This window comes from Hyla sarda, chromosome 9 (genome assembly GCF_029499605.1).
Source record: "Hyla sarda isolate aHylSar1 chromosome 9, aHylSar1.hap1, whole genome shotgun sequence".
Lineage (NCBI taxonomy): Eukaryota > Metazoa > Chordata > Amphibia > Anura > Hylidae > Hyla > Hyla sarda.
In genome coordinates this window covers 124,108,035-124,180,123 of record NC_079197.1, presented here as the reverse complement: position 1 = coordinate 124,180,123, position 72,089 = coordinate 124,108,035, and the positions used below count along the sequence as shown (strand labels likewise).

Below are 72,089 nucleotides of genomic sequence, written 5' to 3'. Positions count from 1 at the left end.
CACAATCTTTCCGTAACCCTTCTGACACTCAATTACTCATTTCCTTCTGTAAACCTTACCGTCCTGTTTCATCCCCTTCTTTGGCCAGATGGATGAAGCAGATTATGCAATTGGCAGGTATTGACATTTCTATCTTTAAAGCCCACTCCTCCAGAGGAGCCATGTCCACTAAGCTGAAACAATCAGGGGTATCCCTTTCGGATATTCTTAAAGCCGCCAATTGGAGTTCCGAATCAACTTTTAAAACCTTTTATTTCAGACCAGACTCGCATGTTTCTATGGCAATTGTTTAAACTTGTATATATCCTGTCATATTTTTATTCAAGTTTCCTTTCTATAGCTTTAAACTTGCAAAATGGAGCCTCCAGTCTTGTAATAAAATTGGGGATTTTCCTAGTCCCTTATGACGGAAAATATAGATTTTATTAAAGACAGGAGGCGAACATTTTCCCTCCCTTTATCCCTTCCCTTTATTATTATTATATTATCTTTGTTCTTTCAGTGTAACTTTTGGTTTGACAATTATCTTCGAGTCAACAGAACACTTGGCTACCTACATCTTCTAGGACTTGTTTCCAGTTCATAAAGTTGCTCCAGTCCATCGCTCAAAGGAACTTTTCCTCCACGTGATTTCCAACCTCAAGAACGAAAAAATTTTTTGTGTGGACTTTACTCCATCTATATATATTTTTCTTGTTTACCAACAAGTGGACTTTAGTGTTTTTTCCTGTTATGTTTTAGGTTTATGCTATACTATATCGTTATACTGTGACATCAAAGAAGAGGAAGTATTGTATGTTACCTTGTCTCTTATCACCTATGCTAGCACCTGATTGGTTACCTGACATACCTTATTTGCATATGTAACGTTTTTTTCTATGTACCTTGTGATTATACCTTGCTGCTAACACCTGAGTAGTAAAAGAAGAGTATGCAAAATGTTCGCCTCCTGTCTTTAATAAAATCTATATTTTCCGTCATAAGGGACTAGGAAAATCCCCAATTATAAGCCGACCCCAATATAAGCCGAGGCCCCTAATTTCACCCCAAAAACCTAGGAAAAGTTATTGACTCGACTATAAGCCTAGGGTGGAAAATACATTATCCCCCCTGTCATCATCCAGACCCCCGTCATTAACACCCCCGTCATCATCACCCTGTCATCATCCCCCCCTCTTCATCATCTCCCCCTTAATCATCTCCGCCTGTCATCATCCCCCCTTCATCATCATCGCCTGTCATAATCCCCCCATTCATCATCACCGCCTGTCATCATCACCGCCTGTCATCATCACCGCCTGTCATCATCCCACCCCCCCTTCATCATCATTGCCTGTCATCATCCCCCTGTCATCATCCCACGCCCCCTTCATCATCACCGCCTGCCATCATCCCCCTGTCATCATTCCACATCCCCCCCTTCATCATCACCGCCTGTCAATCCAGTGGTCTTCAACCTGCAGACCTCCAGATGTTGCAAAACTACAACTCCCAGCATGTGACGTCACGCCATGCCCCCTTGTGATGTCACACCACGCCCCATCCATTTATGGCTATGGGAGGGGGCATCACGCCCCCTCCCATAGACCTGAAAGGAGAGGGTGTGGAGTGATGTCTCCTGCTGCGTTCTAAACATACTTTTTAGAATGCCAGGTGCTGCATCGAGATCGCAGGGGATCCCAGCGGTGGGACCCCGCGATCAAACATCTTATCTCCTATCCTTTGAATAGGGGATAAAATGTCTAGGGGCAGAGTACCCCTTTAAGAAGTCTGAGAAGGATTGCCTACTTGAGTAACATGTGCACACGGTATTTGGCCGCAATGTTTGTGGGTCTTTGCTTCACTTACAGGTCCCACACTAGAACATACAGTGACCCCCCTGACCTACGATGGTCCGGACATACGATCATTTCAACATACGGTGGCCTCTCAGAGGCCATCGCATGTTGAAGGCAGAATCAACATACGATGCTTTTGTATGTCGGGGCCATCGCATAAACGGCTATCTGGCAGCACAGACTGCTTCAGCTGCCACCGGATAGCCATTTATGGTGCCCCGTGTGGTCCGCTGACGATCACTTACCTGTCCTCAGGGCTCCGGCGCGTCCTCTTCGGGATCCCCTGCATCGTCGGCCCTCTCCATCGTCGTCATCATGTCGCTGCGCACGCCGTCCCGTCATCCAATAGGAGCAGCGTGCGTAACAACTTGATGGCGGCGACGTAGATCGCGGTTGCCGGGGAAGCAGAGGCCTTGCCGGAGCATCGGGGACACCCCGGGGACGCGGCGACAGCGATGGAGGGCGACATCCAGGGCAGCGGTGACGAGCGGTGACAGTCCAGAGCGGCGGGGACAGGTGAGTACAACTTCCTCTTCCAGTGGTCTTCAACCTGCGGACCTCCAGATGTTGCAAAACTACAACTCCCAGCATGCCCGGACAGCCATTGGCTGTCCGGGCATGCTGGGAGTTGTAGTTTTGCAACATCTGGAGGTCCGCAGGTTGTAGACCACTGTCCTATACTTTACATTGCACGGATCCCTCAACATGCGATGGTTTCAACAAACGATGGTCCTTTTGGAACGGATTACCATCGTATGTTGAGGGATCACTGCACTGGGTTGATGGAGGAAGTAAACCACCATTTCATTATGTGGACGGCTCCACATCTCTCTTAGGAATTCTGCTTTTCTAAGTGACGATCATTAGCATGTAATCTAGTTAGTAGCTGTTGACCACCGGTAGTTAACGCAGTTTAGTACACGATTTCATTAAGGATTGTCTGGGGAATTATTTCCATGCATTAGCTCTTTGTGGCCTGTGTCTGTGCTGCCATTACTACTAGTAATATGCTTTGCTCACTTTTTCTTCCTCGTTCCCATATGAGAGTTGTAGATTTCCCGAAAATAATTACTCTTCGCTGTCCTTAGGGATTTGACTCTTTACTTGGAAACGCAGCGGGGTAGTAATGAGATGGTGAATTCTGCTTATAGACTGAATTGTTCCTGTGTAAGTTAGATCATAGTGTTGATCAGGCTATCTTAATAAGACATCAGGGACCCCTAGGTTGGGTGGGCAAAACGGAAAAAATTCTTGTATCCTTCAGAGGTTTTCAACATGAAAGAACTGTGCGTGTATACATTGAACATTACTGCGCCCAATCCTGAACGCAAATAAATTGGTGTCCCCCTTGGAAACACTGATAAGTGAAACAAACTGTGCAGTTTAAATGTAAAATCCCATTATTATAATCTGGAAATATTGAAGCATTTACTTGTTCAAGCAAGTCCTTCTGGATCTGTAATGCACCCACATAGATCTATGTATGAATGAGGGCACCAGTGCAGATTGGTAATGTGTATGTAAAGAGGTACTTTCTCTAAACTATATTGCAAAGTAGGAGGTATAGCAATTGAAGCAAAAATTTGGCTATTGGAGAGGCCACTTTTAAAGGGCTATTCATTGATACGAAGGTGAAGGAGCCATTAGCCCCAGACCCCTGAAGAAGCCTTACGGAGTGAAACATGTCAGGGGTGGGGGGCTATGTGTGTTTGCATTTTAAACCCAGGATCACCAGATTTAGTGTTGCTGTACTCCAGACAGTGACCATATTTAGACAGTAATTATCACATACAGTGCCCGCCAGCATCTTTAACCCCTTAAGGACTTAGGGTTTTTCAGTTTTTGCACTTTCGTTTTGTCCTCCTTACCTTTTAAAAATCATAACCCTTTCAATTTTCCACCTAAAAATGGCTTAATCTTTGCAACACCAATTCTACTTTGCAGTGACATTAGTCATTTTACCCAAAAATTCACGGCGAAACAGAGAAATAAATAATTGTGCAACAAAATCGAAGAAAAAAAACGCCATTTTGTAACTTTTGGGGGCTTCCGTTTCTACGCAGTGCATATTTCGGTAAATATGACACCTTATCATTATTCTGTAGGTCCATACAGTTAAATGATACCCTACTTATATAGGTTTGATTTTGTCGGACTTCTGGAAAAAATCATAACTACATGCAGGAAAATTTATACGTTTAAAAATGTCATCTTCTGACCCCTATAACTTTTTTATTTTTCCACGTACAGGGCGGTATGAGAGCTAATGTTTTGATCGGACTTTTTGATCACTTTTATTCATTTTTAATGGTATAAAAAGTGACTTTTGAATTTTTTTGCGCGTACGCCATTGACCGTGCGGTTTAATTAATGATATATTTTTATAGTTCGGACATTTACGCACGCGGCGATACCACATATGTTTATTTTTTTTTTATTTACACTGTTTTATTATTTTTTATGGTAAAAGGGGGGTGAAATGGGGGTAAAAGGGGGGTTAAATGACCTTCATTAACACTTTTTTTAAACTTTTTTTTTGCAGTGTTATAGGTCCCATAGGGACCTATAACACTGCACACACTGATCTCTCATGTTGATCACTGGCGTGATATTAACACGCCTGTGATCAGTTTTATCGGCGCTTTACTGCTCATGCCTTGATCTCAGGCACGGAGCAGTCATTCGTGGATCGGACACCGAGGAGGCAGGTAAGGGCCCTCCCGGTGTCCTGTAAGCTGTTCGGGACGCCGCGATTTCACTGTGGCGGTCCCGACTGACTAGCCGGGATAGTTTCACTTTCACTTTAGAAGCGGCGGTCAGCTTTGACCGCCGCTTCTAAAGGGTTAATACCGCACATTGCCGCGATCGGTGATGTGTGGTATTAGCCGCGAGTCCCAGCCGTTGATGAGCACCGGGACCGACGCGATGTGATGCGGGGTCGCAGCACCGCCCCGCTTCATATCGCGGGAGCCGGTGCTGGACGTAAATATACGTCCTGCGTTGTTAAGGGGTTAAAGGGTACTCCGGCCCTAATACATCTGTCATTCAGCACCCACCTTTGTGAGCTCTCCGCAGCGCTGGAGGCTCCGAGTGTGAATCGTGACGACCACGGAGCTGGAGTATAGTGACATCACGACTCCGCCCTGTGTGACGTCACACCCCGCCCCCTCAATGCAAGTCTATGGGAGGGGGCGTGACAGCTGTGAGGGGGCGTGACACTTCACAAGGAGCTGATCGGCAGGGTTACTGAGTGTCAGTCCCCACAATTTAGATATTAATGACTTATTTTGAGAATAGGCCTTTGATAAAGTCCCTTTATTTCTATACCTACATATGTATCTATACCTGTAGAATTGTTCTTTAGGAATTGAGCCAAGTTAGCCATGTAGCAGCATGATACTGTGCAAGTATAACCAAACAGATGTCAGATACCTACTACAGAAGCTGTCACGAAGAACATATCACTTTAAAACTTGTATCCTCGTGAGATTATATTGGCCTTTTAGAAATCCACTATTCTTTGGTGTTTACAGAAAAGTAAATACAGGTAGAGACGGAGAATGTTGATCTTTTAGCTATGAGGACTACACATATCTCTGCTTAATGCTCCTGTTGTGAAATGGTAGAAGAAAATCTGTAAGTGGTATTTTATTCACTGACCTCCGTGATGAATAAAAGTGATGAAGATGAAACTGATCGGCTTAGGATCTGGTCACATTTGTGTTATGTTTTTTTTTTTTTTTTTTATAAGCAAAAGCCATAATGCATTACTAAATCCACCAGAAGGTGGATCCAAAAGGGCCTCCAGTGGACCTTATTGACTTATAATAGGCTTTGTCGGAGTGTTAAAGGGGTACTCCGGTGAAAAACATTTTTTTTAAATCAACTGGTGCCAGAAATTTAAACAGATTTCTAAATTACTTCTATTAAAAAATGTTAATCCTTCAAGTACTTATTAGCAACTGAATACTACAGAGAAAATTATTTTCTTTTTTAATTTATTTTCTGTCTAACCACACCGTTCTCTGCTGACACCTCTGTTCATGTCAGGAACTGTCCAGAGTAGGAGAAAATCCCCATAGCAAACCTCTCCTGCTCTGGACAGTTCCTGATATGGACAAAGGTGTCAGCAGAGAGCACTGTGGTCAGACAGAAAATAAATCCAAAAAGAAAAGAATTTCCTCTGTAGGATACAGCAGCTAATAAGTACTGGAAAGGATTAAGATTTTTTAATAGAAGCAACTTACAAAACTGGCACCAGTTTATTAAACTTTCTGGCACCAGTTCATTAAAAAAAAAATTTTTCCACCGGAGGACCCCTTTAATGTGGAGTCCATAATTTTGATTGCAAGAACAAGGTTGCATGTTGCCAAATAAGAAAGAACTGTCAACTAAAATCATGGCAACATGATGGCTTCCATTATCAATCCTTTGGATCCATCATACAACGGGTCCATCACAGTTTCCAATACAAACAAAAGTCCTGATGCTATTAAAGGGGTATTCCAGGAAAAAAAAAAAATTTCTATCAACTGGTTCCAGAAAGTTAAACAGATTTGTAAATTACTTCTATTAAAAAATCTTAATCCTTTCAATAATTATCAGATGCTGAAGTTGAGTTGTTGTTTTCTGTCTGGCAGCAGTGCTCTCTGCTGACATCTCTGCTTGTCTTGGGAACTGCACAGAGTAGAAGAGGTTTGGTATGGGGATTTGCTTCTAAACTGGGTGGTTCCCGGGACACGTGTCATCAGAGAGCACTTAGACAGAAAAGAACAACTCAACTTCAGAAGCTAATAAGTACTGAAAGAATTAAGACTTTTTAATAGAAGTAATTTACAAATCTGTTTAACTTTCTGGAGCTAGTTGATAGATATATATATAGAAAAAAGTTTTTTCCTGGATAACCCCTTTAAAGAAAGAGTATAAAATTATGATCCTAGGCAGATTTATAGGAATTTAATGGCTGCTAAAATGTGCCTGTTTGCAACTGTCTTTATTGTAATAATTTTTGATTTAGGTCATTGGATTATGCTGTTACAACATATGGGTGAAAAAGGACACACATTTATTAAGTTCAACCAGAGTATTGGACTGAAAAAATTTTATTTTGTAAAAACTACATCCTCTTGAAATCAATGGGATCGATGGGTTTATTCCCGACCAACTTGACCAAAGTGAAGAAAACTGAGGTGAACAGGCCCTGACTACTTCTTGTAAAACATATTCAAGATATGGTGTGATCAGGCATCGTCCTGTCTTGTAATATTTCAGCAATTTTAAATCTGTAAATATGGACAAAATGCTAAACATATGGATAAAAAGCCAACAGAGACAATCAGCCCAAACATCGCTGACAGTTGTGAGAAGTGCTATGGGTCACTCCGGTTCGCTCCCTCCCCTATTGGCACCATATACATCAGTGTTTCCCAACCAGGGTGCCTCCAGCTGTTGCAGAACTACATTTCCCAGCATGCCCTAGCACAACTCCTAACACTGCCACTGCCAATATTAGCATTGTTTCCCAACCAGGGTGCCTCCAGCTGTTGCAGAACTACATCTCCCAGCATGCCCTAGCACAATTCCCAATATTAACAGTGTTTCCCAACCAGGGTGCCTCCAGCTGTTGCAGAACTACATCTCCCAGCATGCCCTAGCACAACTCCTAACACTGCCACTGCCAATATTAGCATTGTTTCCCAACCAGGGTGCCTCCAGCTGTTGCAGAACTACATCTCCCAGCATGCCCTAGCACAACTCCTAACACTGCCACTGCCAATATTAGCATTGTTTCCCAACCAGGGTGCCTCCAGCTGTTGCAGAACTACATCTCCCAGCACGCCCCAGCACAATTCCCAATATTAACAGTGTTTCCCAACCAGGGTGCCCCCAGCTGTGTCAGAACTACATCTCCCAGCATGCCCTAGCACAACTCCTAACACTGCCACTGCCAATATTAGCATTGTTTCCCAACCAGGGTGCCTCCAGCTGTTGCAGAACTACATCTTCCAGCATGCCCTAGCACAATTCCCAATAATATCAGTGTTTCCCAATCAGGGTGCCCCCAGCTGTTGCAGAACTACATCTCCCAGCATGCCCTTGCACAACTCCTAACACTGCCACTGCCAATATTAGCATTGTTTCCCAACCAGGGTGCCTCCAGCTGTTGCAGAACTACATCTCCCAGCATGCCCTAGCACAACTCCCAACATTAGCAGTGTTTCCTAACCAGGGTGTCACATCTCTTGCAAAACTACAACTCCCAGCATGCCCGGACAGCCTAAGGCTGTCCGGGTATGCTGGGAGTTGTTGTTTTGCAACAGCTGGAGACACCCTGGTTGGGAAACACTGGTATACATAGTGCTATTGTCTATCGCTCCAGCGTTCTCCACTTCCTCCAGGCTGTTTAATAAACCTCTTGTCTCTCCTGATAATGACTTCTTTTACACCCGTTCTACATCTGCTGATTTCTGACTAGTGTTGAGCGGCATAGGCCATATTTGAATTCGCGAATATTCGCGAATATATGGACGAATATTCGTCATATTCGCGAATATTCGCATAGTCGTAATATGCTTGTTTTATTTTCGCATATGCGAATATTCGCGTGTGCGAAAATTAACATATGCGAAAATTCGCATGCACAAAATTTAGCGCAAGCGACAATTCGCATATGTGAAAATTAGCGTATGCAAATGTTCGCATATGCGAAATTTCGCACGCCGGTCTCACACAGTAGTATTAGAGCCTTCTTACACCACATAAGCTGGAAGCAGAGAGGGATGATCACTGTGATGTGTACTGTGAAAAAAATAAAATAAAAAAAATATAAAAAAAAACAATATTCGTAATTACGAATATATAGCGCTATATTCGCGAATATTCGCGAATTCGCGAATATGCGATATTCGCGAATGAAATTCGAATTGCGAATATTCGCGAGCAACACTATTTCTGACAACTCCTCTAACAGGCGTTTTATATTGTGCTCAGCAACATATATGAAACAATATGGCGCATTTATCATTGTAGGTGCAAGTGAAGCATTTTTCGACACCTTTTTTTGTGTGCTGGTAATGTGTAGGAGCACAGTACCAAAATGTATTCACAGTCACCTGTTCACACCTGGGTGGGTGTAATGTGTTTGTAGTGAGAGCTCACCACTCCCTTAAAGTCCAAACAGCAGAAAGAATTAAAGGGGTACTCCCGTGGAAAACTTATTTTTTTTTATAAATCAACTGGTGCCAGAAAGTTAAACAGATTTGTAAATCACTTCTATTAAAAAAATCTTAATCCTTCCAGTACTTTTTAGGGGCTGTATACTAAAGAGAAATCCAAAAAAGAAATGCATTTCCTCTGATGTCATTACCACAGTGCTCTCTGCTGACATCTCTGTCCATTTTAGGAACTGTCCAGAGCAATATATGTTTGCTATGGGGATTTTCTCCTGCTCTGGACAGTTCGTAAAATGGACAGAAGAGGTCAGCAGAGAGCACTGTGGTCATGACATCAGAGGAAATGCATTTCTTTTTTGGATACAGCCCCTAAAAAGTACTGGAAGGATTAAGATTTTTTAATAGAAGTGATTTACAAATCTGTTTAACTTTTTGGCACCAGTTGATTTAAAAAAAAAAAAAAAAAGTTTCCACCGGAGTACCCCTTTAACCCCTTAAGGACCCAGCCAATTTTCACTGTAGGACCTGGCCATTTTTTGCACATCTGACCACTGTCACTTTAAAGATTAATAACTCTGGGTTGCTTTTACCTTTCATTCTGATTCCGAGAAAGTTTTTTCGTGACATATTCTACTTTATGTTAGTGGTAAAATTTTGTCGATACTTGCATCATTTCTTGGTGAAATATTTTTTTTTTTAACTTTGAAGCTCTCTGCTTATAAGGAAAACGAATATTCCAAATAAATTATATATTGATTCACATATACAATATGTCTACTTTATGTTTGCATCATAAAGTTGACATGTTTTTACTTTTGGAAGACATCAGAGGGCTTCAAAGTGTAGCAGCAATTTTCCAATTTTTCACAAAATTTTCAAAATCAAAATTTTTCAGGGACCAGTTCAGTTTTGAAGTGGATTTGAAGGGCCTTCTTATTAGAAATACCCCACAAATAACCCCATTATAAAAACTGCACCCCTCAAAGTATTCAAAATGACATTCAAAATGTTTGTTAACCCTTTAGGTGTTTCACAGGAATAGCAGCAAATTGAAGGAGAAAATTCTAAATCTTCATTTTTTACACTCGCATGTTCTTGTAGACCCAGTTATTGAATTTTTACAAGGGGTAAAAGGAGAGAAATCTTCCTAAAATATGTAACCCAATTTCTCTTGAGTAAGAAAATACCTCATATGTGTATGTCAAGTGTTCGGCGAGCGCAGTAGAGGGCTCAAAAGAGAAGGAGCGACAGTGGGATTTTGGAGATTGAGTTTTTCTGAAATGGTTTTTGGGGGGCATGTCACATTTCGGAAGCCCCTATGGTGCCAGAACAGCAAAAAAAAAAAAACCCACATGGCATACTATTTTGGAAACTACACCCCTCAAGGCACGTAACAAGGGGTCCAGTGAGCCTTAACACCCCACAGGTGTTTGACGACTTTTCGTTAAATTTGGATGGGAAAATATTTTTTTTTTCACTAAAATGCTAGTTTTCCCTCAAATTTTTAATTTTTACAAGGGGTAATAGGACAAAATGCCCCCCAAAATGTGAAACCCCATTTCTTCTGAGTATGGAAATACCCCATGTGTGGACGTGAAGTGCTCTGCTGGCGAACTACAATGCTCAGAAGAGAAGGAGCGCCATTGAGCTTTTGGGAAAAAAATTGTTTGGAATGGAAGTCAGGGACCATGTGCGTTTACAAAGCCCCCCGTGGTGCAGTGAGGTGCAGTGAGTATTTACACCCCACTGGCATTTGACAGATCTTTGGAACAGTGGGCTGTGCAAATGAAAAATTAAATTCCTCCCGAGTACGGAGATACCCCATATGTGGCCCTAAACTGTTTCCATGAAATACGACAGGGCTCCGAAGTGAGAGAGCTCCATGCGCATTTGAGGACTAAATTAGGGACTTGCATAGGGGTGGACATAGGGGTATTCTATGCCAGTGATTCCCAAACAGGGTGCCTCCAGCTGTTGCTAAATTCCCAGCATGCCTGGACAGTCAGTGGCTGTCCGGAAAGGCTGGGAGTTGTTGTTTTGCAACAGCTGGAGGCTCTGTTTTGGAAACACTGCCATACAATACGTTTTTCATTTTTATTGGGGGGGGGGGGACAGTGTAAGGGGGTGTATATGTAGTGTTTTACTCTTTATTATGTGTTAGTGTAGTGTAGTGTTTTTAGGGGACGTTCGCACTGGTGTGTTACGGTGAGTCTCCCGCTAGGAGTTTGCGCTGCAAAAATACTAAATAAATCAAAGTAAATCACCCAATGTGCACCTTCTTGCGGACACGCTAGACACTCTTCAAGCTGCAGGAAATTTTCAGCCCATATCCGGGCTCCCTTTAGCTGGACCGCCTTCCTCTCACGAAGGGGAACAGAGTTACATAGTGTCGATGCAAGCTCCACTCTCTTCCCCTTCGTGAGAGGAAGGCTGTCCAGGTAATTTCCTGCAGCTTGAAGAGTGTCTAGCGTGTCCGCAAGAAGGTGCACCTTGGGTGATTTACTTTGATTTATTTAGTATTTTTCTATTTTTGGCAATTCATACTAAAGAAATTGGGAATTTATGCAAGATATTCACTAAAGCAAATAGGAAAAACTACAAAGTTGTGTGTGGCGTTTAATTCTTCCTGCAATGTGTAGGAGCACCAAATGTATTAAATGGTCGCAGAGCATTTGATATATTTTGTGCAGGTCACATTTTCTGAAATTTTACTCTTTACGTACACCAAAAAGCTAAGTTAAGTCTGGCTGGAGTAGTTTAGACACTTTTCGGTGGTTTTGCACCTTTTTCTGCACCTTTTACAATAGGCACAGTTCATAAAACCTGCCCGTATCATACGTATTGCCAAAATCAGTGGATTGCAACTCAAATTCAGCATCAAACACAGCACAAAAAATTATACATTTAAAATTGTCCTCTTCTGACCCCTATAACTTATTTTTTTTCTGCGTACTGGGTGGTATGAGGGCTCATTTTTTGTGCCACTATCTGAAGTTTTAATTGGTACCATTGGTACCATGAGCGCCTTTTATTCCTTTTTTTATGGTATAAAAAGTGACAAAAAATACGCTATTTTGGACTTAGGATTTTTTGTGCATACGCCATTGACTGTGTGGCTTAATTTACAATATATTTTTACAGTTCGGACATTTACGCATGCGGCGATACCACGTTTTATTATGTTTATATATTTTTATATGGAATTTGGGAAAAGGGGGGTGATTTAAACTTTTTATAAGGAAGGGGTTAATGTGTGTGTGTTTTTAACCTTTTTTTTTCTATTTTTCCACACTTTTAGTACCCTTAGGGGATTTTTAGGAGGAATCATTTGATTCCTCATACAGATCAATGGGGTTCCATAGAATCCCATTGATCTGTGTGCTCTGCACTCAATTGATAAAGCCTGGCCCTCCAGAGTCGGCATGAAAGGAGAGGTAAGCCTTCACAGTGGATCCCCCCCCTCCTGAGATGGCGCTGCGGGGGGGGGGGGGAGATCCAACCCACTGGACCACCAGGGACAGAATAAATGCACCTTTAGATGCTGCTGTCAACTTTGACAGCGTCCATCTAAAGGGTTAATTGCCGGCCGCGGCGATCGCTGCATGTCGGCTATTAACGCCGACCCTCAGCTACAGGAATCAGCTGGGGGCTGGCCGGTGTGACGCGGGCTCGAGTCGGGAGCCCGCATCATACCCCGTTAACGGTACATGGACGAGCATAGACATCCATGGTCGTTAATGGGATAAGCACCCCCCACCATGTTAAGCTGTGCCTTTGTCAAAATCACCAGCTTTTGGTAGTTTTTACACATCCTATTGGCTGTCAGTTATTCTGTGAGCCAAACACACGCTTTTTCAGGAGTGTTTTTGGAAATACTCCGAGTAATTTCTGCTTTTTTCGTGAACACGTCCATTTTTTTTGGTAAATTTTTCTGGGTGCAGAATTAGTCGCACGGATGGTGCAACAAAAATTTAGGTGCATAAACCGAGTCCGGTTGGACTTTAGTAAATCAGGGCCAATGTGTGTGCATTTGTGTGTGTTGGTGCAGCAGAGCTGAATGTGTGTTGGTATAGCAGAGATGCATGTTTATATGGGTGCAACAAAGTTGTAAAGGTATTTGTTGGGGGTAGAGGTGTGTGTATTGTTACGCCGAGCGCTCCGGGTCCCCGCTCCTCCCCGGAGCGCTCGCTACACTCTCGCTCCCGCAGCGCCCCGGTCAGATCCACTGACCGGGTGCGCTGCGATACCGCCTCCAGCCGGGATGCGATTCGCGATGCGGGTGGCGCACCCCGGCTCCCGTACCTGACTCGCTCTCCGTCGGTCCTGTCCCGGCGCGCGCGGCCCCGCTCCCTAGGGCGCGCGCGCGCCGGGTCTCTGCGATTTAAAGGGCCACTGCGCCGCTGATTGGCGCAGTGGTTCTAATCAGTGTGTTCACCTGTGCACTCCCTATGTATACCTCACTTCCCCTGCACTCCCTCGCCGGATCTTGTTGCCATTGTGCCAGTGAAAGCGTTCCCTTGTATGTTCCTAGCCTGTGTTCCAGACCTCCTGCCGTTGCCCCTGACTACGATCCTTGCTGCCTGCCCCGACCTTCTGCTACGTCCGACCTTGCTTCTGTCTACTCCCTTGTACCGCGCCTATCTTCAGCAGTCAGAGAGGTTGAGCCGTTGCTAGTGGATACGACCTGGTCACTACCGCCGCAGCAAGTCCATCCCGCTTTGCGGCGGGCTCTGGTGAACACCAGTAGTGACTTAGAACCGGTCCACTAGCACGGTCCACGCCAATCCCTCTCTGGCACAGAGGATCCACCTCCTGCCAGCCGGCATCGTGACAGTAGATCCGGCCATGGATCCCGCTGAAGTTCCTCTGCCAGTTGTCGCCGACCTCACCACGGTGGTCGCCCAGCAGTCACAACAGATAGCGCAACAAGGCCACCAGCTGTCTCAACTGACCGTGATGCTACAGCAGCTACTACCTCAGCTTCAGCAATCATCTCCTCCGCCAGCTCCTGCACCTCCTCCGCAGCGAGTGGCCGCCTCAGGCCTACGACTATCCTTGCCGGATAAATTTGATGGGGACTCTAAGTTTTGCCGTGGCTTTCTTTCACAATGTTCCCTGCACTTGGAGATGATGTCGGACCAGTTTCCTACTGAAAGGTCTAAGGTGGCTTTCGTAGTCAGCCTTCTGTCTGTAAAAGCTCTGTCATGGGCCACACCGCTCTGGGACCGCAATGACCCCGTCACTGCCTCTGTACACTCCTTCTTCTCGGAAATTCGAAGTGTCTTTGAGGAACCTGCCCGAGCCTCTTCTGCTGAGACTGCCCTGCTGAACCTGGTCCAGGGTAATTCTTCCGTTGGCGAGTACGCCGTGCAATTCCGTACTCTTGCTTCAGAACTTTCCTGGAATAATGAGGCCCTCTGCGCGACCTTTAAAAAAGGCCTATCCAGCAACATTAAAGATGTTCTGGCCGCACGAGAAATTCCTGCTAACCTACATGAACTCATTCATCTAGCCACTCGCATTGACATGCGTTTTTCCGAAAGGCGTCAGGAGCTCCACCAGGATATGGACTTTGTTCGCACGAGGCGTTTCTTCTCCCCGGCTCCTCTCTCCTCTGGTCCTCTGCAATCCGTTCCTGTGCCTCCCGCCGTGGAGGCTATGCAAGTTGACCGGTCTCGCCTGACACCTCAAGAGAGGACACGACGCCGCATGGAGAATCTCTGCCTGTACTGTGCCGGTACCGAACACTTCCTGAAGGATTGTCCTATCCGTCCTACCCGCCTGGAAAGACGTACGCTGACTCCGCACAAAGGTGAAACAGTCCTTGATGTCAACTCTGCTTCTCCACGTCTTGCTGTGCCTGTGCGGATATCTGCCTCTACCTTCTCCTTCTCCACTAAGGCCTTCTTGGATTCCGGATCTGCAGGAAACTTTATTTTGGCCTCTCTCATCAACAGGTTCAACATCCCAGTGACCAGTCTCGCCAGACCTCTTTACATCAATTGCGTTAACAATGAAAGATTGGACTGTGCCGTGCGTTACCGCACGGAACCCCTCCTAATGTGCATCGGACCTCATCACGAAAGAATTGAGTTTTTGGTCCTCTCCAATTGCACTTCCGAAATTCTCCTTGGACTACCCTGGCTTCAACACCATTCCCCAACCCTGGATTGGTCCACAGGGGAGATCAAGAGTTGGGGTACCTCTTGTTTCAAGGACTGCCTTAAACCGGTTACCAGTACTCCCTGCCGTGATCCTGTGGTTCCCCCTGTAACCGGTCTCCCTAAGGCCTATATGGACTTTGCTGATGTGTTTTGCAAAAAACAAGCTGAGACTCTTCCTCCTCACAGGCCTTATGACTGTCCTATTGACCTCCTCCCGGGCACTACTCCACCCCGGGGCAGAATTTATCCTCTGTCCGCCCCAGAGACTCTTGCTATGTCTGAGTACATCCAGGAAAATTTAAAAAAGGGCTTTATCCGCAAATCCTCCTCTCCTGCCGGAGCCGGATTTTTCTTTGTGTCCAAAAAAGATGGCTCCCTACGCCCTTGCATTGACTACCGCGGTCTTAACAAAATCACGGTAAAGAACCGCTACCCTCTACCTCTTATCTCTGAACTCTTTGATCGCCTCCAAGGTGCCCACATCTTTACCAAACTGGACTTAAGAGGTGCTTATAATCTCATCCGCATCAGAGAGGGGGATGAATGGAAAACGGCATTTAACACTAGAGATGGACACTTTGAGTATCTGGTCATGCCCTTTGGCCTGTGCAACGCCCCTGCCGTCTTCCAAGACTTTGTTAATGAAATTTTTCGTGATCTCTTATATTCCTGTGTTGTTGTGTATCTGGACGATATCCTGATTTTTTCTGCCAACCTAGAAGAACACCGCCAGCATGTCCGCATGGTTCTTCAGAGACTTCGTGACAATCAACTTTATGCCAAGATGGAGAAATGTCTGTTTGAATGTCAATCTCTTCCTTTCCTAGGATACTTGGTCTCTGGCCAGGGACTACAAATGGATCCAGACAAACTCTCTGCCGTCTTAGATTGGCCACGCCCCTCCGGACTCCGTGCTATCCAACGTTTTTTGGGGTTCGCCAATTATTACAGACAATTTATTCCACATTTTTCCACCATTGTGGCTCCTATCGTGGCTTTAACCAAAAAGAATGCCAATCCTAAGTCATGGCCTCCTCAAGCGGAAGACGCCTTTAAACAGCTCAAGTCTGCCTTTTCTTCTGCTCCCGTGCTCTCCAGACCTGACCCATCTAAACTCTTCCTATTGGAGGTAGATGCCTCCTCAGTAGGAGCGGGAGCGGTCCTTCTACAAAAAAATTCTTCCGGGCATGCTGTTACTTGTGGTTTTTTTTCTAGGACCTTCTCTCCGGCGGAGAGGAACTACTCCATCGGGGATCGAGAGCTACTAGCCATTAAATTAGCACTTGAGGAATGGAGGCATCTGCTGGAGGGATCAAGATTTCCAGTTATTATTTACACCGATCACAAAAATCTCTCCTATCTCCAGTCTGCCCAACGGCTGAATCCTCGCCAGGCCAGGTGGTCTCTGTTCTTTGCCCGATTTAATTTTGAAATTCACTTTCGGCCTGCCGATAAGAACATCAGGGCCGATGCTCTCTCTCGTTCCTCGGATGCCTCGGAAGTAGAGCTCTCTCCGCAACACATCATTCCTCCTGACTGCCTGATCTCCACTTCTCCAGCCTCCATCAGGCAAACTCCTCCAGGGAAGACCTTCGTCACTCCACGCCAACGCCTCGGAATCCTCAAATGGGGTCACTCCTCCCATCTCGCAGGCCATGCGGGCATCAAGAAATCCGTGCAACTCATCTCTCGTTTCTATTGGTGGCCGACTCTGGAGACGGATGTTGTTGATTTTGTGCGGGCCTGCACTGTCTGTGCCCGGGATAAGACTCCTCGCCAGAAGCCCGCTGGTCTTCTTCATCCTCTGCCTGTTCCCGAACAACCTTGGTCTCTGATTGGTATGGACTTTATTACAGACTTACCCTCATCCCGTGGCAACACTGTTGTTTGGGTGGTCGTTGATCGATTCTCCAAGATGGCACATTTCATCCCTCTTCCTGGTCTTCCTTCTGCGCCTCAGTTGGCAAAACAATTTTTTGTACACATTTTTCGTCTTCACGGGTTGCCCACGCAGATCGTCTCGGATAGAGGCGTCCAATTCGTGTCAAAATTCTGGAGGGCTCTCTGTAAACAACTCAAGATTAAATTAAACTTTTCTTCTGCTTATCATCCTCAATCCAATGGGCAAGTAGAAAGAATTAACCAGGTCCTGGGTGATTATTTACGGCATTTTGTTTCCTCCCGCCAGGATGACTGGGCAGATCTTCTACCATGGGCCGAATTCTCGTATAACTTCAGAGTTTCTGAATCTTCTTCCAAATCCCCATTTTTCGTGGTGTACGGCCGTCACCCTCTTCCCCCCCTCCCTACTCCCTTGCCCTCTGGTTTGCCCGCTGTGGATGAAATAACTCGTGATCTTTCCACCATATGGAAAGAGACCCAAAATTCTCTCTTACAGGCTTCATCACGCATGAAGAAGTTTGCTGATAAGAAAAGAAGAGCTCCCCCCATTTTTTCTCCCGGAGACAAGGTATGGCTCTCCGCTAAATATGTCCGCTTCCGTGTTCCCAGCTACAAATTGGGACCACGCTATCTTGGTCCTTTCAAAATTTTGTGCCAGATTAATCCTGTCTCTTATAAACTTCTTCTCCCTCCTTCTCTTCGTATTCCTAATGCCTTTCACGTTTCTCTTCTTAAACCACTCATCATCAACCGTTTCTCTCCTAAACTTATCTCTCCCACTCCTGTCTCCGGTTCTTCAGACATCTTTCCTGTAAAGGAGATACTGGCCTCCAAAAAGGTCAGAGGAAAAACCTTCTTTTTGGTTGACTGGGAGGGCTGTGGTCCTGAAGAGAGATCCTGGGAACCTGAGGACAATATCCTAGATAAAAGTCTGGTCCTCAGGTTCTCAGGCTCCAAGAAGAGGGGGAGACCCAAGGGGGGGGGGTACTGTTACGCCGAGTGCTCCGGGTCCCCGCTCCTCCCCGGAGCGCTCGCTACACTCTCGCTCCCGCAGCGCCCCGGTCAGATCCACTGACCGGGTGCGCTGCGATACCGCCTCCAGCCGGGATGCGATTCGCGATGCGGGTGGCGCCCGCTCGCGATGCGCACCCCGGCTCCCGTACCTGACTCGCTCTCCGTCGGTCCTGTCCCGGCGCGCGCGGCCCCGCTCCCTAGGGCGCGCGCGCGCCGGGTCTCTGCGATTTAAAGGGCCACTGCGCCGCTGATTGGCGCAGTGGTTCTAATCAGTGTGTTCACCTGTGCACTCCCTATGTATACCTCACTTCCCCTGCACTCCCTCGCCGGATCTTGTTGCCATTGTGCCAGTGAAAGCGTTCCCTTGTATGTTCCTAGCCTGTGTTCCAGACCTCCTGCCGTTGCCCCTGACTACGATCCTTGCTGCCTGCCCCGACCTTCTGCTACGTCCGACCTTGCTTCTGTCTACTCCCTTGTACCGCGCCTATCTTCAGCAGTCAGAGAGGTTGAGCCGTTGCTAGTGGATACGACCTGGTCACTACCGCCGCAGCAAGTCCATCCCGCTTTGCGGCGGGCTCTGGTGAACACCAGTAGTGACTTAGAACCGGTCCACTAGCACGGTCCACGCCAATCCCTCTCTGGCACAGAGGATCCACCTCCTGCCAGCCGGCATCGTGACATGTATATTGGTGCAGCCAACATGCCAGTGTTAGTATAGCAGAATTGTGTGTGTATGTGGTATGTGTGTGTAGCAGGGTCATGTGTGCTTGTGTAGCACAGCTGTGTGTGCATGTAAAGCTGTTTGAAATAGGGATATATCAACACTTCTGTGGAATCTGCAGCGGTGCACGAGGTAGGGTAAAGCCACAGGTAGAAGAAAGGTGACACCCAGCACTCACCAGAAATGCACAGTGAAGAATTATTATGCCATAGTGTAGTACAAGGACGCGTTTCGTAAATCAGAACGACAGCTCACCTCCTCCTCCCTGCACCTGTGCGCGGGCCTGATCAGCAGCGTCCCTGACCAGATGTATGCACAGAGTAAAGAAAACGGTCCAGCACAGGTTTGCAGGTAAAAAACAGCTTCTTCTTTTATTGGGTCAGTTCCGACAAGACAAATAAATAAGCCGACGCGTTTCGGACCTACACTCGGTCCTTAGTCATGCCATGACTAAGGACCGAGTGTAGGTCCGAAACGCGTCGGCTTATTTATTTGTCTTGTCGGAACTGACCCAATAAAAGAAGAAGCTGTTTTTTACCTGCAAACCTGTGCTGGACCGTTTTCTTTACTCAAGGACGCATTTCAGCGTGGGAGCAGGCATGGGATAGGCAGACAGACAGCTGAGGAAGGTTCCCACGCCGAAAGGCATCCTTGCACTACACTATGGCATAATTAATCTTCACTGTGCATTACTGGTGAGTGCTGGGTATCATCTTTCTTCTACCTGTATGTAAAGCTGAGCTGTGTATATGGATGCAGTAGAGCTGTGTTTGTGTTTAGCAGGGCCGTGTGTGCAGCAGTGCTGTGTGTGTATAATGTGCATGCTGCAGTGCTGTGTGTGTATAATGTGCATGCAGCAGTGCTGTGTGTGTATAATGTGCATGCTGCAGTGCTGTGTGTGTGTATAATGTGCATGCTGCAGAGCTGTGTGAGCAGATCATACAGTCATTAAAAAAAATCCAGCTCCAAAATAATATAAACATCACACAAGAACAATAGACCAGATTTTTTATGAGCCAAATGCAGCCAAATTTTTGTGTCTGTATTACAGCAGTAAGTCACAGCACTACCGCAAGTCTGATGATATGAACTGACAGCATCACATTCACAGGGATCTATGGGGATCTATCATAAGGATCTATGATGCTGTCAGTTCAGGTGACTAGATCCACAGTCAGGATGGGACCTTAGGCTGTAATACAGACTCAGAAATGCCCTCTTATTACACTCATTTGGAACCAGCCTAACTTGAATAGCTAAATATAATGCTGTAACTACATGAACCATTGCAGTTACATTCAGTGATCAAAACTTGACAATACATAAAGCTAACAGGATATTACCATTAACTTCCTCGGGCCACCAAAATTTGTGACTAAAAGTTAGTTGTCTAAATCAGGGATGTGTCTTCCACTTCCTGTTTTTTTTTGTCTTGGTCTTTGTCCCTGCTGCTAGAGATGGAATTCTTCTAACAACAGGCAGTGGGCAGTGATATGATGAAAGATGATTGCAGCATCTAAAGTGGTTAAAAAAGGGCAGAGGTAGCGGGGTCCCAATCTGCCGTCCCTACATGCCTCTGTCCAATCTTCTCTCTGCTTCTTCAGCTTGCTCCTGCAGGCTAGAGAAGCAGAATGCCGATAACACTGATGAATTTTATATAATAGCCTCCATTGCTAAGAGAGCTGTTTCTTACCTCCACTGCGCAAAGCTGGCTATTAGAAATGGAGGCTAAAGGGTAACTCTGGAACTGGTAAGTGATACCTCCTTTGAATCCAATTCACTTGCACTATAAACATGTGTATTGGGTTTAGTGCGATTGCACCGGCTGTCAGTTTCCCTGTCACAGCCATAATACAGATACATTTTAGCGTTTTCATACCTGCAATGCTAAATCAGTAACATTTGCCATCCGTAATACTGGGTGTCTTTCTATATGGCAGAAAGGTCATGCGGTGACTGCTATGTCCATACCCTTATAGCTATAACTCTAGTTCCAATGAACCAAACTTAGATCACCATAGAGCCCCTATATTTGTAGATAATACAGCTGTGTGAAACCAGCCACAGTCTTTATGTTATGTTGGTTACAGATATTGTTGCATATTTTATTCTAGCTTACTCTATGTATCTCACATGGATAACACAATGTTACTATTACTAAAATTGCTATAATGTTCTAAGCAGTGCCTATCTGGTAGGATAGGGCTTGCTAATAAATAATACACAGCCAGCATTTTCCCCTTATTTGTGTGATTCTTGGCATTATTGTGCTACTATCTGGAAACACAGAAGGTGTACTCACACCTTAAATGAATACCAGGAGGAATTGAAGTAGTAAGAAAAGAAGCAGCCAAGGTGAAATGTCTGTTATTAATGTGCTATGTATCACACCTTTGGTAGGACACCTGTAGTTAACCCTCTCCTAGTCTCTACATTGTAATAAATCTTACAGCACATATTCATATATGCAAATAGAGCCTTTTTAAAGTCCACAAACTAACAAACTTTTGTTTTCATTTTACAAATAACACAAATATTGATTATAAAATACAGATTATGTTTAAAGAATGCCTTTGGTCATGGCTTCACAATAATCACTTACCTCACGGCCATATGTGTTTGATTCATGTAGTCTGTCCAGGTAATATCAGATACTGTAAATTGCTAATTTCTGCAGAGGAAAATCTGTGAACAGATTATATTGCTTTCTATTGAAGTTGGAGGTGGGGGTGGAGAGGATGAGCAGCTGGCTACCTGTCTACATAGCTACCTAACTGGCTACTATCCTACATAGCTACCTACATGGCTACCAACCTTCATACTGCAGCTGGCTACCTACCTAACTACCCACATTTTTACCTACCTACCTACTTACCTTTTTACCTACCTACTTATGTACCTAGCTACCTACCTATACAACAACCTACTTATCTACCCAGCTAATTGGCTACCTATCTACTTAGCTTACTACATACCTGCTCACCTGCTAAGTTAGCTACCTACCTGGCTACCTACCAACTACCTACCCACATTTTTACCTACCTACCTTAATTTTTTTTACCAAACTACCTACTTATTTTCATATCTACCCACTAACGTACCAAGCTACCTACCTACATAGCTAATTACCTATCTACCTGGATACCTATCTGCAGAGCTATTTACTTATTTACCTAGCTAATTGGCTACCTGCCCATTAACCTACTTGGCTAGCTACATTCTTACTTACCTGCAAAGCTAGCTACTTACTTGGCTACCTTCCTACCAACATATTTTCATTCTTGGGGGGTGTCAGAACCTAGAGGGTTAAAAGGTTCTGACAGGTTCTTTGTTTGTTTTTGTTGCTGGGTTATTCTTAGCTGACTGGCTGGTCAGCTGACCTTTTCATGAGAGCACATGCAGGGTTGCCTATTTAAGCTGGCAGTTTACTCTCATTCAATGCCTGTGAAAGAGTCAACTCCAGTAGCTAGCAATTTATTCCTGTTTATTCTTGTTAACCCGGCATCTTTGACTTTTGGCTTGACTTCTCGACTTCTCCCTGGTATTAGCAATTTTGTAACATAACATAGTAACATAGTTCGTAAGGTTGAAAAAAGACCAGAGTCCATCCAGTTCAACCTATATCCCTAATGAGTCCCTACTGAGTTGATCCAGGGGAAGGCAAAAAACCCTCATATTAGAGGTAAAAATTCCTTCCCGACTCCAAATATGGCATCAGAATAAATCCCTGGATCAACATGCTGTCCCTAAATATCTAGTATACATAACCATCAATGTTATTATTCTCCAAAAATGCATCCAGACCCCTTTTGAACTCATTTACAGAGTTTACCGGAGTTCACTCTGACAATTCCTGGCTTTTGATGCGGAAAGGGGACATTGACTTGTTGAGTGAGTGTGTTAGTTTTGCTTTGTTAGTCTGTCTGTTCCCTACTTTTCCTTGACCTGAGTCTGTATTATTGTATTTTATTGTTTTGACAATTACGTCCCTCACTTCTCTAGGGAGGGACTGTTACCATGGTTACAGACCCGTCGCCTAGGGTGGGTACGTAAGTACGCAGGGATAGGGGAGTGGGCGAGAATAGTGTGCATTCCTTCCCTGCCCATAGGTGACAGGGGGTGGGTGGATCTACCTACCTAAGGATGTATTTACCTACCTGCCTATATATGTGCCTATATGGAGAACTCCATAATAAGGAAACTAACTGCTGTGGGACATAACTACCTGTCCACTGTGAGGGGATGTACCTAGTTAATGGGGAGACCTTCCATTCTACCAACTTTTTCTGTGCAAGAAAAGTTATCATAATTTGGGGGCCTATAGATTGTGTAGAGGAGTAGAAGGCACTGGAAAAATGCGGAGCCCTACAGATGCTGAAGAAACAAAGTTTTGCCTGGAGAAGTCGACATGATGGTCAGATCCAGAGATATAGATGGAGAAGAAAATAAAAGAGGATGACACAGATCAGAAAGACGTCAATTGTGAGTCATTAAATTTAAATTTATTGCAAGGGGGCCGTTGAAGCACGCGTCCAGGGGTGGGGGGCCTGGTGGTTGGACTAGATCGCTGATACAGCCCTTTGCCTGTGCTCAAAGGGCACTAGGTACCCCTCTGGCTATGGGCAACTTTCTCTTCTGCACTGGTTTTGATAAATCTTACCCTAAGTTTTAGTCCTATTTCAGCAATATTGATGCTTTTAGTTGCTACTTTGACTATTAGATAAGAATCCTAAACCAGGATCCCTCTCTACCTAATACGGTACTTCAATTGGATTTTATAAATTAGATAAACCTCTTAATTTGGAGTACCGTGAAAAACGGCTGCACATCAATAATGGCTGCATGGAGAGGGTAACACTGTGGCTGCCACTTTGTTATTGACTTAAACATGCTGACAAAGGGACAGTCTCATAATAAGTTACTGAGAGGTTGATCTATACATGACAACCAAAATGGCTGCTTTTTATGTGGTCACAAAAATGTCAATATAACTGTAAGGTAAATCAAAAACAAGCACCAAATTTTGGCTGCTGTGGTAACTTCTAATTTACTAGTTACACGGACATCCTTCTTAACCCCTTAAAGGGGTACTCCGGTGGATTTTTTTTTTAAATCAACTGGTGCCAGAAAGTTAAATAGATTTATAAATTACTTCTATTTAAAAATCGGAACCCTTCCAGTACTAATCTGCTGCTTTATACAACAGAGGAAGTGCTTTTCTTTTTGATTTTATTTTGTATGACCACATTGCTCTTGGTTGACACCTCTGTCCATGTCAGGAACTGTCCAGAGCAGGAGATGTTTGCTATGGGGATTTCCTCTTGCTCTGGACAGTTACTGACATGAACAGAGGTGTCAGCAGAGAGCACTGTGGTCAGACAGAAAAGAAATTAAAAAAGAAAAGAACTTCCAGTGGAGCATACACAGCTGTTAAGTACTGGAAGGATTAAGATTTTTAAATAGAAGCAATTTACAAATCTGTTTAACTTTCTGGCACCATTTGATTTAAAAAGAAAACAATTGTTTTCCACCGAAGTACAGGTATGCCCTGATGCCCTGGTACTTAAGGACCAAGGGCGCACCTGTACGCCCGTGGAAATTTTGGTTCCCGACCGGGGTGACTGCTGACATCTATCTAGCAAATGCCCAGGGGGGTCCTGAGACCCCCCCATGTTGGCGGTGAATTCACATCGGCGGTTTGTGGCGATTCCGGGTCATACGGGTCTCCAGTGACCCAGAAAATAAGGGGGATTGGGGTTGTCCAAAACACCCACGATCCCCCTGAAGGGATAGGAGTGAAGTGGCAGGGGTGCCACCCCTCCTATCCCTGCTATTGGTCGTTCAGAAGCGACAACCAATAGCAGATCAGGGGTGGGGGGGGGTTAACTTTTGGTTCCCCCATTCTGCACACCCACTGTAGTCCGGACAGAGCGGGGGAACTGACGGTGACCGACGCCGAAGGACCACTTACCGATCGGCGGCAGCGGGCGGTGATCGGCGGCAGCAGAGGACGGCGATGCGGCTCCCTGGATCCTACAGAAGCCGGTGAGTTGCCTAGCAAAATCTGGAGGGCTACAGTTTGGAGACCACTATACAGTGGTCTCTAAACTGTAGCCCTCCAAATGATGAAAAACTACAACTCCCAGCATGCCCAGACAGTTGTTTGCTGTGTGGGCATGCTGGGATTTGCAGTTTAGCAACAGCTGGAGGGCTACAGTTGGGAGATCACTATGCAATGGTCTCTGAACTGTGGCCCTCTAGATCTTGCAAAACTACAACTCCTAGCATGCCCATACAGAAGTTTGCTGTCTGGGCATGCTGGGATTTGTAGTTTTGCAACATCTGGAGGGCCACAGTTTGGAGATCACTGTGCAGTGGTCTCTAAACTGTCGCCCTCCAGATTTTGCAAACCTGCAAATCCCAGCATGCTCAAACAGCTGTCTCGGTATGCTGGGAGTTGTAGTTGCGTACCTCCAGCTGTTGCATAACTACATCTCCCAGCATGCCCTTTGGTGATCAGTACATGCTGGGAGTTTTAGTTTAGCAACAGCTGGAGGCAAACTGGTTGTAAAATACTGAGTGAGGTAACAGAACCTAACTGAAGGTTTTCCAACCAGTGTGCCAATAACTATTGCAAAAGTAAAACTCCCAGCATGCATGGTCTGTCAGTGCATGCTGGAAGTTGTAGTTTTGAAACAGCTGGAGGTTTGCCCCCCATGTGAATTTACAGGGTAAACATTTTTTTTCACTTAAATGCTGGTGTTACCCTAAAGAACATACCCCATATGTAGATGTAAAGTGCTCTGCGGCGAACTACAATGCTCAGAAGAGAAGAAGCGCCATTGGGCTTTTGAAGAGAAAAGCCACATGTGTTAACAAAGCCCCCACAGTGCCAGAACAATGAATGCCCCCCCCATACGACCCCATTTTGGAAACTACACCCCTCATGTAATGTAATAAGTGGTACAGTGAGCATTTACGCCCCACAGATGTCTGACAGATTTTTGGAACAGTGGTCTGTGAAAGTGAAAAATTTTATTTTCCATTTGCACAGCCCACTGTTCCAAAGATCTGTAAAATGCCAGTGGGGTGTAAATACTCACTGCACCCCTTATTATATTCTGTGAGGGGTGTAGTTTCCAAAATGGGGTCACATGTGGGGGGTCCACTGTTCTGGCACCACGGGGGGCTTTGTAAACGCACATGGCCATTGACTTCCATTCCAAACAAGTTCTCTCTCCCATAAGCCCAATGTCGCTCCTTCTCTTCTGAGCATTGTAGTGCGCCAGCAGAGCACTTGACGTCCACACATGGGGTATTTCCATACTCAGAAGAAATGGGGTTACAAATTTTGGGGGCATTTTCTCCTATTACCCTTTGTAAAAATGTAAAATCTGGGGAAAAAACAGCATTTTAGTGAATTTTTTTTTTAACTTACACATTCAACTTTAAAACAAAAAGTCGTCAAACACCTGTGAGGTGTTAAGGCTCACTGTCCCCCTTGTTACATTCCTTGAGGGGTTTAGCTTCCAAAATAGTGTGCCATGTGGGGTTTTTCTTGATGTTCTGGCATCATAGGGGCTTCTTAAATGCGACATGCCCCCCAAAAACCATTTCAGTAAAATGTGCTTTCCAAAAGCAAAATGTGACTCCTTCTCTTCGGAGCATTGTAGTTTGCCCGGAGAACCTTTTATGTCCTAACATGGGGTATTTTCATACTCAGAAGGGATGGGGTTACAAATTTTGGGGGCATTTACTCCCATTACACTTTGTGAAAATGGTAAATTTGGGGAAAAAAATGCACTTTAGTGAAAAATTTTCTTTTCATTTACACATCCGACTTTAACGAAAAGTCGTCAAACACCTGTGGGGTGTTAAGGCTCACTGGTCCCCTTGTTACGTGCCTTGAGGGGTGTAGTTTCCAAAATGGTATGACATGTGGGGTTTTTCTGCTGTACTGGCACCATAGGGGCTTCCTAAATTTGACATGCCCCCCAAAAACCATTTTAAAAAAATTCACTCTCCAAAATCCCATTGTTGCTCCTTCCCTTCTGAGCCCTCTACTGCGCCAGCCGAACACTTGACATCCACATATGAGGTATTTCCCTACTTGAGAGAAATTGGGTTACAAATGTTGGGGGGCTTTTTCTCCTATTACCCCTTGTAAAAATTCAAAAACGGGGTCTACAAGAACATGCAAGTGTAAAAAATTAAAATTTAGAATTTTCTCCTTCACTTTGCTGCTATTCCTGTGAAACACCTAAAGGGTTAACACATTTACTGAATATCATTTTGAATACTTTGAGTGGTACATTTTTTATGTCATTCATGGAGTATGTCTAATATGAAGGCCCTTCAAATCCACTTCAAAACTGAACTGGTCCATGAAAAATTCAGATTTTGAAAGTTTTGTGAAAAATTGGAAATTGCTGCTGATCTTTGAAGCCCTCTGATGTCTTCCAAAAGTAAACACATGTCAACTTTAGGATGCAAACATAAAGTAGACATATTGCATATGAGAATCAAAATATAATTTATTTGGAATGTCTATTTCCTTACAAGCAGAGAGCTTCAAAGTTAGAAAAATGCTAAATTTTCAATTTTTTCAAAATATTTTTGAATTTTTCACCAAGAGATGATGCAAGTATGGACAAAAATTTTCTACTAACATAAAGTAGAATATGTCACGAAAAAACATTCTCGGAATCAGAATGAAAAGTAAAAGCATCCCAGAGTTATTAATGCTTAAATATGACAGTGGTCAGATGTGCAAAAAACGCTCTGGTGCTTAAAGGGGTACTCCGCCCCTAGACATCTTATCCCCCTATCCAAAGGATAAGGGATAAGATGTCAGATCGCCGCGGTGCCGCTGCTGGGGAGCCCCGGGATCCCCATTGCGGCACTGCGCTATCATTACAGCACAGAGCGAGTTCGCTCTGCACGTAATGACGCGCAATACAGGGGCCGGAGCATCGTTACGTCACGGCTCTGCCCCTTGTGACGTCACGGTCCGCCCCTTTCAATACAAGTCTATGGGATGGGGCGCGGAGGTCATCACGCCCCCTGCCATAGACTTGCATTGAGGGGACGGGCCGTGATGTCACGAGGGGTGGAGCCATGACGTCACGCGGCTCTGTCCCCTGTATCGTCCGTCATTACGCACAGAGCGAACTCGCTCTGTGCTGTAATGATAGCTGGGTGCCGCAGCAGCGATCCCAGGGCTCCCCAGCAGCGGCACAGCGGCGATCTGACATCTTCCAAAGGATAGGGGATAAGATGTCTAGGGGTGGAGTACCCCTTTAAGGGGAAAAGGGGCTTTGTCCTTAACTCCTTAATGACGCAGGATGTATATCCACGTCCTGCGCTGGCTCCCGCGATATAACGAGGGGTCACGCGGTGACCCCACGTCATATCTGGTAGGTCCCGGTGGCCATCAATGGCCGGGATCCGCGGCTAATACAGGACATCACCGATCGCAGTGATGCCCTGTATTAACTCTTCAGACGCAGCGATCAAAGTTGACCGCTGTGTCTGAAGTGAAACTGAAAGTATCCCGGCAGCTTAGTCGGGCTGTTCGGGACCACCACGATGAAATCGCGACATCCCAAACCGCTTACAGAACACTGGGAGGATCAGTACCTGCCTCCTCGGTGTCTGATCGGCGAATGACTGCTTTGTGCCTGAGATCCATGCAGGAGCAGTCAAGTGCTGATAACACTGATCAATGGCATGTTAATACATGCCAGTGATCAGTGTAAAAGATCAGTGTGTGCAGTGTTATAGCCCCCCTAAAAAAGTGTTAATATATGTGATTTAACCCCTTCCCCAATAAAAATTTTAATCACCCCCCTTTTCCCATAAAAAAAACTGTGTAAATAAACATATGTGGTATCACCGCGTGTGTAAATGTCCAAACTATAAAAGTATTTAGTAAATTAAACCGCACGGTCAATGGCATACATGTAAAAATAAAATCCTAAGGCCAAAATAGCATATTTTTTGTCACTTTTGATACCATTAAAAAATAATTAAAAAGCGATTAAAAAGTCCGATCAAAACAAAAATGTTACCAATAAAACCTTCAGATCACGGTGCAAAAAAACGCCCCATACGCAGAAAAATAAAAAAGTTATAGGGGGTCAGAATATAGAATGTAGTTATGATTTTTTCCAGAAGTATGACAAAATCAAACCTATATAAGTAGGGTATCATTTTAACCATATGGACCTAAAGAATAAAGAGAAGGTGTCATTTTTACTGAAAAATGCACTGCGTAGAAACGGAAGCCCCCAAAAGTTACAAAATTGCGTTTTTTCTTCAATTTTTTCACACAATGATTTTTATTCCTGTTTTGCCGTGAATTTTTGGGTAAAATGACTAATGTCACTGCAAAGTAGAATTGGTAAATGGGAGGCTGAGAACAAATTGGGCCTGGGGTCTAGAAGCTTTAGGTTATACCTCTATGATAGTGTTTGCTGATAGTGTACAGGAGTGTTTGGCAGCTTATATAGAATAGTTTTGGCTATCTAGAGTATTAAGAATATTAATAGTCACTTTAGAGCTTCTTGAAATGTAAGTCCATGTTTCATAAAAACAAGATGTGGTGTGATCTTCACCTATAGCGGCTCTGTTAACCAGAGACCTCTATATGTTCAATGGTGATTGTTGCTATAGAAACCAGTCAATAAGGACTAAGGTCTGATCAACAGAAGTCAGGAGGAGGGAGGAAATAAAATGAAAGGCATTGACAGAGTTAAAAGACGAGCTAAGGTCAAGGGCAGTCAACAAGATTTCAGGTCAGAAAAACATTACATATGGTACCAGGGTAAATACAACAGCAATGTACTAGATATGCACTCTGCTAACACCGCCATATGTCATATACAGCTAATGAAACCCCTGTATGATGTCTGAAGCCTTGTCAGACGTCTCAATCATCTATAGCTACTTCATTTCAATTGAACATACACTTGGAACATGCAGGGTTTTCATGACCCCCCCCCCCCCCCCCCTGTATGCTGTATAATTGAATACACCTTATGACAGAAGTATCATGACTTAGCATGGAGCAGGGGACATCCTTGGATATTGTTCTGTATAGGAGGTGCTGAGGGTATCATGAGGAGACAGGCTGGTATAACCCCTTAGAGATCCTCATCATGGGGGTAGATATTATCACTGCCATCAGGGAGATATTATATTTGGCTTTCCTTTTTTTGCTCTTATTTTCATTTTTCACTTTTGTTCTTTCTTTCCTTCCTACCTACCTTCCTTCCTTTCATTTATTTTCTTTCCTCTTCTTCCTTCCTTTCACCCCTCCCTAATTTCTTCCTTCAATACCTTACTCAATCCCTCCTTCCTTCCTGCTTTCACTCCTCTTTTTTTCCTGTCAACCTCCTCCTTCTTTTCTCCCACCCTCCTTTGCTTCCTCCTTCTTTTCATCCTTCATCTCCTTCCTTATTTCCCTTCCTTCCTTTCCCCTAATTTATGCCCCCCTTCCTTCCATCCCTCCCTGGCTACTTCCTTCCCACATTTTCTCTTTCCTTCCTTCCCTCCCTCCCTCCTTTCTTCCTTCCACCCACCTCTATCCTTCCTTTCTTCTCCTTTCCTTCCCTCCTTCCTCATTTCCTTCTTCATTCCCTCCTCTCTTCCTTCCTTCCCTTCTTCTCTTTCCTTTCCTCTTTTTTTCTTCCTTCCTTCCTTCATTCACTTCATCCTTCCTTCCAACCTCATCCAACCCTTCCTTTCCTTCCTTCTTCCTTCCACCCTCATCCTTCCTTTTCTTCTCCTTCTCTCCTTCCTTCCATCCCTCTCTATTTCATTTTGTTTGCCCACATTCCTTCCTTCTTCTTTTCCTTCCTCCTTCCCTTCTTCCCTTCCTCCTCCCTTCCTTCTTTCCTCCTCCACCTCTCTCACACCCTTCTCTCTTACAGGTAAGTTAACAGTAACTTCAATCCGAATTTTTCCCTTGACTAGTGATGAATAGTACAGGGGGAAGAAAGTTTTATTTTTCTATTACTATCTATAAAAATTATTTTATTTGAAAAGTCTATTGTGGACAAAAAGTTCTGACAAAAATCAAAAGTTTTAAACCACATTTAACTTAGAGATTGGAAAATTATTCCAACTATGCCAAGATTTTAATGTTTTCCACACTCTGAGAAAATTCTAGACCAAATTTTTTTTTAAGGTCTAAGAACATTTTTTAAAGCAAGTTTGATGCATTCTAATTCTAATAGTCATAAATAATCTTTTATTCAAATCAGAATAAAACATCATTGTGCACCACAGACCAGTGCAGGCTAAGGGCACTTTTACATGGGTTATTTTGTAATTGTTTTGTAATAATAATGATAATGTTAGGTTAGGATGGCAAGGTGACTTAAGTTATATAGAGATTCTATTTTTCCTATAGAACCTGCATCAAGATGGAAAGGGTGAAAGCTCCCAAATTCTTCTACTGTGCAGTCCCTGACACCAAGTGGACAAACTGAGGAACTTCATTTCTAACACAACAACTGTACATACAATCATTTATTGGCAAGTGGAAAATAAGAGGGTCCTGGACAAATAGGACTGTGAGTGTTTTGTAAATGAGTAGACTAATCCTTAACATTTTTCTTTAGGCATAGGTGATAGATAGATAAATAGATCAATAGTGAAATAGATAGATAGAGATAAATAGATCGATAGTGAGATAGATAGGAGATAGATAGAGATAAATTGATTGATAGTGAGACAGATAGACAGACAAACAGATAGATAGATAGATAGCAACAAGAGAATACAGCAGCACACTGCTAGCACAAAGATATAGATGAAACATGAGTATATAGATAAAACATGAGTATATAGATAGAACATGAAAAGCTATACAGCTGTAATGCAATAAATGAAGATATGAAACTATGAAAATATGAGGTACTTAGCTTGCAAATTTGGCGCCAAATAGCGTGGACCGTCCCACCACGGTAAGGTGACCTCATTCTGGGACGGACCCTACACTGTGTATATGCCTCTGTGTGAACAGAACAGCAGGCATTGCAAGGTCTGGAACATCTTTGGTTAGATAGATAGATAGATAGATAGATAGGAGTAAGATAGAGATAAATAGATCCATAGATAGATATAGATAAATAGATCGATAGTGAGATGATAGCTAGATAGATAGATCAAACAGATTTTAGGCAATCTGAACATAAAGGAAAAACATCAAGTCTGTCTGGGGCAGAAAACTAACAATACTAAGAAGAGCTTTTCAGCCAACATTATACTAAAATGATCAAAAATCACTAACAATATAGAAGTGCAGTTGGAGAAATTGCATTGCATCTTATATCATGTAAACAGCATGAAGTATATCGTTTATTGATGGATACCTAGGGAACCTGGAGAACTCTTGCTTTTTTTTTTTTTTTTGCTGGCCTTATATATTTCTAGCTAAACCTTGCCTATTGTCTAACACATGATCCATATTATATATCTTTACTACCAAAATGATTTATTATGAAGCAATTCAGTTGGTTAATGTGTACCTGTCAGAGGAGAAAACAAAACTTTTGAAATCTATATATATAAAACTCAACGTGTGTGTGTGTGTGTGTGTGTGTATGTGTATTTGTGTGTGTGTATGTGTGTGTGTATTTGTGTGTATGTATGTATGTATGTGTGTATGTTCCAGCATCACGTCCAAATGGCTAAAGATATTAACATGAAACTTGGCACACATGTTACTTATATGTCAACAACAAACATAGGATAGGTGATTTAACCCTTACTCACCCTCATTTGCCAGGGGCGGGGTTTATGTTTAAAGTCCCATACAAGTCTATGGTAAATATATGTTACTGCATAATTTCAAAACAGCTGGAGATATTTCCATAATACTTGGTCACGTGTTACTGATATGTCCACTTAAAATATAGGATAGTTAATTTAACCCTTAACTACCCCCATTTGTGAGGGTCAGGGCTTTTGTTTAAAGTCCCATGCAAATCAATGGGAAATGTATGTTCCCACATAACTTCCGTACAGCTGGAGATATTTCAATACCTGGTACACATATTACGGGTTGGGATAGGAGGTCGCGATAGGAGGTCGCGATAGAAGGACGGGATAGGAGGATGGCATAGGAGGTCGGGATAGGAGGTCGAGATAGGAGATTGGGATAGATGAACTGGATAGGAGGATGGGATAGGAGATTGGGATAGAAGGTCAGGATAGGAGGTCGAGATAGGAGCAGGGGATATGAGGATGGGATAGGAGGTCAGGATAGGAGGTCGAGATAGGAGGTTGGGATAGATGGATTGGATAGGAGGACAGGATAGGAGGTAGGGATTGGAGGTCTGGATAGGAGGTCTGGATAGGAGGTCGAGATAGGAGGTCGGGATAGGAGATCGAGATAGGAGGTCGAGATAAGGATAGGAGGACAGGATAGGAGGTAGGGATAGGAGGTCGAGATAGGAGGACGGGATAGGAGGTCAGAATAGGAGGCCGGGATAGGAGGTCGGGATAGGAGGATGGGATAGGAGGATGGGATAGGAGGACGGGATAGGAGGTCGGGATGGGAGGTCGAGATAGGAGGACGGGATAGGAGGACGGGAAAGGAGGTCAAGATAGGAGGTCGAGATAGGAGGTCAAAATAGGAGGATGGGAAAGGAGGACGGGATAGGAGATCAGGTTAGGAGGTCAAGATAGGAGGACGGGATAGGAGGTCGGGATAGGAGGTCGAGATAGGAGGACAGGATAGGAGGTCGAGATATGAGGACAGGATAGGAGGACGGGATAGGAAGTCGAGATAGGGGGTTGGGATATGACAACAATATATGAGGATGGGATATGAAGTCAAAAGCTTCCTCCTTTGTTTATTTTTCTTCCCAACAAGGATTAGGAAGGAAAAACCGGGCAACGCCGGGTACTCAGCTTGTCTTGATATATAAAACTCAACGTGTGTGTGTGTGTGTGTATGTATGTGTGTATGTTCCACAAAAACTTCCAAACAGCTAAAGATATTAACATGAAACTTGGCACACATGTTACTTATATGTCAACAACAAACATAGGATAGGTGATTTAACCCTTACTCACCCTCATTTGCCAGGGGCGGGGTTTATGTTTAAAGTCCCATACAAGTCTATGGGAAATATATGTTACTGCATAATTTCAAAACAGCTGGAGATATTTCCATAATACTTGGTCACGTGTTACTGATATGTCCACTTAAAATATAGGATAGTTAATTTAACCCTTAACTACCCCTATTTGTGAGGGTCAGGGCTTTTGTTTCAAGTCCCATGCAAATCAATGGGAAATGTATGTTCCAACATAACTTCCGTACAGCTGGAGATATTTCAATATCTGGTACACATATTACGGGTTGGGATAGGAGGTCGCGATAGGAGGTCGCGATAGAAGGACGGGATAGGAGGATGGCATAGGAGGTCGGGATAGGAGGTCGAGATAGGAGATTGGGATAGATGAACTGGATAGGAGGATGGGATAGGAGATTGGGATAGAAGGTCAGGATAGGAGGTCGAGATAGGAGCAGGGGATATGAGGATGGGATAGGAGGTCAGGATAGGAGGTCGAGATAGGAGGTTGGGATAGATGGATTGGATAGGAGGACAGGATAGGAGGTAGGGATTGGAGGTCTGGATAGGAGGTCTGGATAGGAGGTCGAGATAGGAGGTCGGGATAGGAGGTCGAGATAGGAGGTCGAGATAAGGATAGGAGGACAGGATAGGAGGTAGGGATAGGAGGTCGAGATAGGAGGACGGGATAGGAGGTCAGAATAGGAGGCCGGGATAGGAGGTCGGGATAGGAGGATGGGATAGGAGGATGGGATAGGAGGACGGGATAGGAGGTCGGGATGGGAGGTCGAGATAGGAGGACGGGATAGGAGGACGGGAAAGGAGGTCAAGATAGGAGGTCGAGATAGGAGGTCAAAATAGGAGGATGGGAAAGGAGGACGGGATAGGAGATCAGGTTAGGAGGTCAAGATAGGAGGACGGGATAGGAGGTTGGGATAGATGGATTGGATAGGAGGACAGGATAGGAGGTAGGGATTGGAGGTCTGGATAGGAGGTCTGGATAGGAGGTCGAGATAGGAGGTCGGGATAGGAGGTCGAGATAGGAGGTCGAGATAAGGATAGGAGGACAGGATAGGAGGTAGGGATAGGAGGTCGAGATAGGAGGACGGGATAGGAGGTCAGAATAGGAGGCCGGGATAGGAGGTCGGGATAGGAGGATGGGATAGGAGGATGGGATAGGAGGACGGGATAGGAGGTCGGGATGGGAGGTCGAGATAGGAGGACGGGATAGGAGGACGGGAAAGGAGGTCAAGATAGGAGGTCGAGATAGGAGGTCAAAATAGGAGGATGGGAAAGGAGGACGGGATAGGAGATCAGGTTAGGAGGTCAAGATAGGAGGACAGGATAGGAGGTCGGGATAGGAGGACAGGATAGGAGGACGGGATAGGAAGTCGAGATAGGGGGTTGGGATATGACAACAATATATGAGGATGGGATATGAAGTCAAAAGCTTCCTCCTTTGTTTATTTTTCTTCCCAACAAGGATTAGGAAGGAACAACCGGGCAACGCCGGGTACTCAGCTTGTCTTGATATATAAAACTCAACGTGTGTGTGTGTGTGTGTATATGTATGTGTGTATGTTCCACAAAAACTTCCAAACAGCTAAAGATATTAACATGAAACTTGGCACACATGTTACTTATATGTCAACAACAAACATAGGATAGGTGATTTAACCCTTACCCACCCCCATTTGCCAGGGGCGGGGTTTATGTTTAAAGTCCCATACAAGTCAATGGAAAAATGTTACTGCATAACTTCCAAACGGCTGGAGATATTTTGATAATACTTGGTCACATGTTACTTATATGTCCACTTAAAATATAGGACAGTTAATTTAACCCTTAACTACCCCCATTTGTGAGTTTTTGTTTAAAGTCCCATGCAAATCAATGGGAAATGTATGCTCCCACATAACTTCCGTACAGCTGGAGATATTTCAATACCTGGTACACATATTACTCGTCGGGATATGAGGACGGGATGGGAGGTCGAGATAGGAGGTCGGGATAGGAGGTCGGGATATGAGGACAGGATATGAGGACGAGATATGAGGCCTGGATAGGAGGATGGGATAGGAGGATGCAATAGGAGGATGGGATAGGAGGACGGGAAAGGAGGTCGGGATAGGAGGATGGGATAGGAGGTCGGGATAGGAGGTCGAGATAGGAGGTCGAGATAGGAGGATGGGATAGGAGTTCAAAATAGGAGGTTGAGATAGGAGGTCGAGTTATGAGGACGGGAAAGGCGGACAGGAAAGGAGGTCAGGATAGGAGGTTGGGATAGGAGGTCGAGATAGGAGGTCGAGATAGGAGGTCGACATATGAGGATGGGATAGGAGGTTGGCATAGGAGGCCGGGATAGGAGGATGGGATAGGAGGTCGAGATAGGAGGCCGAGATAGGAGGTCATGATATGAGGACGGGAAAGGAGGACAGGAAAGGACATCAGGATAGGAGGTCGGGATAGGAGGTCGAGATAGGAGGTCGAGATAGGAGGTCGAGACAGGAGGTCGAGAAATAAGGATGGGAAAGGAGGTCGGGATAGGAGCTCGAGATTGGAGGACGGGATAGGAGGTTGGGATAGGAGGATGGGATAGGAGGACGGGATAGGAGGATGGGATAGGAGATCAGGATAGGAGGTCGAGATAGGAGGACGGAATAGGAGGACGGGATAGGGGGACGGGATAGGAGGTCGGGATAGGAGGTCGGGATAGGAGGATGGGATAGGAGGACAGTATAGGAGGTCGGAACAGGAGGTCTAGATAGGAGGTCGGGATAGGAGGTTGGGATATGACAAGAATATATGAGGACTGGATATGAAGTCAAAAGCTTCCTCCTTTGTTTATTTTCCTGCCCAACAGGGATTAGGAAGCAAAAACCGGGCAACGCCGGGTACTCAGCTAGTCTATCTATATAAAACTCAATGTGTGTGTGTATGTGTGTATGTATGTGTGTATGTATGTGTGTATGTTCCAGCCTCACGTCCAAACAGCTAAAGATATTAACATGAAACTTGGCACACATGTTACTTATATGTCAACAACAAACACAGGATAGGTGATTTAACTCTTACTCACCCCCATTTGCCAAGGTCAGGGTTTTTGTTTAAAGCCACATACAAGTCTATGGGAAATATATGTTACTGCATAACTTCCAAACGGCTGGAGATATTTCGATAATACTTGGTCACATGTTACTTATATGTCCACTTAAAATATAGGATAGTTAATTTAACCCTTAACTACCCCCATTTGTGAGGGTCAGGGTTTTTGTTTAAAGTCCCATGCAAATCAATGGGAAATGTATGTTCCCACATAACTTCCGTATGGCTGGAGATATTTCAATAATACCTGGTACACATATTACTTATATGTCAAATAAAAATATATGATAGTTAACCCTTACCTATACCCTGATATAAAAGATGGTTTTTTGTTTCAAGTCCCATGCAAGTATATGGGACTTCTAGTACCTTACTCCACAAGCTCCGCTCTGCATCTCCTGGTGAATGTGTCACTCTAGCTTGCAAACCACACTCCATCTCACAAAGACATGCCCGCATTTTAAGCCCCTCTGCTTTTATTATCTACCCATTTTGTACATCAGTCTGGCTTGCAAATCACGCCCAGTCCACAAAGCAATGTCCCCTTCTATTTTCAGCTTGCAATATCTTCATCACAAATCAGTCCCACCTGAGGGCAGAATATGAGGATGGGACATAAGGACAGCATATGAGGTTGGGATGTGAGGACGGGATATGAGGATGGGATATGAGGTCGGAATATGAGGACAGGATATGAAGTCGAGATAGGAGGACGGGAAATGAGGTCGAGATAGGGGGTTGGGATATGAGGAAGGGATATGAGGCTGAGATATCAGGATGGAATATGAGGACGGGATAGGAGGTCGGGGTAGGAGGTTGAAATAGGAGGACGGGACGGGATTTTGGAAGAAGGGGTATGTACACCCCAAAACGCATTATTGTTGCTATGAATCAATAAAGCTTGAACTTTAATCCACTTCCATCACTTGGCTGTGAGATCTCTCTGGACTTCCGAGCACCTGTGTGAAGGTCACTTTTTCCTTGCTATATCGAGATATGAGGATGGGATATCAGGACAGGATATGAGGTCGAGATAGGAGGAAGGGATATGAGGTTGAGATAGGAGGTCGGGATGTGAGGATGGCATATGAGGTCGGGATGTGAGGATGGCATAGGAGGTCGGGATATAAGGTCGGGACATGAGGACAGGATATGAGGTTGAGATAGGAGGACGGGAAATGAGGTCCAGATAGGAGGTCGGGAAATAAGGTCGAGACAGGAGTTCAGGATATGAGGACGGGATATGATGATGGGACAGGAGGTCGGGATAGGAGGTCGGGATATGAGGACGGGATATGAGGTCGAAATAGGAGGACGGGATAGGAAGTCAGGATATGAGGACGGGATATGAGGTTGAAATAGGAGGTCGGGATAGGAGGTCGAAATATGAGGTCAGTATATGAAGACGGGATAGGAGGACGGGATAGGAGGTCGGGATAGGAGGTTGGGATATGAGGACCGGATAGGATGTTGAGATAGGAGGACGGGATAGGAGGTTGACATATGAGGACGGGATAGGAGGTCGACATATGAGGACGGGATAGGAGGTCAGGATATGAGGTCGAGATATGATGACGGGATATGAGGACGGGATATGAGGTTGAGATATGAGGACGGGATATGGGGTTGGGATATGACAACAATATATGAGGACGGGATATGAAGTCAAAAGCTTCCTCCTTTGTTGATTTTCCTCCCCAACAAGGATTAGGAAGGAAAAACCAGGCAACGCCGGGTACTCAGCTAGTGTCATATAAAACATAGAAACATGTCAAAAGTTGTTATTGTTCGTGTCTGAGTTTTAGAACAAGCGGGGAGAGAATTGTGCTTCTGCAGTTTATCTCCATGCTCTGTGTCGATAGGATCAAGATGGTCTCGTAGATTTCCATTATGGGGGAGATTTTTCTAAATCTGTGCAGAGAAAAGCTGCCCAGTTGCCGATAGCAACAAATCAGATTGCTTCTTTCATTTTTATTTCAAATACTGCTACGTCAATGTAAACGGCCTGCATGTAGCCTAATGATTCCCGGAAGATCAAACTAATAATAATCAACAACAAAATTGTGCTGAAAGGAGGTGCACTATGTATCGGGTGCCTTCCCCACTCAGTAACTATGGTTCTCATTTTATATCTCACTGTTAATAAATAATTCCTACTCTGGGTGTACTTAGTACTACAGCGTATACACCAGGAATTTTTTCTTAAGAGGTCCCCTGATGATACCACATTACTGTGGTTGAAACGCGTTGGATATACATTCAAGCATTAACTAGGATTTATTTCTTTGGTAAATCCACATGGCTATGTGGTAACTATCTATAATATCCACATTGCTTTGTGGTTACTCTCTTACACCTTAAATATTATTTAGTGTCGGATTTATTATTTATTGTTGAGCACTTTATGTTTCTCTGGTGGCTTTTAAAAGAAATATATATTAAAAGCTAAGTTTTATGGAGTTCACTCCTTTCAGCACAATGTTTGTTGTTGATTATTATTAGTTCTTTCATTTTTAACCAGGCCCCTGCAAAATGAAAAAAGCGATCTGATTGGTTGCTATGGGCAACTGGGCAAATTTTCCTCTGCACAGGTTTTAATAAATCTCCCCCTATAAGACTGCATTGGTCACATGACACAGAGCCTGGTAGGATTGTGAGCTGGGGAACAGTTGGGGGGAGATTTATTAAAACCTGTACAGAGAAAAAGTTGCCCAGTTGCCCACAGCAACCAATCAGATTGCTTCTTTCATTTTTAACAAGGCCTCTGCAAAATGAAAGAAGTGATATGATTGGTTGCTATGGGCAACTGGGCAACTTTTCCTCTGGACAGGTTTTGATAAATCTCCCCCTTGGAGCCTGATCGATTCATATGTGTGTGTCACATGTTTTTATTTATTTATTTTTTTACATATTAATATTTTTTAAGTATTTTGAAGTATTTTGTAATGGCAGTGCCCATTTAAAGAGGACCTATGGTCTCTTTGTAAAAAAACGGGATAGTGGCATCTATAGACAGGCGAGGGTTGATCACATGATTGCCCCACCTGTTTTGGAGATACAGAACTTGTTAGCCCATTTGACAGTCTAGCTACTCTGAGGACGGCATTGTAAAGTGTGTGGCATGTGTGTGCTGTACTATGATGGGGGGGGGGGGGAGTTAAAGGGGAATACTTAATGGTCAGTGTGTGCAGTGTGTGCGCTTTACTAGGACAGGAATGATGGGGATGAGGGTACATACTTAATGGCAGGAGCTTGTATTCAGCCAAATGTATGCGTGCCCTCGGTCCTATACAGCAAACACACGCCATGCACTGTATAATGCCGTCCCCGTCAATATGATGGAGTAGTTAGACGGTCAGATAGGCCAATAATTGGAGATTTCCCTAGTCTTGATGATGTAAAATATAGATTTTTATTAAAGACAGGAGGTGAATATTATGTGCATTTCTTTCTTTACTGAAAACAGTTAACGATAAGAAACAGTGAAAAAACTTTTTTTTTCCAATATATTTTTATTAGTTTTCTGAAGAACATAACAGGTGGCAATAAGAAAACATTACGAGGAAGCCGTAGCAGCCTCATAAAAATTAAGAACATTTTCATACATAAAAGAAATGCATGTAAATAAGTACACATTAACAGGGTGTAAGGAAAAATACAATAGTACGATAACTGGTTCTTACAAAGTACATTATCTAAGAGCATAAGCAACGAACCAAGGACAGTGGAAAAACTTTTAAAGGTGCAAACAAACATGCTATGCATCATGTCTGCCAATCAGTACATATGCTAGGTTATATAAGTCATTGGTATAATCAGTTATCCCTCTTTATTTGATGATGACGGAAAATCTGTATAATGAACATCCATATCCAGTAACCAATAATAAATCTTGAAGTTAAAAGGAAGAGTCTTGGTAGAAACCAGAAGAAAGACTGGGACCTTGGAAGGCGAAGAAGACTCTGGAACAATCTAAACAGCTAAATGAAGAAAAAACTATGTAAGGGTGCATTCACACCACGTTTTTGCAATACAGTTCCCGTATCAGGTTTTTGATGAAAAATTGATTCCTCAAAACCGTACTTAACTGTATCAAAACATGTGTACAAATTTTAACCCATATATGGTTCAAAACCATATACAGTTTGAAAAATGATGTCCGGTTGCAACCGTTTTTTAAGAAAAAAACATCAGTTTTTAACATTTCACTCCATTATGAATAAAGTTTCACTTGTTTGATTGAAATTCCAAGAAAAAACTGTGCAAAGTCAGAAACCGTATGGTGCAAACCAGATGGAACCGTACGTACATACGGTTCTGTACGGTTCCTATTGACTCCCATTTTAAAAAAAAAACGTATATGTTTTCAATACGTTTTTTCACCCGGACCAAAAACCATGGTAGGCTACGGTTTTGGGTACGGGAAAAAACCAGACAAAACCGTACAAGACTCATAACGGATGTAACAGGAAGCATACGGTTTTCAATGGAGAGTCAATGCATACGGTTTTCAATATGGTTCCATACAGTTTTCAAATTGAAAATGTATAAGGGAACTGTATTGCAAAAACGTGGTGTGAATGCATCCTTATAGGGATGGGTAGGGGAGGGATAATTTTTACCTCCTGTCTTTAACCCCTTAACGACGCAGGACGTATATTTACGTCCTGCGCCGTCTCCCGCGATATGAAGCGGGATCGTGCCGCGATCCCGCATCATATCGCGTCGGTCCCGGCGCTCATCAATGGCCGGGACCCGCGGCTAATACCACACATCGCCGATCGTGGCGATGTGCGGTATTAACCCTTTAGAAGCGGTGGTCAAAGCTGACCGCCGCTTCTAAAGTGAAAGTGAATGTGACCCGGCTGCTCAGTCGGGCTGTTCGGGACCGCCGCGATCAAATCGCGGCGTCCCGAACAGCTGACAGGACACCGGGAGGGCCCTTACCTGCCTCCTCGGTGTCCTATCGGCGAATGACTGCTCCGTGGCAGGAGCAGTCAAGCGCCGATAACACTGATCCCAGGCGTGTTAATACACGCCTGTGATCTGTGTAAAAGATCAGTGTGTGCAGTGTTATAGGTCCCTATGGGACCTATAACACTGCAAAAAAATTTTAAAAAAAAAGTGTTAATAAAGGTCATTTAACCCCTTGCCTAATAAAAGTTTGAATCACCCCCCTTTTCCCATAAAAAAATAAAACTGTGTAAAAAAAATAAATATAAACATATGTGGTATCGCCGCGTGCGTAAATGTCCGAACTATAAAAATATATCAGTAATTAAACCGTACGGTCAAAATTCCAAAGTCAAAAAAAGCGCATTTTTGGTCACTTTTTATACCATTAAAAATGAATAAAAAGTGATCAAAAAGTCCGATCAAAACAAAAATCATACCGATAAAAACTTCAGATCACAGCGCAAAAAATGAGTCCTCATACCGCCCTGTACATGGAAAAATAAAAAAAGTTATAGGGGGTCAGAAGATGACAGTTTTAAAGGTAAAATTTTCCTGCATGTAGTTATGATTTTTTCCAGAAGTGCGACAAAATCAAACCTAAATAAGTAGGGTATCATTTTAACCGTATAGAAGTACAGAATAATGATAAGGTGTAATTTTTACCAAAAATGCACTGCGTAGAAACGGAAGCCCCCAAAATTACAAAATGACATTTTTTCTTTGATATTGTCGCACAATGATTTTTTTTCCATTTCGCCGTGCATTTTTGGGTAAAATGACTAATGTCACTGCAAAGTAGAATTGGCGACGCAAAAAATAAGCCATAATATGGATTTTTCGGTGGAAAATTTAAAGGGTTATGATTTTTAAAAGGTAAGGAGGAAAAAACGAAAGTGCAAAAACGGAAAAACCCTGAGTCCTTAAGGGGTTAATAAAATCTATATTTTCCGTCATCAAGACTAGGAAAATCTCCAATTTTATTACAAGACTGGAGGCTCATATTATATGCAAGTTTAAAGCTATTTACTATAAACAGTATATGATAAAATTATAATAGAGTTAAAAGAAATTAAAGGACAGTCATAGATATATATGAGTCAGGTTTGAAATAAAAGGTTTTGGTAGACTCAGAAGACCAATTAGCTGTCTTGAGAATGTCAGTTAAAGATCCACCTGATTGTATTAGTTTAGTAGACATAACACCTCTGGTGGAATGAGCACCGAATGTAGAAATGTCTATGCCTGTCATGGACATGGATTGTTTACTCCACCTAGCCATAGTAGGGGAGGAAACTGGACAAGGAGGTTTGAAATAGGAAATAAGTAATTGAGAAAAAGACCGAAGTCTAAGAGGTGCAGTTCTTGATTCATAGGATTTTAGACAACAGACTACACATAGTTTCTCCTGATGAGGAAATTTGAGAAGTTGGCAGTTCAGCCGGGAAGCAAACAGATCCAGATGAAGTGGACCCCATAAGGAATTGATCTGTTGAAAAATGTTGGGGTCTAATTTCCAATCGTTGGAGTCCATGAAACAAGGGGAAAACCAATCTGCCACTAAATTGGAGAGGCCCAGAAGATACTCCGCTTTCAAAATTATATTCCTGTCCAAACAGAATTGCCAAATATCTTTTGTTATGTTGGTGAGAAGTTTTGAAGTTGTGCTGCCTAAGCGATTGATATATTGGACCGCTGATATGTTGTCCATACGTAAGAGAATACAACAATGAGAAAAAGTTTTTGCTAAACTTTTCAAAGTGAAAAAACCTGCAAGGAGTTCTAAATAGTTGATATGGAATCGTTTTTCCGAGGGAGACCATTTCTCTCCCATGGTAAGAGAATTACAACGAGTGCCCCACCCAGGTAGACTTGTGTCTGATTCTATGGTCAAATCTGGAATCGAATTGAAGATTGTTTTTCCGTTCCATGATTGAACACGATAAAGCCACCAACGAAGTTCTTCTTTGGACTCAAAGGCCAGTTGAATAGTGTCTGAATATTGCAGACCGTTCCTGAGATGATGGATCTCCGATAATGAAGTGGGGCTGGAAAGATTGCTTGGATAGAAGCTGAGAGTAAGCCCACTATCCGAGCAATGGATCTTAAAGAAATTGGTACTTTGTTTAGAGCAGATCGAATTTCCTTCCGGATTAAGGATAACTTCTTGTTGGATAGGCTCAGAAGAGCTAATTGGGTGTTGACCACAAATCCCAAGAATTCCAATTCTTTTGAAGGAGTGAGGAAGGATTTCTCTTAATTGATAAGAAAACCAAGATCTGTAAAAAGGGATAGAGTCCAAGATGTGTGTAATTGATTTAGGTGAATAGACTGAGCCATGATGAGGATGTCGTCCAGATAAATGATCAGATGAACACCTCGGGAACGTAAGGCTGATACTACAGGTTTCAGGAGCTTTGTAAAGCACTATGGGGCAGAAGAAAGACAGAACGGGGGGCAAGTGAACTGCCAAAGTTGGCCGTTCCAGAGAAATTGTAGATAGATTTGAGATGATGGATGAACAGGAATAGTCAGATAGGCATCCCTCAGATCTATTTTGACTAACCAATCGTCCTGTAGGAGAATGTCTCGTAAAAGATGGATGCCTACCATCTTGAAGAGTTGATAAGTTACAAAGTGGTTGAGAAGTCTTCTGTTTATAACCGGTCTGAACCCACTATCTTTCTTTTTCACTAGATGTTGCTTAGAAAACCTTGAGACTGTGAGTGTACTGGAATAATTGCATGTTTGGTAAAGAGATCTTGAATCTCTGCATCTATCAGATTCTGGTCTGTTATACAAAACTTATTAGGATGAGGAAGATGGTGTTGTACAGGGAGTGAGACAAAATCTATCTTGTAACCCGAGATTGTGTTCAATACCCATGAGTCTGAAGTTAGAAGATTCAAATTTTGGAAAAAATGGAACAGACGACCTCCTATGGGAATGTGGGAAGAAGACAGAAGGGGACTTACCTGAAGATGGGTTGGATCTAGTGAATCCTTGACAGCCTCGTGATCTCCATGGACAACCTCCTCTGTAGGGGAAAAAGGGTGTGGGTTGGGAGGAAGGTAAGGGATATGTAGGAGTGTAGGGTTTTTTAGGGCCTCTGTATGAAGGTCTGAATTGAGATGCCCAGCTGGGAAAGCGGCCCTTTCCTCTTCCGGGGAAAAGCTTAGGTTGGAATACCTTTTTTAACAAAGCCTGAGCTTTATCTAAAGATGAAAAGATGCGTACATATTTGGAAATTTCCTTTATAAAGAAATCTCTGAATAATAGAGCCTCACTGAGGGAAGCTAAATCTGAGGACGCCAATTGAGATAATTGAGGGTCCATTTTCATAAGTATTGTGCGCCTGCATTCTACATAAAAAGCTTAATTAACTTTTCCAAATATACACATCTCCCTTTGGGCCCAACCTTTCAAAATGTCAACATCTATGGGTCTGCAAGTAGAAGATGCTTCTTCAGTCATGTCTAAAACATTGGTCAATGGGCCAAGTAGATCTAAAAACTTATCTTGGCATGCTCTAAACAAGAGATCAAGACCCTTTTTTGGATTCTTACTGGATTTTAGCAAATATTTTATTAATATGGGATCAATATCAAGTTTAGCAGCTGCATTGGATTGTAAAAATGTGTGAGGGCATTCTGCCCTTAATTTCTTTCTTTCAGATTTATCAAATCCTTTCTTAATACAGAAATTCTAAAATGTTGCTACTTGTGGGTGTGGTGCCCACTCCCCTGATCTGGGATGTTTAATTAATGATGGATGGAAAAAAGGATTACCGGAACTATCCAAAATGATATCATCAGATTTCACTGAGTCTGGGAAATTAGAATAATTTTCCTACGATATGTCAGAATAAGAATCCTCGTGATCTGAATTATAAGAGACTGAGGAAAGATCAGTTGAAGATTCTTGAAAATAATTAGGTTTTTCTCTCCTAGAGGCTTTCCGAGGCCATACGTATGTCTCTTCATCACGGGCGGAGGGTCTGGGGTGAGATAAAACTGCACCAGTCTTATAGCTACACATGGGTTATGAGCATTCAATAAGGTCTTGACCTGCTCCTTTCTTGTGCAATTTAGGCACTTTAGTGGAGGTATGGTCGTCATATGATACATGTACATTTTTGGAGGATTTTTTAGCATGAACAGGATATTTAGAGGAATGTGTGACAGTGTCCTCAGCAGACCAGTAATTATCAGGAGTAGAAGGTATAATCTTAGAAGATTTCTGTGTGGTATTTTGGTTCATAGCAACTGCTACAGAATGTGAAATGGTGTTCTGCATGGACGCCATGACAGATTGGACTGTCATTTGTACAGAGGTATCGACAGTGTCACCCACCAGGGATTGTATTTAATCCAAATATATTCCCCATCATTAGGGATAGAGGATTTTTGAGCAGACATAATCTATAGGTTTATAAGGTTATGAAGGGGAAGTCAGGGAGAGAAAACCTATAAAAGAGATATATAAAATAAATATATAAGTATCTTAATATATTTATACACTGAGGTAACAATGGAGGAGTATTGGAAACTGTAGTACCTGAACATATACAGAAAATGGTGTTGGTATATTAATAACAGGGCTGGCGTGTGATTAGAATCACAGGAAGACGAGTATAAGAATAGGGAGAACGGAAGAGCCTACTGAAGACCTTGTCAGACTGGAGCGACACCGCTGAGGAGAGTGCAGGAGACGGCGAGTGAGGAGAAAGGACATTAACGCCGAAGATAAGAGCTGAATACACAGTGAGTCGGAGTCCCGAGTCATGCGTCACGGCAGTGAAGCACTAAAGCTGGGTAAGGGATGAACGCAAGAGACATATACTCACAGGATCAATGCCAGGTCAAAAGGGGGGGGAGGGGGGGGGGATAAGGTCTGTATAGAAAAAAGGGGAAAAAAGCAAATGTATAATGAGAGGTAGGGATGAACGAATAATAGAAAAATGAAAAATAGGTGTATGAGGAATACACTGAGAGGGAATAATAAACACAGGTAATATATTTAAAAGTGTATGACAAATGTAAAAGGAGTATATCAGAATATTAAATATATATTCTAAGAGCAATGAGAGGAAAAAATAAGGACTACTTATTCCAAAGCAGCAAAGAAAGAGGGATAACTGATTACACCAATAACTTATATAACCCTGCATATGTACTGATTGGCCAGACATGATGCATAGCATGTTTGCTTGCCCCTTTAAAAAAATTTTTCTTCTTATCGTTAACTGTTTCGCTGCTGGACATTTTCACTAAAGAAAGAAATGCATATAATATGAGCTTCCAGTCTTGTAATAAAAGCTATTTTTTTTTTTTTACAAAGAGACCACAGGACCACCTGTTTAAGAGCTGCTGCAGGAAAATTCCATTGTTACCAATCCTGATCAATCAGATGTGTAATGGTGAGGAACGATTGGATCCCTGCAGTTTCCCTTTGGCTGTCCGGGCATGCTGGGAGTTGTAGTTTTGCAACAGCTGGAGGCACACTGTTTGGAAAACACTGTCATAGGGACATAAGGGGAGATTTATCAAAATCTGTCCAGAGGAAAAGTTGCTGAGTAGCCCATAGCAACCAATCAGATTGCTTCTTTCATTTTTCTAATTTTTCAAGTGATCTGATTGGTTGCTATGGGAAACTTAGCAACTTTTCCTCTGAACAGTTTTTAATAAAGCTCTCCCATATAGTATAGCCCCTAGCCCCTCAGTTTTAGGCTTGAAAACTGTTCCAAAAAATGAACAAAACACAGTTCCTGCCATTGTGTCCTCAGTTTGTGTATGTGGTATTGCAGCCTAGTTTCACTGAAGTGAATGCAACTAGGTTGTAATACTACACACAACCTAAGGACAGGAGTGGTGCTGTTTTTTAAGGAAAGCAACTTGTTTTTCTAATTCTAAATAACCCCTTTAAGGGGTTGTCTCACCACAGAAATACCTTTCACATAAGAGCTGTGACAGCAATCAGATAATTTTTGCACGTCCGGCTTCCATCACGTTTTGGCTAACAGCAGATTTAGGTGGAGGAAGCTGCAGTAACCTAGACATCTCCCCTGCGGCAGGCATTTAGTATTAAAGTGGTTATCCAGGAATAGAAAAACAGAGCTATTTTCTTTTAAAAAAAAACGCTCCCCATTGGGTGTGGTTCTGCATCTCAGTTCCATTGAAATGAATGGAACCCGGTTGTAAAACCACATCCAACCTGGAGACAGACATGGAGCTGTCTTTGAAAGAAATTAGCTGTGTTTTTCTATTCCTGGATAACCCCTTTAAATGTAGTCTAAGAGCCACAATTAGAGAACATCTCCCAGTACTCCCTTTCAGATTGCTGTTCTGCCAAACTTCCACCAGAGGTCCCTAGTGGTTATGTTTATCAGCAGTTGGTTTTGCTTAGGTTTCAGAAGAAGAGTTACATTTACAAATAACACTAACACATTGTATTGGGAATTGTATTTGTCGAATCAAACCTTTGGGGAAAAAAGAAATCTTAACACAAAGCTTATGTTATTAATGAGATGTTATATAAAATTGTAAAAACTTGTTGTGTTGACACAAATGATGATCTTACCTACTGTATTTAAATCATAAGGATAACAGAAATAGACATATCCTATTATCAATCACCATTATGTATGTAACAGTAGTAAAAGGGGTTGGCCTCCTTTACCATGTTTTGTAATAAAGCACTGCAGTGAGTATAGTGTATTACTTCCTAATACTGTGAGGCTTCTATGAGGCTACGTTCACTGGAATCAAGGAGCCCTGTCCTTGCCCGGTCGCCCACTTCTGCAAACATTTGGATGTCTCATTCGTCCATACATGGCTGCCTATGGAGGAGCATGTCACGATACACATCATCATGCCTCCTCCAGCACAGTGTACTGCTATGGAAGAGGTAGTGATGTGTATCGTTACATGCCCCTTCATAGACAGCCATGTATGGACAAATGAGCCCTCTTACTGCATACAGGAATGGGTGACCGGGCAGGGACAGAGCTCCATGACTACAATAAATAGTACATTAAGTAATACATTATACTCACTGCACTGTATATTATAAAACATGTTAAAAGTTGCCAACCTAATTGTATTTGCTGCTAAGAGCTTCAGACACTGTTGGAGTATAAACAAAATTTGTACCTTTCCTGAAGCTGATGATGGTTGCAAATCTTATAAAATGACCTAATTTCTTAGCCAAGTGTCAAGGAGGTGGGCTGATCTGCTCAAGTGTCCCAGCCTGGCATCACTCCTCACTCAACCTCACCTCCCATACTGTAATACTTGAGCAGTTTGGGCCCGCCTCCTTGACACTTGGTGTTTGACAACCACCATCAGCTATGAAAAAGTACGGTGTGCTTTTATATACCAACAGGGTAGCTCTAAGCAGCAAATACTTCTAAAAAATTCCCTTTAAATCTATCTGATATCTTAAAGGATGCATGAAATACAGGTAATTGACGTAGTAATAATGACAAGGTACTTCTATGTTAAGGCATCAACAGTGTGTTATCTGGCTTTAATCCTTCAGATGTGTTAAAATTTTGTTGCTGGTCCTTTAAGGGGCTGTTAAGGACCTCTGTGGCATGATCGCCATGTCTCAATCAGCTTTTATGATGGCCAGTGGTCCCTTACCAAGCTCATTGAACAGTGTTCGGAATGAAAAGATTGCATGTAATAGTCACCTATGGGGACCAATAAATAGTGAATAATAATAAAAGAAATGTGAATAAGCCCCTCCCCTAATAAAAAGAACACCCACAATTATAATAGACACACCCCTAGTAATGGTTAGAGATGAGCAAATTTTTTAAAAATTCGATTCGCCGAATTAAAAAAAGATAATCGATTTGATCCGAATAAATTCTCAGCAAATTTTTATTAGTAATGTACTTTAATGATGTGTTTAATGAAGTGTGTGTGTTTCACTTTTTTCTCTCTATTTTTTTACATCTTTTAGGTAGTACTACTACTCCCAGCATGGAACAGACTGTTCCATGATGGGAGTAGTAGTACCTGTGCTAATAGACAGATCGCCCCTGGTGTCACTCCTGACACCTGCTGCGATCGTCCTGTATAATGTATAGATGCGGGCGGCTTTCTCGCATCTAGATAGGACGATGGCATCAGGTGTCAAGAGTGATACCTGCTGTGATCTGTCCTCAACTGCAGGTACTACTGCTCCCAACATGGAGCACACTTTGTTCCATGCTGGGAGCTGTAGTACCTGCATTAATAGACAGATCACAGTGGGTGTTTCTTCTGACACCTGATGCAATTGTCCTGTATAATGTATAGATGCAGGCGGCCGCTCGCTCTTCTCTGGTCCCACTGCATTATGAGTATATGACATATATATATATATATATATATATATATATATATATATATATACCTATTATTCATATTTCCCGCAGAGTGCTGTGAGTGGCTGGAACCATCTGGCCAATCACAGCTCTCTGCGGGAAATATGAATAAGTAATGTGAATTCTATTCCCATCACTGGCTGGCCGGAGTATAGTGCGGAGATGCGAGTGCAGGATAAAGCCGCTCTATCTCTGCAATAGGAAGGACAATCGTATCAGGTGTCAGGAGTGATACCTGCTGTGATCTGTCTATTAGTACAGGTACTACAGCTCCCATCATGAAACAGTTTGTTCCATGCTTGGAATAGTATTACTACCTAAAAAATTGAAAACATTTTGAAAAAAAAGTGAAACACACATACACACACACTTTATTAAAGACAATATTAAAATACATTACTAATAAAAAAAAATTTAAATTAATTATAAAAATATCTTTTTTTTTTTTTTTTTTACATTTAAATGGCCCTTTTCTACGTTTTTATTATTGTCGGCTACATTTTTAGTTCCCTGCCCGCCCACATAAATTGATCCCAGTTTAAAAATTAACATTAACTTTTTTATTATTAAATTTTTTGGTGGCTTTATAATTTTTTATACACCCAAGAATGGAGTCTACATTTTAGGCTGTATTCATCCGTTATTAAACATCCATTTTCTGTATTGTATAATTAAAAAATGGATGTATAATAACGGATGAAATAATGGGTGCAACCGCAGCTGGGACTACTACTACTCCCATCATGGAGCAGACTTGTTTCCATGATGGGGGTAGTAGTTCCCCGGCTGTGGAATTCTGCCGGTGGCTGGGGAGGCTACAATAGTGTTTGTTCTACTTCCCCCATCATGGAACAGACTCTGTTCCATGATGGGGGTTGTAGTACATGGGCTAAGGGATTGATCGCATCAGGTCTCACTTCTGAGACCTGATGCGATCAGAAGTTGTTAAACAGGGGAGCGGGTGGCATGCGCCACTCCCCTGCGATGTTCGGTGTATTTTTACTTTCACTTTTAAATACCCCGCCGGGAGCCCTGAAAGTGTGTTTATAATAACTCATTGGCCCCAGTGTGTTTATAATAATGAATTGGCCCCAATGTGCTTATAATAATTAATTGGCCCCAGTGTGCTTATCCTTATTCCACCCCCCCCCCAGTGTCCTTATTTCCCCTCCCGCTGCCTGCTCCTCATCTTCTTGGAGCAGGGCAGCAGCAGGACATTCCACATGTACTGCATGTAGGCTTCATTTATTCACCGTCGCCGCCCGACATATCCCCGCTGCTCCCCTGCTCCTAGCGCAATCAGCGCACCGCCAGGACATGTCTATTCTCTGCTGCTCATCTCCGTATGGGGAGTGGAGCATGCTGCCCGCTCCCTTGTTTAATAACACATTGGGTCTCAGACATGAAACCCGGTGCGATCAATCCCACAGTCCATGTACTACAAACCCATTCATGGAACATAGTCTGTTCCATGATCGGTGTAGTAGTACAAACACTAATGTAGCCTCCCCAGCTGTCTGCAGACTCCCACAGCAGGGGAATACTACTCCCATCATGGAAACAAGTCTGTTCCATGATGGGAGTAGTAGTAGTCCCCACTGCGGGAGTCTGTAGGCAGAGGTGTTAAAACTGCCATAAAATATACGTACATGAGGGATGTTATAACGAGTCTTAACGTATGAATATGCCCGTTAGCACCCGTTATTTCATCCGTTATTATACATCTGTTTTTTTTTTTATTATACAATACAGAAAACGAATGTTTAATAATGGATGAATACTCATAGTGTGAAAGAAGCCTAAAATGTGGTCTCCATTCTAGGGTGTATAAAAAATTATAAAGCCACCAAAAAATAAATGTTAATGTTAATTTTTAAACAGAAATCAATTTATGTGGGCAGGCAGGGACCTAAAAATGTGGCCGACAATAATAAAAATGTAGAAAGGGGCCATTTAAATGTAAACATAATATATATTTTTTAATTAATTTTAAATTTTTTTAAATTAGTAATGTATTTTAATATTAATAAAGTATGTGTGCATGTGTGTTTCACTTTTTTCTCTATTTGTTACATTTTTTAGTACTACTACTCCCAGCATGGGACAGACTCTTTCATGATGGGAGCTGTAGTACCTGTACTAATAGACAGATCACAGCAGGTATCACTCCTGACACCAGATGAGATAAAACATCTTTCTACTGCGCTCACATCTCTGCACTACACTCTGGACGGCCAGTGATGTGAATAGAATTCACATCACTTATTCATATTTCCCGCAGAGAGCTGTGATTGGCCAGATGGTTCCAGCCAATCACAGCTCTCTGCGGGAAACATGAATAATAGGTATATATACGGCATATACTCATAATAAAGTGGGACCAGAGAAGAGCGCCCGCCCGCCCTCATCTATACATTATACAGGATGATCGCATCGGGTGTCAGAAGTAACACCCGCTGTGATCTGTCTATTTATGCAGGTACTACAGCTCCCAGCATGGAGCAAAGTATGCTCCATGTTGAGAGCAGTAGTACCTGCAGTTGAGGACAGATCACAGGAAGTGTCACTCCTGACACCCGATGCGATTGTCCTATCTATTGCAGAGATGCAAGCACAGGAGAAAGCCGCTCACATCTATACATTATACAGGACGATCGCAGAGGTGTCGCTAATGAAGAAATTTGTTATTTTGAATCGAGTCGAAGTTCGGATTCGGTCCAAATCAAATTTTTTATGAAATTCGGAACGAATTCGACTTTGTCAGATTCAATTAGCTCATCTCTAGTAAGGGTATATAAAGCACAAGACTTCAAAGCTCAAAAAGCTCAAAAAGGTGGGGCCAAGCCAGGCCAGTCCAAACCAGCCTGGAGAAGAAAGAACATTACACATGGAGACGTCAGGGCAACTGACCAGATGGGTGGAGGAGGCGGCCATCTTGAACAAGTAAAAACAAGATGAATCCACCATTTTATATGAACTGACTATATGCCTGAGATGGTGAGATGAGATTATTCTGTGACTTGTGCCTCTATTATTCTTAAGAGACTCCTATATAGTATATTTAGTCTAACATTATAAAGACAATATATCTATGTATGTAACAAAACAAAGATGCAAAAAAAGAACAATCGCTGTGTATTCAAGGGGTTAATGGGAAAGGGACCACAATGTCTTTTAGGACAAGAGTGCCATAGCACTGACAAATTGATGTCCCCTAGCCAAACAGACCAACAGATTGAATTTTTAGTATAAAGTACATTCTTAAACAACACCAAAAATAGTTGAGTTTGGGCAGCCATTTAGGAGGGTGCAATATCATCCCCCGGAAGAACATTATTATCATTTTACAGAAGCTCTTTACTATTTGATGAGAGATTCACTTCAGGCGATGGTTTCTAATTTTTTTACTTTTAATTCTCAGTTTGTATTGTAATTTTAGATTTTGACCACTAGAGGGCAGAAGTAGACTGTCAGGAAAAATCATTAACACTTGCCTATTGCTAACAGCAAACAGTTCATGAGGAAAACTACAAATGTTATTACCAACGAAGGAATGATGAAGTTTCAATAAAATGTTGTTTACAGCTATAGCCAACGGCTGTCGGGCATGCAGGGAGTTGTTGTTTTGCAACAGCTGGAGGCGCACTATTTGGAAAACACTTCTCTACAGGAAAGGCGCTGTGATAAAATGATCTTTGCATTTCTTTTGTTACAATAAATAGAAGTTATTTAATTCTTTACTCTTCATACTGTTGCTGATCAGCTGCTTAACCCCTTAAGGACGCAGGGTTTTCCAGTTTTTGCATTTTCGTTTTTTCCTCCTTACCTTTTAATAATCATAACCCTTTCAATTTCCCCCCCAAAAATCCATAGTATGACTTATTTTTTGCACCATCAATTCTACTTTGCAGTGAAATTAGTTATTTTACCCCAAAATCCAAAGCGAAATGGAAAAAAAAATCATTGTGCGACAAAATTGAACAAAAACGCCATTTTGTAACTTTTGGGGGCTCCCGTTTCTACGCAGTGCATTTTTTTGTAAAAATGACACCTTATCTTAATTTTGTAGGTCCATACGATTAAAATGATACCCTACTTATATAGGTTTGATTTTGTCGTACTTCTGGAAAAAATCATAACTACGTGCAGGAAAATTTATACATTTAAAATTGTCATCTTCTGACCCCTATAACTTTTTTATTTTTCCGCATATGGGGCAGTTTGAGGACTTATTTTTTGCGCCGTGATCTGAAGTTATTATTGGTATCATTGTTGTTTTGATCGGACTTTTTGATGGCTTTTTATACATTTTTTAATGGTATAAAAAGTGACCAAAAATACGCTATTTTGGACTGGATTTTTTTTTTACGTGTACGCCATTGACAGGGTGTGTGATTCAAACTTTTATTAGGGAAGGGGTTAAATCACATTTATTAACACATTTTTTTTTCACTTTTTTTTTTGCAGTGTTATAGGTCCCATAGGGACCTATAACACTGTACACACGGATCTTTTACATTGATCACTGGCATGTATTAACATGCCATTGATCAGTGTTATCGGCGCTTGACTTCTCCTGCCTGGATCTTAGGCACGGAGCAGTCATTCGCTGATCGGACACTGAGGAGGCAGGTAGGGATCCTCGCGGTTTCCTGTAAGCTGTTCGGTATTCTGCGATTTCATCGCGGCGGTCCCGAACAGCCCGACTGAGCTGCCGGGATACTTTCAGTTTCACTTCAGACGTGGTGGTCAACTTTGATTGCCGCGTCTGAAGGGTTAATACAGGGCATCACCGCGATTGGTAATGTCCTGTATTGATGGCCGCCGGGACCAACCCGATATGACACGGGGTCACCGCGTGACCTCGCATCATATCGCGGGAGTTAAAGGAACTGCAGCCACTCAGTGCCAAGTCCCCTTTTTTTATTGTGGTAGGCAACGGGTGAAATGCATGCAGGCTGTGGGTTTGGGTAAAAATTGTGGACAGTTCGTGACAACAGGATAGTGTTAACCACCACACTCCAAGGTTTAGACAGTTCTTCTGAGCCAAGGGCTAGGGACAATAATGACCCCAGATGCAGGGTTATGGAAACCTATCTTTTACTGAGGCAGGAATTATGGTAAATCCTTTACAGTGCAGAGTAGAGAAAGTGCAGTTACCCTGTGGAGCCTGTCGCCTTGCTGGGACTTGTAATTGCTTTCACTGGCTGCTATGGACTCTCCTCACTCCTCTCCACACTGTACCTCATCTCTAAGAACACTCACTAACACCTCCCCCCTACATTTCTTAAAGCCTAACATAGGGGGCATCCCATTGGAGCATCAGGACCAACTGGTTTACTCTGCATGACTTACCTTAAAGATACAGTAACACTGATAAACATATGTATAACACAAAATCACAAAATAACATAAAGCAATATACCCTGGAGTAGTGGACCCAGAATAGTGACATTAGAAGTGCATGAGGCAATGTTTTCCTGACAGGACAACATCCTGTACCGGGTTAACACATTATACCATACACAGCTGTGTACTTTTACTAGCAGCTGTACCTGGTATTGCAGTTTACGACAGCATCATCCTATTCAATATATTGGGACTAATCTGCAGTACCCGGCGTTGCCACTACTAAATGTATGGGGCTGTGCATGCTAAACGATGAAAGGGATACAGCACTCTCTGGATAGGGGGTTGTGAGAGTCAGACCCCCCAAAAATTTTTTATTTTGGGTCAAAGAATGGGCCATCATTTTTAAATAAGTAGAAAACCCTTTTAACCCCTTCATTACAATTGGTATCAACTTAATAAAAGTATAAATATTCTAAAAAATAAATTTCCTTTTTTTATTGTTGATTTAAAGTAGATGTCTGAAGTAAATCTAGTCATTGCATAACTCAGGTGCGTTAAGTCTATATTAACCCCTTAGTGACAACAATTTTTAGCTTTAAATGGCCGCTGTCACAATCAAAAACTTTTTATATGTTGTACACTTAGGCAAAACAATATCCTTTCTACTACATTATAATGAAGTGAAGAAAAGGAAACGGAGCACTCACATGATCTATGTCCTTCAGATAAGATTTCTTCAGACGGCATCCCCACTCAGGGATCTTCTGCAGGGAGGCGGTAGATGGAAAAGGGGGAGCTCAGACGCCGGCCACAGTCCCTGTCGCGCCAATGGGCGCTTCGTCAGGCCATACCTTTCTAGTATACTTTATAACAAAATGTTATGTCCTTTTTTATAGAGGTCCCCATACCATCCAGAATATAATTCTGTCCGGCTGCACCATCATCTTTGTCCAAGCTGAAGCACAGACTGAGACAAAGTCCAGGAAGTGAGGGCAGGACCAAGACTCCTCTGTGCTCACTCCTGTCCTATCAAACTGCAGCATAAAAACTGAGAGGAGGGGGTTACAGAGCAACCTGCAGTGATTGGATGAAGAGACCCAGCACAGCACAGAAAACTCAAGGAGGAAGTGAATGCATGGTGAGTCAGGGCGAGCTCAGTGCTTGCCTCAGACACTTCCCTTTCTGAGCAGTAGATGTCAGAATGAGGACCCATTAAATAGAGAGATTTGTGATCCAAATACAGACGCTAGACACATTAAAATAAACATGTAATGATATATCTGAGCTAGTATTATTATTTTCTGTAATATGACAGGTAAGCTTTAAGAATGGGTAAAATATTTTTTTCCACCAGGAAAAGCATATTCTTTTAGTGTGTCTATATGATACTTAGAATTTTGTGAGAGAAGTTGTTCTTGTAGGAATCATTTTTAGGTACATATATTTTGAATTTTTTTTTGTTCTTTTGTGGGAGAAAAATAAACTGTTTTTGTTCCATTACCCTCTCCCTGCGTTTGGTCAGGAAGTAAAAATAACATTTTATATTTGTCCTGTGGGTTGGTACAAATGCAGCAATACAAAATATGTATAGTTTTTTCATATTTTAGTATGTTTCATGAAAAAATGTCATCTTTGTGTCACGTTCTAAAAACGGATGTTTTTTTTTTCAATCAATATAACTATTTGATGGTTTCTTTTTGCTGGATGAGCTGTAGTTATTATTGGTGATATACAAAATAGCTTTTATGTATTTTTGTCAGGGGATGGGGGGTGGGGGGTGGGAGTTAGTGGCATGTAAGGGGTTAAACTGCCAGGAAAAGACTCATCTCTGTTCCCAGCAGTTGAAGCAGGGTTCCAGCTGTGTGCCAAACCTCTACTGCTTGATCACATAGGTACATGTGCTTCATTACTGTAACTGTGTCATGTAATCACCAGCTTGACTCACAGAAAATCAGTGTTGAATGTGTCAGAGAAAGTGGTCTGTCCTAATTGCTTAAGATTCACGATGAGACTCTTCTGTTCCACCACATCCATAAGGTAATCTAGAGGATTGAGATCTGGTGACTGTGAGGGCCATTGAAGAACAGTGATCTCATTATCATGTGCAAGACACCAGGTTGAGATGACATGATTGTGGTGTCCCAGCACCAAAGGCTGTCCTGTGGCTTCGGACTTCCTCGGTAGACCTGCGGCACAGGTGTTGGGCTTCCCTTAAAGGACTGGTTATTATTTCCATTATGTTCAAGCACTTTATCAGAGGTTTTATCAGAGGTTTTAGTATGTTTAAGTATTATGTTATATGTTGTTTCTATATCTGTAATTTATATATGTGTTATACCTTTAAGATTGGGGAGCAGTGAAAGCCCATGTGACCCTGTATGCCCAATGAGAACCCCTAAATTCCTTAGTATATAGAGTAGTGGGGGAGGGGTTGCCTCAGTTGAGTGCAGAGTTCAGTCTGAGCTGGTAGAGTGGTGTGGTAAAGGTGCATGTGTAGAAGCTCTGAGGGAAAGCCCAGAACAAATCTAATCTCAAGTCTCATCCAGTCATTCTGCAAGGATCCCCCGCACATAGGAAAGTCAAGCCTGGCTTAGAAAGTCTCCGGACCTTGTCAGAACCCTAACGACCTGGAACAATCTTCAACCGCATATCAAATCAGTATTTAAGGGGTACTCCTGTGGAAAACTTCTTTTTTTTAAATCAACTGGTGCCAGAAAGTTAAACAGATTAATAAATTACTTATATTAAAAAATCTTAATCATTCCAATACTTATTAGGGACTGTATACTACAGAAGAAATGTGTTTCTTTTTGGATTTCTCTGATGTCACGACCACAGTGCTCTCTGCTGACCTCTGCTGTCCATTTTTGGAACTGTCCAGAGCAGGAGAAAATCTCCATAGCAAACACATGCTGCTCTGGACAGTTCCTAAAATGGACAGCAGAGGTCAGCAGAGAGCACTGTGGTCATGACATCAGAGAAATCCAAAAAGAAAAGCATTTCCTCAGTAGTATACAGCCCATAAAATGTATTGGAAGGATTAAGATTTTTTTATAGAAGTAATCTACAAATCTGTTTAACTTTCTGGCACCTGTTGATTAAAAAAAAAAAAAAAAAAAAGAAGTTTTCCACAGGAGAACCCCTTTAATTAATTGGGTGAAAAGCACCATAAGTCCCAGCAAGGCAACCGGGCTCCCAAGGGGTTACACAGCATCTTCTCCACTCTGCACCATTGATTTACAGCTCCAGCTGTATAATGTCCTCCATTCTGCTACTGCTTCTGAGGGTGTGCTATAGAGATATAGCGGAGCAGGATCTTCTTCTCTGTGTATTTGCAGTGTAGAGGAGACATCATAGATTTCAAAACTATAGGTGGCGGCTATAGATGGAAACTGGTTAAAAATGGCATATACACATTATATAATACAGGAATGCTTTAAAGTGTTACTGTTATTTAAAAAAAAAAATGAACTTTTAATATGTCAAAGAGACATGTCAAAATCTGTCAGGATGTGAGTGCTGAGACCCCCCACAGCTAATCACCTCTCTTGCCTTCTATGCTATATGGAGCCTGTATTCTGCTGTGAGAAGAGAAATGAGGAGAGAATAATTCTCCCCGCTTGTTCTAGTGATCAGTGGGGGTCTCAGCACCAAGAGTTCAAGACCCTTTCCCTATGACATGTAAAAGTTTTTTTTTTTTTTTTTTTTAGGAAATAGTAACAATTAAAGATGTAAAAATGCTTCATTAATATATAGGGCTAAATAGAACTTTGCAGAGAACTGATGCATATTAGTCAAAGTAGAGAAATTTAGGAATTCCTCATTATCACAGTAAACATAGTGTTATTCAAGCCATGAAAGCGAAGCGATAAGTGAGCACTTCATTTATAGTAGAAACATATGTTACGGGAACAGTAATTATCTGTATATAATAAAAGTTCACTCATTATAAATATGTAAAATAGGGCAACTTAAAAGCTATTAGAATTCGAGACTGAAGAATACATTTTTTCCCCATAAAATTCACACTTTCAAGTCATTTAAGGGGACATTTATCATCGTTGCTTTGGTAAGCGAGTTCTGTAGGCATTTTTTTTTATGCTTTAGTTTTGCTTATGTGTGACATATTTATCATACTATCACAGGGGGTTGATACATCTGGCTTACATAAGCAAAAAACTATAAATCACTTTTGAATACCATTTTTTTTTTTTTTGCAAAAACCAATAGATGACTTCAGAACACCAATTTGCAGCTTTGAAAAAAATGTGTCATATATATGTGTTAATTACATTTTTTGTACCACTTTTTCCCCCCCTAAATGTACTAACTCATTTTTTTTTCTTCTCATTTCAGATCCGTGTATCCTGTAGATTACTTTAGATTCGGAGGAGTACAGTGACCAGCATTTTTTTGGTTTATTGTTAATAAAATGGTTAACTAGGAGTATGGGGGAGTGTTTTTTTGGAATAACATTTATTTGATGCTACGGTACCAACAGGCTCGTAGCATCAAAAATGGTTGGCGTTATTTAGGCTCGGGAGGGCCAGTAAAATTGGTCCTCGCCCACCCTGGTAACATTTTCAGCCAAATACCAATCAAGCAGAAACAGCCTGACATTACCAGGGTGGTCGAGCACCATTGTTACTTGCCCTCCCCAGAATAAATCACACCAGCCTGTTACCACCTAGGCCCAGGAGTGACATTTTTGATGCTCCAGGCCTGTTGGTAACGTCTCTTCCCGGTACCCCTGTGGCGTTGGGTACCGGGTAATAATTGGGGGTTAGCGTTAGCTGTTTTTGGGGCTAATGCTAAACCCCGGCTTAGTAATGGATTCTGTCTATTAGACAGCTTCCACTACTAATCCTGTCAAGTAAATAAAATAAAAAAACACACAACACATTTAAAAAAAAATGTATTCCAAAAAACTCTCCCCCACAAGCCCTCGTTAACCATTTTATCAACATTAAACAGTTAAAAAAAAAAAACGCTGGTCATCGACACAATCCACCGAATTTGAAGTAGTCCACAGGATATACGGATCTGAAATGAGAAAGAAAAGAAGAATAGGTTAATACATTTATTGTCACCTGCCTGCGCATCTCCCGTGCTACACGACTACAACGCCCAGCATGCTCTTACAGTAAGGACATGCTGGGAGTTGTAGTCATGTGGTGCAGGAGATGTGCGGGCGAATGACAAGCTTGTCACCTACCCCCTGCTGCACAACTACAACTCCCAGCATGCCCTTATGGTAAGGACATGCTGGGAGTTGTAGTTGTGCGGCAGGGGGCAGGTGTCACCTGCCCCAGAACTACAACTCCTGGGAGTTGTAGTCGTGCAAGCCATGGAAGCGGGCGGTGATGTGCTCTGCTCCCTGGCCGGCAGTGATCAGAAAATCGCTGTAATTTCATATTTGAAATTTGAAATCCCAGCGGCACGGGAGAAATGTAGGAGGGGTGATAGGATCCGGTGCTGGGGGTCGGAGATGATGGCTGGGAAGCAGCGTGTGGTATCCTCTCTACCCCGATGGCACGGGGAGCAGGTGAGAGGGTAGGTGAGGACCGGCAATGCAGTAAAGATTGTCTCAGATGATGTGCAGGGTTGTCTTAACATCAGACACATTTCGGGGAGCTGCGTCCCCTTTTTCAATGGTGGAGGTTCAGGAAGACTGAAATTTGAAATTACACTAAACTCTGCAGCGCCATGGTAAGAAGCCTGGGCTGACATAAAACTGCATCTGCCTGGGACTCCCGCAGCCGGGCCGGGAGATGTGCAGGAACCATCTCTGCCATCTCTCAGCGTGTATCGCATTGCTGAGGGATGGTAGGGACAGCTCCTGCACTTCTCCCCGCCCGGCTGCGGGAGTCTGCAGAGTTATGTAAGACCGGGCTCCTTACCACTGCACCGCAGGGATAATGCTGTATATGATGGAGTCCCGGGCAGCTGCAGTGAGGCCAGCCCAGGCTCCTTTTAGCATATAACGGAGCCGCAGAGTTTTAGTCCCTACTGTAAGATCAAATTTCCCGCTAGGTCCCATGATTGGCTGCTCGGTCCTGGCCAATTACTGGACCCGGCAGAAAATATGAAATTACAGTAGGGGATATAGAAACTCTGCGGCGCCGAGGTATGTTAAAAGGAGCCCGGGCTGGCATCACTCTGCAGCCACCGGGCTCCGTCTGATTCTGACCCCGCTACCCTAACTTAATGACGGGGACACTGCTTTATATCCCCATTTGTCTCCCATCCACCCGCACCACACATCTCCCGACCGCTACCTGCTACAAGACTACAACTCCCAGCATGCCCTCACTGTAAGGGCATGCTGGGAGTTGTAGTCTTGCAACAGGTAGCAGACAGATGGGAGATGTGCAGGCAGGTGGGAGACAAGGGGAGGGGCGGGTGGTAGACAAGGGGGGGGGTGTAAAGCAGTGTCCCCGTCCCCGTCATTACGTTAGGGTAGCGGGGATAGAATCAGGAGGAACCGTGATCACGGCTGCCAGCTGGAAACATAAAAATCTGTTCTCCAAAGCCGTTTTGTAAGCCAGCTCAGGGCTGGCTGACATTTACGCTGTTTTGGAGGGCTTGCGACTTTTTGGGAATCTGCATAAAACGCTATTTCCTGGAAGTAAACAAAGTGGAATATTGTAGGATTAAAGGAGAACTCCAGCAAAAATTTACTTATCCAGTGGATAGGGGATAAGTAGCTGACTACAGAAGGTCTGACCGCTGGGACCCCCACGATCTCTGGAACAGGACCTGGCTCTCAGTGAGAAGCACGTGTTGCAGACCACACACACTCTATTCATTTCTATGGGAGTGCCGAAAAGACCCAAGTACAGCACTCGGGCATAATCGGCGCTCTCATAGAAATGAATTAATTTCTATGGGGAAGCCTACTAAGAGAGCCGAGGTCCCGTCCCAGAGACTATTGGATCCCCTGTGATCAGCTACTTATCAGTTATTTTTTGCCAAAGTTCTCCTTTAACACAGACCAGGGCTGTAAAGTTAGTGTAGTTCATAATATAGTGTCTGTACCTGTGTGTGACAGTTTTCTCACAATTCTTACGTGATTTTCACCCCAATATTTATTTTTAGCAGCATACAAAATTACTGTTGTCTCAGATTTTTCCCAGGTTGCCTTGAAAAAGGCGTGTACAGATCAATATATAAAGCATTATTGGGAAAAAATTCATAAAAACATGCATTTAAAAAAAAGACCCATGGTTCACCATATAATGGAGAACATGGAGTGGAGACACAGACAGGATACTGAAAAATATGGCAGTGGGCGCTCAATCAGCTTGAAATAATACAGAGTATAAAAGACAAAGTGTGTACAAAATGTAACATTAATTAAAGTGCTGATATACTGTAAATACAGTCCTGTACCAGGAGGCAGACAGCCCTAAACCTCTGGTCCATTGTAGAGACAAAGTGTATAAGCATCACAAACATCAAGGCAAAGTGCATTACATAGTTACCAGATAGTACAGGAGAGCAATTCCACACTGCCACAACCCAACGTTTTGCCACGGAGACTTCTTCCGGGGTGTGGTCGGTGGTAGACCGTCCCTACTTAAATATGCACAACAACCCAATCCGGATCGAGACTGGATACCATGTGACTATGACGTCACTAATTCAAAACATATGTGTGCCGGGACCTCGCTGGATCTGGCAAAGTCAGGCATCCATAAATTAAACTCTAAACACGCCCACAGGGAGGCTCCTAGCCAGGCTGCCCCACGGTGAGCGTGATGAATGCGCTCGCGCATACAGGCCCCACAAACCGCACCCACCGTAGTAGGTGCGATGCATGTGTCTGCAAGCACAAGTGCCTAAACATACTTCTCAATCAACGCGGCCAGATAGATTTCACCAATCAATGGGCGCAACTGCGCCCACATGGTGGCGGCGTCCCACGTGTGTACCAGACGATGTAAACATGACCCACGTGGTGCAGGGGCAGTCGTCCCCGCCCCAAGTGGATGTCATTCATAGTCAACAGAGCAGGAAAGAATGTACCTGCCCAAGGGGTTAGAAACACCCTGCATCCTACAATGGGTAAGTGACCCTGAAAAAGACTTCAGAGCACGGGACGGGATTGAGGAGAAAATAAACTTACAGCGTTATAGTAATACCTACGATATATACATAACCCAAAAGGGCACAAAGAGGGGGCAATAAAATGTGAAAAATACATAAAAAACACGTCCACAGTGTGGCTAAATGGCGGCGGGGCAGGACCACAGGTCCTGTCTAATCCCGCACCTGGTAACCGCATCACGGACCGGAGCAGAACCGCAATACACATTGTACAGTGTGAACAGGGCTATACCTAAAGATAGGCAAAATTGTATATAAATGCAAATTGTAGTGGGTGTGATTGTTTATTAACCAATAAGGTGATATTTTAAACATTGTACCATATAGCAAATACGGTGCAATGGAAGGAAAATAATAAAGACATAAAGTGAAGTGTAAGCCTACATAGGGTGTATATAAAATATACACACCCGCATAGGAAGTAAAAGTGCAGAATGGTGTTGTGTTTGTTGAGAGAGGTGTAAAACACAGGGTGAGAATGCCCAGTTCCCCGCCTGTGTATTGTAAATACCAAAAAATAATAAATAAATAATGCATAATAATAAAATGATTAATAAGGAAACATGCTAATCCAATAAATAGTGAGCATGCGGGAAACGTGAACACACCTGAGTGAAAAAACACACAAAGTGAGTGTGAAAGATCTAATACGTTACCACGTTCTCCAAGAATATATCCAGAAATCTAAAATAGCTGTTCTTGTTGAAACACAAGATATATCCAGAAATCTAAAATAGCTATTCTTGTTAAAATACAATATATATTAAAACCAGTGTATGAAGCAATATTTAGTGATAATCACAATATGCAAAAGTGCACAGATACGTGCCAAAGAAGATTCAGCAAAGTGCAAAAAAAAGGCACATTACAAATATGAAGCGCATAATATAAATGAACAATTGCAACAAGCCCTATAAACATAATAATCTATTAGATAACACCAAAAATGTCTACTAATGTATAAGCGCCCACTCCAACATAAGTGATAAATATGTTAAGAAGTCCAATCATAAAGTCCAATCAAAAATTGCCGACTCCATTGTAACCCAGAGTCTGTACATGTCATGATGGTGTATTATACAGTACTATGGTAGCCATATGTGCACTGAAAGAGATACAGTCCAAAAAAGATTAAAGTGCCCATTGGCCAGGTAACTACGTTATGAATGGAGATCCATAGCTCACATATGGGACTAATGGATGAGTCTTCCAATGACCTAGGGACGGAAAGGGAAAAAAAAGGTAAGTGTCAAAAACAATTTAAAATAAATATATATACATAAAATATCCGAGCTGAGAACAAGGCATGACAGTTCGCTGCAGACAATCAAAAAATTCATAAGAAAGGAATATAACTATTGGTCTTGTTCAATCCTTTAGGTACCATGGTGTCTAGTTGAAAAATCCAACGAGTTTCTTTCTTAACCAATACTTTCTGCCAGTTACCTCCACGTGGGCCCACAGTTACACAATCAATACCTTTAACCTCTTAAGGACCAATGACGTTGTGGAACGTCATGGCACCCTGGGCTTTAAGGACCAATGACGTTCCACAACGTCATGGCATTTTCCGGTCTCTGCCGCTCGCCGGGCAGAGATCGGAACTGGATGCCTGCTGAAATCCTTCAGCAGGCATCCAGGGCATACGCCGAGGGGGGCCATGTAGGCCCCCCATGTCGGCGATCGCCGCAAATCGCAAGGGAAATCGCCCTTGCGATTTGCGGCGATACCGGGCTGATCGGGTCTCTGGGACCCGACCGCCCGGTAATTTTGCATGATCCCGGCTGTCACAGACAGCCAGGACCATGCTGGAGTATCGGAGCGAGGTGGCAAGCCGGCCACCTCCTCCGATCCCCTGCGATCTGTCGGTTAGTTAACCGACCAATCGCAGGGGGGGGGGGGGGGGGCGGTTACTTCCTCCCGTCCTGCCAGGCCCCTGAAAGTCCGGAGAGGACGGGAGGAAGACCGGAGGACGCGGCGGGGGACGGGGGAGTGCTGGGGACCGGCCCCGGTACTTACCTCGTCCCTGAAGACCCGGATCCCTGCGATGAAGACGGCGGCGGAGGAGACAGGTGAGTAGATCTTCAGCCGCGGTCGGGCCCTTTACAGCAATGCACGTCGCCGTAAAGCGACATGCATTGCTGTAAAGGGACCCTGTAAACTACAACTCCCAGCATGCCCAGACAGCCCTTGGCGTCTGGGCATGCTGGGAGTTGCAGTTTTGCAACATCTGGAGGTCCACAGTTTGGAGACCACTGTACCCTTCCAGATGTTGCAAAACTACACATCCTCAGCATGCCCTTACTGTCCAGGCATGCTGGGAGTTGTAGTTCTGTAACATCTGGTCCTTCAGATGTTGCAGAACTACAACTCCCAGCATGCCTGGACAGTTTTGGCATACTGGGAGTTGTAGTTTTGCAACATCTGGAAGGGCACAGATTGGGAACCACTGTATTAGTGGTCTGCAAACTGTAGTCCTCCAGATGTTGCAAAACTACAACTCCAAGCATGCTGGGAGTTGTAGTTCGGCAACATCTAGCTCTAAAGATGTTGCCGAACTACTACTCCCAGCATGCCTGAGAATGCTGGGAGTTGTGGTTTTGCAACAACAGGAGGCACACTGGTTGGGAAACATTGTCTGTTTCCTAACTCAGTGTTTCCCAACCCGTGTGCCTCCAGCTGTTGCAAAACTATAACTACCAGCATGCACTGATGGACTGTGCATGCTGGGAGTTGTAGTTTTGCAACAGCTGGAGGTCCCCCCCCCCACTGTGAATGTACAGGATACATTCACACGGGCAGGGGGCTTACAGTGAGTATCAGGCTGCAAGTTTGCGATGCAGCAAATTTTGCGCGGCAGCTCAAACTCGCTGTAACCCCCCGCCCGTGTGACTGTACCCTAAAAACACTACACTACACTAACACAAAATAAAATAAAAAGTAAAAAACACTACATATACACATACCCCTACACAGCCCCCCTCCCCCAATAAAAATGAAAAACGTCTGGTACGCCACTCTTTCCAAAATGGAGCCTCCAGCTGTTGCAAAACAACAACTCCCAGTATTGCCGGACAGCCGTTGACTGTCCAGGCATGCTGGGAGTTTTGCAACAGCTGGAGGCACCCTGTTTGGGAATCACTGGCGTAGAATACCCCTATGTCCACCCCTATGCAAGTCCCTAATTTAGGCCTCAAATGCGCATGGCGCTCTCACTTTGGAGCCCTGTCGTATTTCAAGGCAACAGTTTAGGGTCACATATGGGGTATCGCCGTACTTGGGAGAAATTTCTTAACAAATTTTGGGGGGCTTTTTCTCCTTTCACCCCTCATGAAAAGGTGAAGTTGGGGTCTACACCAGCATGTTAGTGTAAAAAAAAAATTTTTTTACACTAACATGCTGGTGTTGCCCCATACTTTTCATTTTGACAAGAGGTAAAAGGGAAAAACGCCCCCCAAAATTTGTAATGCAATTTCTCCCGACTACGGAGATACCCCATATGTGGGCACAAAGTGCTCTGGGGGCGCACAACAAGGCCCAGAAGGGAGAGTGCACCATGTACATTTGAGGTGATTTGCACAGGGGTGGCTGATTGTTACAGCGGTTTTGACAAACGCAAAAAAAACAAAACCTCACATGTGACCCCATTTCGGAAACTACACCCCTCACGGAATGTAATGAGGGGTGCAGTGAGAATTTACCCCCCACTGGTGTCTGACAGATCTTTGGAACAGTGGGCTGCGCAAATTAAAAATTTTGTACAGCCCACTGTTCCAAAGATCTGACAGACACCAGTGGGGGGTAAATGCTCACTGTACCCCTTGTTACGTTCCTCAAGGGGTCTAGTTTCCAAAATGGTATGCCATGTGGGGGTTATTTTGCTGTCCTGGCACCATAGGGGCTTCCTAAATGCGACATGCCCCCCGAGCAAAATTTGCTCTCAAAAAGCCAAATATGACTCCCTCTCTTATGAGCATTGTAGTTTGCCCGTAGTGCGCTTCAGGTCAATTTATGGGGTACCTTCATACTCATAAGAGATGGGGTTACAAATTTTGGGGGGTATTTTCTGCTATTAACCCTTGCAAAAATGTGAAATTTGGGGGGGGGAAACACATTTTAGTGAAAATTTTTTTTTTTTTTTACGTATGCAAAAGTCGTGAAACCCCTGTGGGGTATTAAGGCTCACTTTATTTCTTGTTACGTTCCTCAAGGGGTCTAGTTTCCAAAATGGTATGCCATGTGGGTATTTTTTGCTGTCCTGGCACCATAGGGGCTTCCTAAATGCGACATGCCCCCGAGCAAAATTTGCTCTCAAAAAGCCAAATATGACTCCTTCTCTTCTGAGCATTGTAGTTCGCCCGTAGTACACTTCAGGTCAACTTATGGGGTACCTCCATACTCAGAAGAGATGGGGTTACAAATTTTGGGGGGTATTTTCTGCTATTAACCCTTGCATACATGTGAAATTTGGGTGGAAACACACATTTTAGTGACATTTTTAAAACATTTTTTTACATATGCAAAAGTCGTGAAACACCTGTGGGGTATTAAGGCTCACTTTATTCCTTGTTACGTTCCTCAAGGGGTCTAGTTTCCAAAATGGTATGCCATGTGGGTATTTTTTCCTGTTCTGGCACCATAGGGGCTTCCTAAATGCAACATGCCCCCCAAAAACCATTTCAGAAAAACGTACTCTCCAAAATCCCCTCGTCGCTCCTTCGCTTCTGAGCCCTCTACTGTGCCCGCCGAACACTTTACATAGACATATGAGGTATGTGCTTACTCGAGAGAAATTGGGCTACAAATATAAGTATACATTTTCTCCTTTTACCCCTTGTAAAAATTCAAAAATTGGGTCTACAAGAACATGCAAGTGTAAAAAATGAAGATTGTGAATTTTCTCCTTCACTTTGCTGCTATTCCTGTGAAACACCTAAAGGGTTAAAACGCTGACTGAATGTCATTTTGAATACTTTGGGGGGTGCAGTTTTTATAATGGGGTCATTTATGGGGTATTTCTAATATGAAGACCCTTCAAATCCACTTCAAACCTGAACTGGTCCCTGAAAAATTGTGATTTTGGAAATTTTGTGAAAAATTGGAAAATTGCTGCTGAACTTTGAAGCCCTCTGGTGTCTTCCAAAAGTAAAAAATCGTAAATTTTATGATGCAAACATAAAGTGGACATATTGTATATGTGAATAAAAAAAATAATTATTTGGAATATCCATTTTCCTTACAAGCAGAGAGCTTCAAAGTTAGAAAAATGCAAAATTTTCAATTTTTTCATCAAATTTTGGAATTTTTCACTAAGAAACGATGCAAGTATCGACAAAATTTTACCAATAACATAAAGTAGAATATGTCACGAAAAAACAATCTTGGAATCAGAATGATAGGTAAAAGCGTCTTAGAGTTATTAATGCTTAAAGTGACAGTGGTCAGATGTTCAAAAAACGCTCTGGTCCTAAGGTGTAAAATGGCCTGGTCCTTAAGGGGTTAAACCTTAGAAGTAAACTATCACAGCTATGTCTGGTTTTAAAGTGTCTGGGTAAAGTTTTCAAACCCAGAGTGTCCACCTGGTTGGCCGCTAACTGTATATCGCCTACATGTTCACGTACTCGCTTTTTAAGTTTGCCCGTGGTCATGCCGATGTATGGCAAATTACAGGGGCAGCTGGCCATATAAATAACTCCTTTCGTGAAGCAATCAATGTTTTGGCGTATTTAATAGGATCTGTGTTTAGAAGAATCATTGAACTCAGTTGCTTTATCCATGTTCGGCAGGCCACACAGTGGCCACAAGGTTTACACCCCGGTTTTGGACCCCTACTGCCAAGAATGTATGGCACGTCCTGAGTGGAATGTAAACTGTGGACCAACATATCCCTAATGTTCCTGGATCGTCTGTATGTTACAGAGGGATATACGGTCAAGCTTTTGGCCAACGCCCCATCTGTTAAAAGAATTGGCCAATGTCGTTTCAAGACTTCCATAACCTCTTTGCTCCTAGAATTATATTCCAGTATGCCTCTTATTTTGTTATCACCCTCATTGGATACAGATTCACTTACCCTTCGGGGATGAAGGAGGGAGGTCCTCTCACTGTTCTTTGCCCTCAGATAGGCTCTGTTAATGCAGCGGTTACTATAACCTCGTTCACGGAACCTGTTCCTCAAGTCCTGGGCCTGTGACTCAAAATTGGCGTCCTGAGAGCAGAGTCTTCTAGCCCGCAAGAACTGGCCAGTGGGGATATTCCTTTTCAGGTGTATCGGATGAGATGAAGTGGCATGGAGTACTGTATTAGCTGCGGTGCTTTTCCGGTATAAGTCTGTCTGGATGTAACCATTTTCATCCTTGTACATCTGTATACCCAAAAAATCAACCGTTGTGTTACTAACTTTGTAAGTAAGATGTATGTTTACATTGTTATTGTTCAGATGACACATGGACTCTTCAAGCTCCGTGGTAGTCCCCTGCCACACTATCAGTATATCATCGATATACCGACCCCACCATAACACCTTTTCGAGATGTGGGGTGTTGTCACTTGAGAAGAGTGTTCTTTACCATTTGCCCATAAACAGGTTGGCATATGAAGGTGCACAGGCCGCCCCCATAGCCGTACCTTGGCATTGACGATAGAATACCCCTTTAAAGATGAAGAAATTGTGACATAAAACAAAATTAAGTAAGTCCCATAGGAATATGCAAGTCTCAGGGTTCAAGTCACTTGATTCTAGGAAAAATTTGACCGCCACCATTCCGTCATCATGTCTGATAGATGTATAGAGGGCCTCTACATCACAGGTGACCAATAACATTCCTTCCTCAAGATGAATCCCCTCAATTTTTTTTAGTACATCATTGGAATCCTTAATGTAGGAAGGTAACAATTCCACAAACGGTTGTAAATAAAAATCCAACAACTTACATATTGGTTCCGTGAGGGAGTTGGATCCCGAAACTATAGGGCGTCCGGGAGGTATCTTCTCATTCTTGTGGATCTTGGGTAGCAGGTATATGGTTGAGACTGTATGGTTAACTGGCAGGAGGCCTTCAACCTGTCTTGTGGTTAATATGCCATTTGTTTTGGCCGATTCCAGAATGTGAGAAAGTTCAATCCTGAAAGACAGTAAGGGGTTATATGTTAACCGTTGATAGCACCTCGAGTCCTTCAATTGTCGATACATCTCATTTTCATACATAGGGACCGGCCACAGGACCACATTTCCACCCTTGTCGGATGGTTTTATAACCACATCCTTCCTATCTCCTAGTTCTCAAAGGGCCTTACGTTGTGCATAGGTTAAATTGTCCTCAGCACATTTTGTCTCAATCTGTTTTAATTCCATAGTTACGGTTTTGACAAATAACTCAATAGTTGGAAACAAATACAATGGAGGGAACTTAGTACTCTTTGGCAGCAAGTTATTGGGATACCTGCCTGAGGGTTGTGTTTCCTGTTCGGCAAGTAGTGATTCCAATGCTGCCAATGCCTCCCGTTCATTCGCTGTCTCAGAGTTATCGAGTGTATCTTCATCCATTATCGCCCGTCTGGCATGTAGTTTCTTTAAAACCAATTTCCGGGCGATGAGCTGTATATCCTTTACTGTGGAGAACAAAGTAAAATTTGCCTTAGGACAAAAAGATAACCCTAGTTCCAACACCTGTTGCTGGGCTGGGGTTAGGGAAATATCAGATAGATTAATTACCTTTTGGGTACTTTTCTTTGCTCCTCCATTGGCCTGTTGCCGAGTGTTCCGCCTCTCCGTGGATCTTTGGTAGTAATCGTTCCTCCGTCTGCCACCCCTGGTCTGTTGGTGATCTGATGTACTGGAAGGAGCGACCGATATACCACCTATCGATGAGACTGATGACATGGATGGTGATCGTGTAAGGGCAGGTTGATTTTGGCGCCACTGGTAGACTCTGTTAGACTGGAAATCATTAAGGTCTCGCTGAAATTTTCTCGTTTTGGTGACTTCAATTTTCCCCTCCCATTCCTTAAACCAGGAATTCAACTCTGAGTTAAATGTGTTGAGTGTATCCTGAGCACAATCATTCCGTATCTTTGTTAGAATGGCCTCTATTTCCGTCTCCACCACAGTTAGTGTTTTGGTATTTGAACCAACTAGTAATTCCAGCAGGAAAATCTTGGAGCACGCACTGCATGCACTTTCTCACTGTTTGATAAATTCGTACCCGAAGTTACTAATGTAACAAGGACAACAACCTGCTCACACAGCTGCTTAGAATCCATACTCACCTGCCTCGGTTCCCTGCAGCTCCTGGTA

The 72,089-nt window shown here is 43.2% G+C and overlaps 1 long non-coding RNA gene across 2 annotated transcripts; it reads left to right on the top strand.

Annotated features, from left to right (window-relative positions):
- The first annotated feature begins 29,482 nt into the window (after positions 1-29,482).
- Positions 29,483-56,662, top strand: LOC130290523 (uncharacterized). 2 transcript variants are annotated; one of them, XR_008847623.1, is made up of 3 exons: positions 29,483-29,607; positions 31,227-31,389; positions 56,581-56,662. It is a non-coding gene; the product is annotated as an uncharacterized LOC130290523 (long non-coding RNA). The 2 variants fall into 2 exon arrangements; XR_008847624.1 differs by lacking the exon at positions 56,581-56,662 and adding an exon at positions 53,840-53,993.
- Positions 56,663-72,089: the final 15,427 nt, after the last annotated feature.